At 41.6% G+C, this 68,836-nt stretch overlaps 2 protein-coding genes and 2 long non-coding RNA genes across 14 annotated transcripts in view; 2 read left to right on the forward strand and 2 right to left on the reverse strand.

Annotated features, from left to right (window-relative positions):
- The window catches only part of LOC110488599 (collagen alpha-1(XXIII) chain), a 216,200-nt gene extending 215,313 nt beyond the window's left edge, over positions 1 to 887 (reverse strand). For 5 of the 10 annotated variants that reach the window (XM_036942728.1, XM_036942726.1, XM_036942729.1 and 2 more), the window contains exon 1: positions 202 to 886. In XM_036942728.1, coding sequence (XP_036798623.1) covers positions 202 to 498 — 297 coding nt within the window. In that variant the 5' untranslated portion in view covers positions 499 to 886. Of the gene's footprint in view, positions 1 to 201 lie in introns of all 10 variants that reach the window. The other 5 variants (XM_036942733.1, XM_036942730.1, XM_036942734.1 and 2 more) reach the window with 2 other exon arrangements.
- Positions 888 to 7,531: 6,644 nt separating this feature from the next.
- LOC110488600 (dual specificity protein kinase CLK4) lies at positions 7,532 to 18,735 on the reverse strand. Of its 2 annotated transcripts, XM_021560870.2 has the most exons (12): positions 18,594 to 18,735; positions 17,836 to 17,993; positions 12,913 to 13,171; positions 12,131 to 12,230; positions 11,656 to 11,722; positions 11,320 to 11,436; positions 10,097 to 10,263; positions 9,313 to 9,407; positions 9,021 to 9,150; positions 8,557 to 8,639; positions 8,233 to 8,403; positions 7,532 to 8,093 (listed from the first exon to the last, which is right to left on the reverse strand). In XM_021560870.2, the coding sequence occupies exons 2-12, from the start codon at positions 17,991 to 17,993 to the stop codon at positions 7,944 to 7,946; spliced, it is 1,497 nt and encodes a 498-aa protein (XP_021416545.2). In that variant the 5' UTR covers positions 18,594 to 18,735; the 3' UTR covers positions 7,532 to 7,943. The 2 variants fall into 2 exon arrangements, with proteins under 2 accessions (XP_021416545.2, XP_021416546.2); XM_021560871.2 differs by lacking the exons at positions 12,131 to 12,230; positions 17,836 to 17,993; positions 18,594 to 18,735 and having other exon boundaries at positions 7,547 to 8,093.
- Positions 18,736 to 18,870: 135 nt separating this feature from the next.
- Positions 18,871 to 22,540, forward strand: LOC110488601. Its single transcript, XR_002468452.2, has 4 exons — positions 18,871 to 19,275; positions 20,963 to 21,033; positions 21,302 to 21,431; positions 21,886 to 22,540. It is a non-coding gene; the product is annotated as an uncharacterized LOC110488601 (long non-coding RNA).
- A 7,986-nt stretch (positions 22,541 to 30,526) lies between these two features.
- Positions 30,527 to 35,154, forward strand: LOC110488602. The gene is made up of 3 exons (XR_002468453.2): positions 30,527 to 30,651; positions 31,596 to 31,680; positions 32,791 to 35,154. It is a non-coding gene; the product is annotated as an uncharacterized LOC110488602 (long non-coding RNA).
- Positions 35,155 to 68,836: the final 33,682 nt, after the last annotated feature.

Below are 68,836 nucleotides of genomic sequence, written 5' to 3' on the forward strand. Positions count from 1 at the left end.
CGCTTGAGGAATCAACATCTTCAGACATGAGTCATAAACTGTCATTACGCGCAACATTACGCACGGCATTTAGTCTATTCTGGCTATATATTATGGAGACCCAAACAGGAAGCTGCATGAATAAAAAATAAAGAGAAATACACTGTGATATATTTACATAGTGTTACATTTTAAACGTCTACACGTTGTGTAGCTAGCTACCTCTTGCAGGAGCGTCTCGATAGAACTCCTTAGTGCCGGTAGTACAGTCCCATCCTCGCGCGTGAAGGCGCTCTCCGGAGGGTTAAACACTGTGTTTTTCTCCAACTCCAGCGCATCCAGTCGGTTCTCCAGTTGGTAAGTCTTGAAGCTCATGAGCAGGCAGATGGCTATGGAGCTCAGGGACAACATGAAACACACCACCGTAGGGAAACCGACCAAACAGCGCAGGAGAAGAGACCTGGGCACGCATGGACGGAGTGCTGCCTTGCTCTCCCCGTTATCCTCCGTTGAATCCATAACTTTAAATCCCGGTTAGAAACAAATGGTCTTGATGAATTTATGAATAAAAAAAATGTATAATGATGAAATGTGCGCATTTAGTAACTAAACTATGTCAGACTTTGTAGTGTGCTGCTGCTACACATTCAACTCACCCCAACACGGTTTCTTAAATTAGCCTTGGAACAAGAGGCTGAAATGCTGAGCGCGTTGTGCACGGTTTGCATATGGCAGACACAGATGGGTGCAATCTGGATGCGCACCAGATAAATTGAGTCCTCTATCCCAGGCCGTTTTGTTCCTGCGCTAGAGAGTATGTGGATGGGATGGGGAATCAGTCAACAGTCAAATTTCTTTTTTTTTTTTAAAGTTGCATGTTCGGCAAATTGAGATGCGCCCACCCGGTTGACCATGTGGGGGAGGGAGATACAGTCGACAGAGGGAGAGAAATGTTGGCTGTAGATCGACAACTTCCGTGAAAGCGTGACGTTATAAGGCTTTGAATGTGTATAGACTATAGCCTAGATATGTTTTGAGTTACTTTGATTGGATTCCATCTCGGGCAGTCAACATTGAAGTATAGTTTGAGGTGTCCGTATTACTACAGGGGTTTGAGACTTGGATTTCAACCTCTAAATGATATTTGGCCCCATGGCCGTAATTTGGCCCCAGAGAGTCATGTTTTCTGTCCTTGGTGTTGAAATCAAATCAGTTTAATAATAGATCTGCCAGTCAAGTAGCCTACACCTCGGTTGTTTACTCTCAGAATAAGATTTAATCTACTTTGTCCACATTATATTACTGTAGTCGAGGCTATTTAATTATTCTTCAAATTCGTAAACATGAAGTATCAAGATGATGCTGTTGTTGAGTGCCATGGGTAGGCTAGTCGAGTATCATGGCTGTTGAGTGTCATGCCGGACAGACTCTCTCGATCGAGAACTTAAATTGACCTATATTTGAAACAATTTAAAATACAATTGTGTTCGTGTTTGCACAGTATTTAGCTCACTGCAGTTCCTCAACCTGGTTCCTGAACTTGTCTGCCTTACCTGACCGCGGATTCATCCAATTGCGTTATTCTAACATATTAAAACAGTTGCCTATATATTAACGGAAATATATCATCTAATAGATATATATCAATGGAAAATGTATGACACTCACCAAGTCTTCAGTTAAAGTGTGATAGGCCTGGGCAGTGAGCTGTCGATTATTGCGCCGCAAGCACAGGTTGTGGAAAAGCTCTCTACTGCCACCTACTGCTCATCATAGCTTAAGTGTCACTACACCAAGCCCTTAAGATTTGGACTTAGATTTTTTAACAACTTTTTACCCCAAATAAATAATATTTTCCGAACACCTCACGAAATGAAGTGCATTTTTAATCTCCAAGAAAACATATTTCCCATCTCAGGCATCAAGGCTATTATTGTCGACCATTTTCTTCTGATACGGACACCACATGTCTTCAACCCTCTTCTATGGAAGTTGTCTGAAAAAGATTATAAAGACACTTGTAATAAAATCCACATTTCCCTATGAATCATAAGTCCCTCAAACTAATTAAATAATTGCAAATTTAACATGTATATAAAATCTCACACTTTTGCTATACTAAATTCTGAAATGGACACCGTGTCAGCGGCCTTATCATTTTTAAAATCAAAAGTATGGTTTCACTTCAGAATTTGAACAAAAATGTTCATGATTGGTTTAAACATTTCAGACTGAGCTGAACAAACATTACATTCATATTTCGTAACCTTTGTTTAACAACATTGAAACAGGGTCTTGAAACAGGATTGAGACTAGGGTAACAGGGTTGAAGATGCGGTCTGGACAACGCATTAACGGGGGGAAACTTACCACCCTCCAGGACACCTACAGCACCCGATGTCACAAGAAGGCCGAAAGATCATCAAGGATACCAATCACCCGAGCCACTGCCTATTCACACCGTTATACACCAGAAGGCGAGGTTAGTACAGGTGCATCAAAGCTGGGACCCGAGAGACTGAAAAACAGCTTCTATCTTAAGGCCATCAGACTGTTAAACAGCCATCACTAGCACATTAGAGGCTGCTGCCAAAAGGCATAGACTAGAAATCACTGGCCACTTTAAGGAATGGAACACTAGTCACTTGAATAATGTTTACATATCTTGCATTACTCATCTCATATGTATATACTGTATTCTATACTATTCTACTGTATCTTAGTCCGTTCTGCTCTGACATCGCTCCTCCATATGTATATAGTCTTAATTCATTCCTACTTAGATTTGTGTGTATTGAGTATATGTTGTGTAATATGCTAGGTATTACTTGTTAGATATTACTGCACTGTCGCAGCTAGAAGCACAAGCATTTCACTACACTCGCAATAACATCTGCTAATCAAGTGTATGTGACCAATAACATCTGCTAATCAAGTGTATGTGACCAATAACATCTGCTAATCAAGTGTATGTGACCAATAACATCTGCTAATCAAGTGTATGTGACCAATAACATCTGCTAATCAAGTGTATGTGACCAATAACATCTGCTAATCAAGTGTATGTGACCAATAACATCTGCTAATCAAGTGTATGTGACCAATAACATCTGCTAATCAAGTGTATGTGACCAATAAAAATGGATTTGATTTTGATGGTAACGTCTTCCATTTAAATTGGTTTTTGTTTACTCTCAAAATTCACTTCAAGATTTTCTATAAACATTGTATTTCATAGCTATAACCATGTAGTGGGGACATTAGATATCAATTTGAATCAAACTGAGTTTTATTAACCAAACTTCATAAAATAATAAAAATAAAAATAACAGACATGAATAACATTGAAGAGACCTGGGCCTGCCTGTTAAAGCACCACAGGCTGGGTTCCCACTGGGTACACATCGTATTGGATGGCTGAGGCTTTGGGGTATATTGTGTGTGTGTGTGTGTGTGTGTGTGTGTGTGTGTGTGTGTGTGTGTGTGTGTGTGTGTGTGTGTGTGTGTGTGTGTGTGTGTGTGTGTGTGTGTGTGTGTGTGTGTGTGTGTGTGTGTGTGTGTGTGTGTGTGTGTGTGTGTGTGTGTGTTGACATGAAGACACTCCGTGGAGACGGCTGCTGTGCTATTTGTTGCCACTTGGCTACCTGTCAGACTTTTTCGCTTTCAATAACCGTTTAATCAAACTCTGTATTTAACAAGTTTTGTTTTAGTTTTGTCCTGTTTTACACCGGACCTTTTATGTGGGCCTGGATCTGCAGGACTTCCTCCGGCCAAAAAAGCTAACTAACATTATGCCTTCTCATTGCAGGCGCTGTACACATAATGTACATAACTATCACATTATGGTGAGGATAGCCAAGATGTAAGCCCAGGCGCAATCGTTAGGCAAGGGCAATTGAAGTGTAGGAAAGTATTATACTGTGCCACCAGTAAATACAGGTAGTAGTGTTAAGCACAGTCTCCGCGGCCAGACAATGTTCTCATGGTTTCTGGAAAGAAATGCTAAACCGGTGTTGCTCATTCCGTCTCAGTCTCCAATATCTCTGCTGCAATAGTCTATGTGCAGAGGGGCTATGGTCAGTCTGTCTTATCTGGTGTCTCTTGCTCTTTCTCCCTTCCCGGTGGACCTAAGTCCTAGGACCATGCCTCAGGACTACCTGGCCTGACGATTCCTGGCTGTCCCGTCCCCAGTCCACCTGGTTGCGCTGCTGCTCCAGTTTCTGCTGTTCTGTCTGTGGCAAAGGAACCCTGACCTGTTCACCGGACGTGCCTCCTTGTCATGCTGCTGCTCCAGTTTCAATTGTTCTGTCTGCGGCTATGGAACCCTGACCTATTCACCTGATGTGCTACCTTGTCGCGTTGCTCCTCCAGTTTCCGCTGTTCTGCCTGCGGCTATGGAACCCTGACCTGTCTCCCGGACGTGCTGTTTCGACCCTTTCTCCCCCTCCCCCTCCCCCTCCCTCTCTACCGCACCTGCTGTCTCAAACTCTAAATGCTCAGCTTTGAAAAGCCATCTGACGTTTACTCATGAGGTGCTCACCCGTTGCACCCTCTACAACCACTGGGTGGCCAGCTCTAGAAAGAGTCACGGTGGTTCCAAACTTCTTCCATTTAAGAACGACGGAGGCCACTGTGTTCTTGGGGACCTTTAATGCTGCAGAAATGTTTTGGTACACCTAGACACAATCCTGTCTCTGAGCTTTACAGACAATTCCTTCGACCTCATGGCTTGGTTTTTGCTCTGACATGCATTGTCAACTGTGGGACCTGATATAGACAGGTGTGTGCCTTTCCAAACCATGTCCAATCCATTTCATTTACCACAGGTCAACTCCAATAAAGTTGTAGAAACATCTCAAGGATGATTAATGGAAACAGGAATGCCCCTGAGCTCAATTTCAAGTCTCATAGCAAAGGTTGTGAATACTTATAGAAATTAAGGTATTTCTGTTTTTGAAAAAATGTCTAAAAACCTGTTTTTGCTTTGTATTACGGGGTATTGTGTGTAGATTGATGAAGATATTTTGGGGGGTTTAATCCATTTTAGAAAAAAGCTCTAATTTAACAAAATGGGGAAAAGGTCAAGGGTCTGAATAATTTCCGAAGGCACTGTATATACAGATTTTCAGGGCAATTTACTAGATGTGATGATCTAAGCAGAAATGTATATTGACAAGATCAGAATGCTTTTCCCAGTGACGTCACTCTAATAATCAGGGCCGGTCCTTGCCTTTCTGCCGCCCTTGCAAGAATAGAATAGTCCCAGTAAGCAAAATTACATTCCAGACGTTGAAGTTAGGTTCTGAATGAAAGATGAAAATATATTTTCCATATGTTTAAAATAGATATGGACGTTGAAAAGGCCTCTTTTTCAGACTTTGAAAATATGTTTTCTGGATGTTGAAATCAGGCTCATTTTTAGTTCTGAATTAAAGTTGAAAAGAAGGTCATTTATAGACATCTATGCTTGGGCCAAATCCAGGCTGTTCCAGACTGGATAAAATCTAAAAGAAACATAGACTGCACCAAAAAAAGATCCAAAAGGCGTCGGTCCGTGCTTACTGAGGTGTAGCCTACAGTGTTGCCTGACATTTTATGATAAGCCTACCGTTTGTAAAACACCAAAAGTAGACGTCCGTTCTGGACAGGACCAAAAAAAAGACATTGGCTCACGCTTAATGTGGTGTACTATGTTGGCCTGCAATATTTTATTTTTTCGCTCTGATCAGCTTGTCAAAAATGTACAGATACAAACTTGAAACCACTGATCATGACAATAGGGTTCAACTCCTGGACAGTGTGATTGTCCATTCCATTTTGTCCATTTTACTTTGAGCTGTCCTGTTTTTAGGATATGTTGCTTGTTAACATGACATTTTTATTTTATTTGATTGAGCGCCATTTAAGCTAGGCTATTTGATCGGAGAAACAGTTTAGCTCAGAAAGTACTGCCCTCGTCAATCTGCCTTCATCGACGGCCGCCTAATCCGGCTAATAAACCTATTCATGACGACTACTGTATATATTCTTAACATGGATAACATTGCAGTCAATATATGCATGTGGTTATGAGAATGATGATAAACAATAATAATGAACTTGAATTGAATTGGATAACTTCACAAAGTGACAAACTCAACCATGTCAGTCTCACAACCTGGTTTTGTCTCAAAATGCCCACTGATGTCACTTCCAGTTGATGACATCGCATAAAGATAAAGGATAAAGATAAAGGATAAATCCACCATTTTTATGGGGGGGGGGGGGGGGGGGGGGGGGGGGGGTTGGTTGGCGTAACTGGGTTGAGGGTAGACTGAGTTCTGCAACTAAATATTGTTTTTTTAATCAATAATCCCACATTTATTTGGAAACATTTATGGGATTATATGCACATTTTATTAGTAATATCCGAAATACAAATTCAGTGAAGGCCATGTAGGTCAAGACACAATGATTGGTGTCAGTGGAAAACAAGATAGTTTCTGATATTAAAGATCACATTTATGTAACGTTTCTTAAACTTCATTGCAGGGGACATTTTAAAACCAGAACCTGGAACTGGAGCAGCGGTTCCCAACCTAAGGATCCTGAGTTTCCTGTGGGGTCCCAATGCCTTATTGATTTGAGGGATTAGGGGTCATTTTGGGGAAAGGTTGAGAACCCCTGAACTAAACACAATGTTGTGCACAGGGTTATCTTTGTTGTTGCACATAATCAGTGGGGTCCGGAATTATTGAATCCCTTGATAAAGATGAGCAAAAAATAGTGTCTAAAATAATATTGTATGCAAAAAAAAATTTTTTGGGGGGGGTTATATTATTTTATACTAATACAATTGCTCAGAGAGAGATCATGTTTAAGATGTAATAAAAAAAATCTTTAAAAGTCAAAATGATTGGATCATGTTTTCAATACTCCTGCACACTCCCCTTGCGAGAATAAAAAATATGAGATTGGAGAACACATTGGGAGGGATTTTAGACCATTCCTCCATACAGAATTTTTACAGATCCTTGATATGTCGTCTGCGCTTTATGGATTGCCTTCAATTCAACTCACAGGTTTTCCAGTCCGGAGGCTGAGATGGCCACTGCAAAATGTTGATTTTGTGGTCAATTAACCATTTCTTTGTGGATGTTGTGTTGAGATTGTTGCCTTGCTGGAAGATTCACTTGTGGCCAAGGTTCAGCCTCCTCGCAGAGGCAACCAGATTTTTAGCAAAAATGTATTGGTTCTTCATAAAGCAAAACAGACCAATAAAGATCCACCACCATATTTTACAACAGGGATGAGATTTTCTGAAAAAGGCATTGTTCTTTCAGAGGCAGAACCACCATTGGTGTGCCTGACCAAAGAGCTCTATTTTCATGTCATCTGACCATAGAGCTCTTTGGCTACGCACACCAATGGTGGGTTTGGCCTTCAAAATTACAAATATGCAGAAAATAACTCATATGCATAAGATTTTAGCAAAAAGCTGAGTTTGGTTTCCTGAAAAAATGGGATGCAATTATTTTGACAGCCATCTTTGAAAATTCTGGATCCCACTAGATACTTTCATATTTCAGTTTTTATTGAGAAATGTACACAGTGATATTCCAAAAGTTACAAATCCAGTCAAATTGAAAAAAGGGACTTGAACAAAAATTGTACAACTCAATAATGCATCAGATTAATAAGTACAAACAGTTGCTACTACAATACTACAAAATAATAAATTAACACTAACTAGCATGACAGCGATGGACTTTGTGACATCGGCTGATGTAAAAAGGGCTTTATAAATAAAGTTGATTGAAATTTGATTGACTACGGAGCCATGTGGGCAGACTGATACAGTCATTGCTAAACAATCTCTCTCGGAGAGTCAGAAAGTATTGCCACGGCGATCATCAATCATCATGGTTGTCATGGCGATGGCCATTGCCCCAACGGTTGTCACAGTGACAGGTAGGGTTGGAAGGTCAGTTTTTGGTGGCCTTGAGTAGGCAGGTGAAGAAGGGGTGTCTGAGAGCCTGGTCCAGGGAGAGGCGTTTAGTCGGGTCATACTCCAGCATCTTCTGGACCAAGTCAAACAGCTGTTCGTGGTCAGCACTCTGGGCCGTCATGTATTGCTGAGAGAAGAAGACAGAGGAGATAGTTAGATTCATCGATATCAGCCAACACAGGACACACCAACACTGTGATTCAGAAGGCTTTATATAATTCGCAATACAAAATAGGTTCGCCCATATCGCAAGAGGCCCTCCTCACCTTGAGTGGTTTGCAGTGTTTCCTCACATATCTGCCAGAAGAGCTGTGTGCGTCCCAGTCCAGTTTGTAACGATGGACGTACCGACGCTTCCTGGTTTTCTGCAGGAGGTGTACAGGTATGGGGCCAAGGACCCTCTCCATCATAGCCAGGTGTTCTTTACTGTCGTGGGTCTGGAGGAGAGAAGCGAGATGGAGATGAGGCTACATTCAGGACACACTGATCTACCCTTGCATAGAAAGAAGCCTGAACACCTTAAGATGAATGCATGATTTAGAAGGCATTCTAGTATGACGCAGTTGATGTGATAGCAGATAGTCACCCACCTGGAAGAGAGTTGACCCCAGGTAGTACTCGATGAGGATACAGCCCAGACTCCACACGTCACAGGCATGGTCCCAGCCCAAACCTACACACCGAGAGAGAAAAGCATTACATCACTAACAGAGAAACTAAGGATGCAAGAGCCCCATGTGCCCTGGTTAACAGAAGTGCTATAGGGAATAGGGTGTCATTTGGGACACATCTCAAGTCTGTAAGCACCTGTATCACATACCATCAGTAAGTGCCTGGACTATTAATTGGTTGATAAGAGTAAATATTTATTGTACTTTCACTGTAAACATGTAACCCATTGCACTTTTCATATTCATTTATTGTGTATTATTCTGAGTTTTAACAAACAATGTACTTTGCCCTTCTAAGCAAATTACCAAATGACTTTCCCCCTGGTGGGATAATAAAGTTGATCTAATCATGACTTGGCGTTGTGGCAAAGTTGGTATCTTACCAAGAATGACCTCTGGAGCGCGGTAGTGGCGCGTGGACACTACGGAGGTGTGGTGGTCGTGTTCATACGTGGCGTTGCCAAAATCAACCACCTTCACATCCGGGTTCTTCAACGTTCTCTTGTCACGTCTCTGTAGGGCAGAGATGAGTCATGACAAATATTCATTTGAGTTAGTCAGACAGTACACAAAGTCAAGTCATGTAAGGCTTGACAACCAAATCAGTGAACTTCAGTTCATTTAAGGTGAGTCCGTGTATTGTCAAATCGGAGAGCAGGTAGATAAGACTTGTACCATTTTGGCATTGTACTCGATGTCGTACTTCGAGTCCACAAACAGAATGTTCTCCGGCTTCAGGTCAGTGTGTGTCAGCTTGTTCTTATGCAGGACTAAAACAAACACAAACAAAACACAATCAACACAGGCAGGAAAGTAGACAACACTCGTTTCTATTACCATATGCTTGGATACACTCGTATTAGGGATGTGCATCTTTTCCTTTCAAGACAATTCGATAAGCATCTAGATAAATGCAGCCTTTGTTTTTTGTCCTCTCCTCCTGGTTCTGAAATCACTATCACCCAATAATGAACTTGTCATTTTTGCAGATGAAGTGTTTGAGCTAGTAATCTTATCAATATTTATCATTTACAAATGAGCTATGACAAGCCAATGAATATACAGCACAACTTTGGATTTACACCCCCATCTCAAAATCCAATTTAAAAAAAATATTGTTGAAAAACAAACAAAACTATTGCTGATTGTGAACCTGAACAATCAAAATAAAATATATTTTAAGTCCCAGTTTAGGGTCTGCAGACTGACATCCCTAACTCGAATAACAATCTCTGTCGTCACCACTATTTACAATGTCTACCTCTCAAATGACACCCATATTCCCCCAAAAATGCACTGCATAGAGAAAAATAGGGTGCAATTCGGGACACACACAATAATTCAGCTGTGACATTTAGCAGTGGTCTTATCCAGAGTGGATGGTGGTTACTACCACAGAAATCCTATTCACTGACTACTCCAATACGTTCTAAAATGTAATTTTATGGTAACTACTCACATCGTACGGCTCTGATGATTTGGTAGGCCATGATTCTGATGTGTTCTACGGGGAAAGGCTGGAAGTTGTTCTGCTTAAGGAAGTCATAGGTACTGAGCCCCAGCAGCTCAAACGATATACACACGTGGCCATGGTGGTCGAACCAGTCCAGCATCCTCACACACGCACTGAGACAGAAAGAGGGAGGAGTGAGTGGGGAAGGACAGAGACAAAACAGGGACTTGCATTTACATTTTTGTCATTTAGCAGTTTCTATGCCTTCCACTAGATGTCAAGTCTTTAGAAATTGTTTCAGGCTTGTATTCTTATAAATGAGGGAGTAAGACCAGTCTGAATGAGTGGACCCTGACATGTCACAGAGCTTTTTCATGCGCAATCCCGAGAGAGTGCATATTTCTTGTTTACCTTTTATATTGATGGCGTTATTGTCCGGTTTAAATATTATAGATCATTTAGGCTAAAAACAACCTGCATATAAACATCGTTTGACATGTTTCTATGAACTTTACGGATACAATTTGGATTTTTTGTCTGCCTGTTTTGACTGCGTTTGAGCCTGTGGAATACTGAAGAAAACGCAAACAAAACTGAGGTTTTTGGATATAAAGAGACTATCGAACAAAAGGAACATTTATTGAGTAAATTAATGTCTTCTGAGTGCCACCATATGAAGATCATCAAAGGTAAGGGATGAATTTTATCTCTATTTCTGAGTTTTGTAACGCTTCTGCTTGGCTGGTTACTGTTTGTAATAATTTGTCAACTGGGCTATGTTCCCAAATAATCGTAAGGTATGCTTACGCCGTAAAGCATTTTTAAAAATCTGACACCGTGGTTGGATTCACAAGAAGTTCATCTTTAAACCTATGTAAAATATGTTTTGTTTTCTGAATTTTTATAATGAGGTTTTCTGTATTTGAATTTGGCGCTCTGCAATCTCACTGGATGTTGGCCAGATGGGACGCTAGCGTCCCACATACCCTATAGAGGTTAAGGCAGCTAGATAGGTAAGATGTCTGATATTGATGACAAACACCGATATGTGATAATTAAAGTGAGATATTTTAGCGATAGTCCATAAGTAAAGTGTAAGCCTCGCAGATAGCCTACTACTGCTGTGTAGCCAACTGCTGCATGTGTGACTGCTTCTCATCTTCGTAATGCAGGGCCAACCTGATTTCTGCTAATGTATGTGGCTTGTTCTAACTGTGTGTGAGACTTACTATCTCCGGTCACAGTCCAGAGAGTTCATCTGCTCCAGCACCTCCACCTCAGCCATGGCCGCCTCACGGTAGCGGTCAATGTTTTTAATGATCTTCAGTGCCATGCGAGCACCACTTCTGGAATCACAGACGACACAAACATCCAACAGTTAAGTCTAGAGAAGGGAGAGGCTTTCAAACGAGAAAGTGAATAAAAGATTGAGTTTGTGAGAGCATACTGTACACATTCGAGCGGGTCATTCATCTCGGCCCGAGGGAGGTGCTCAAAAGTTAACGGAGAGCAGAAAGAGTAGCACAGTCACCGTGACATCCAGACGTTTCCAGTGAGCGACTTACTTAGAGTGATCGATGCATTCCACGACTTTTCCAAAGGCTCCTTCTCCTAGAGTGGACACAATCTCATCTACAGGGATTAAAGAGTACTAGTTAGAACCAGAGGAGTGACGACTGGCATCCACTACCATGACACCTGATCTGCCACAAAATGGCTGCCGCTAGCACTGATTTGACCTAAGCTGCTTTGTTTGATATGGATTTAGCATTATACTGTCTGCAACTAGAACAGAACAAGGCTCCAAGCCAACAGCACATAAGACACAGTACACACATCACACTAATAATGATGTTATGTAGCAAGGTGTAATACTAATCAACATTTAACAATACAGTGATAAACCCTACCCGCCCAAATACAATACATGCCTACAATAGAATGGGTATTTTGCAACAGTACGCCATATCAAAACCAAACTGTAACAACAAAAGAGATATAGATAGTTGACAGAGAAAAAAAGGGGAATATATTCTATACATCTCGCTCTCAGCATGTCTCCCCTGTGATAGACCAGGTGACCCTCGTCATCATCCACAACACTCCTGGATCTTTTCCTGCTCCTGCGATGATGGCTCCTCTGTTGTCCCATCACGACCATCACCACCATCATCAACCATCAACCACCATCATCATCGACCCAGAGAACATCAGGCCAGGCCACCACAACCGGAGGGAACGTGCCATTCATTCATTCAGCGGGCGGAGAGGGGGGAATCGGACGTGGGGGAAGAGATTCGGATGGATCGGCCCATTCAGAGTGGGTGGGTAGTAGCGAACCAGGCAGCGCCAGCGGACCACAGCGGGAGCAGCACATTCAAATTCAGCCCCACCAGAGAAAGGCATAGGGGGCGTCACCACATAGTGGGTGTTACAGAAGAGAAACACGGCAACAAGAATGTTCATGTGAGAGACTTTCTCAAAGTAAACGGTACAAAAAAAATGATAAGCTATCACAGTGTTGAATATGCTAATATGAATTTGTCTCCTTCAAGTTACAGTTCCTGGTTATCTTCTGACTGTGAATGATAAATATAAAGCTTCCCTTGACTATTCTTATTGAATCCTCGTAAAGGTGTTTGCTCCTAGTCTGTTAAAGTTATGCCTAGATGATCGTCAGTGAATTTTGGTACTAACATAGCATCCATAAGTCTTTTTTTACTGTGGGTGTGGTACATACGGCGAGAGATACACACACAGAATGCTAACACCATTAATAACCATATTGGGAAGGAAAATGAGAGAGTAGGATGTTCTCATACCGAGTAAGAGGAGCGTAGGTGAGAAGGGCTGCGTCTCCGCCCTCGGCGGCTACTGCGTCTGCTGCGGCCGCTCTTGCCGCTCCGACCAGATGATTTGCTGTAGTGGTGCCACTCCTTGTCCCTTTCACGGTCTCCGTCTCTATCCCTGGAGGCGCCCCTGCTGTCCTCGTCGTAGCCCATCTCCAGGCTGGCTACTCTGGCCCCCTTGTCCTTAGACTCTAGCCTCTGCTGATTCAGGCTGTGGGTCTCCAGGTAATGCCTGAAAGGGAGAAACACAGCTTAGCGACTGACTCCTCCTCTTGCCTACTTAGCCACTGCTTGGTTCCAATGGCTTCACCGACACCCTATCCCAAGGGGCTTTATATGTATTAGTAACAAGCGGATTTACGACTACAGGGTGCTACATCATTATTACAGTGTTCTTGGTGTGAAAGCCTAGAGTCTGGCGTTCAAGCACCTGGTAGATTCATAGTTCTAGGGGTAAACTGACGCAACAAACTAGACAGACAGAACAGATCATGTAGGGCGGCAGGTAGCCTAGCGTTATTTACCGAAAGGTAGGTAGTTCGAATCCCCGAGCCGACATGGTGAAAAATGTGTGGTTCTGCCCTTGAGCAAGGCAGTTAACCATCCACAACAACAGCTCTCCGGTTTAGGATTGAGTTAAAAGCGGAAGTCAAGTTTTGGTTGAACCTTGTGTGCAATTGACAAAATAAATGTTGTCCTTTCATATCAAACCTTTCACATTTATCTATCATAAATATGAGAAGCCAGCTGAATATATATGTATATAATTATGCACAAGCAACCCCCCCCCCCCCCCCCCCCACTCCAATGTGCACACTGGAAAGCACAGGTGTCCACTACGACAGTTGTTGATGTGGCTTAGTGACGAACCCGTGAAGCCCTTTCAGGAGAGGCTTTGAGGAATGTGGTCTGAAGCAGACCTTCAGAGCCATGATGGCACCCTAGTGGGTGTCAGGTCACTTCCAGGAAAAGGTCTGATTCGCTGGGGGACTTAATATTAGAGCTGCCCTGCCCTTTCCTCCTGCCCTGGAAACTTCCACCATGAACTTCGCTCACATAGCATACAGCTCAGGGACGGACACAGAAACTGGAAAGGTTTAACCTTCCAGCAATAAAAAAAGACATTGAAAATGTCCAATGACTTCCCATAAGAGTTACCGTTACTTTGAAAATATAAAGAACAGGGTTCATACACATTTTGACAAATGGAATTCCATGACTAAGGAATATTTCAGGATATTGGCAATGAGGCCCATTATCTACTTCCCCAGAGTCAGAAACCATTTTTTATATATACACAGCTGAAGTTGGAAGTTCACAAACACCTTAGCCAAATACATTTAAACTATTTTTTTCACAATTCCTGACATTTAATCCTATTAAAAATTCCCTGTTTTAGGGCAGTTAGGATCACCACTTTATTTTAAGAATGTGAAATGTCAGAATTATAGTAGAGAGAATGATTTATTTCAGCTTATATTTCATTCATCACATTGGGTCAGAAGTTTACATACACTCAATTAATATTTGGTAGCATTGCCTTTAAATTGTTTAACTTGGGTCAAACGTTAGACAGCCTTCCCACAATAGGTTGGGTGAATTTTGGCCCATTCCTCCTGACAGAGCTGGTGTAACTGAGTCAGGTTTGTAGGCCCCCTTGCTCGCACACGCCTTTTCAGTTCCACACACAAATGTTCTATAGAATTGAGGTCAGGACTTTGTGATGGCCACAATACCTTGACTTTGTTGTCCTTAAGCCATTTTGCCACAACTTTGGAAGTATGCTTGGGGTCATTGTCCATTTGGAAGACCCATTTGCGACCAAGCTTAAACTGATGTCTTGAGATGTTGCTTCAATAGATCCACATCATTTTCGTGAAGTGCACCAGTCCCTCCTGCAGCAAAGTACCCCCACAACATGATGCTGCCACCCCCGTGCTTCACGGTTGGGATGGTGTTCTTCGGCTTGCAAGCTTCCCCCTTTTACCTACAAACATAACAATGGTGATCATGGCCAAACAGTTATATTATTGTTTCATCAGACCAGAGAACATTTCTCCAAAATGTACGATCTTTGTCCCCATGTGCAGTCGCAAACCATAGTCTGGCTTTTTTTTGCCGGTTGTGGAGCAGTGGCTTCTTCCTTGCTGAGTGGCCTTTCAGGTTATGTCGATATAGGATTTGTTTTTACTGTGGATATAGATACTTTTATACCGGTTTCCTCCAGCATCTTCACAAGGTCCTTTGCTGTTCTTCTGAGATTGATTTTCACTTTTCGCACCAAAGTACGTTCATCTCTAGGAGACAGAACACGTCTCCTTCCTGAGTGGTATGATTGCTGCGTGGTCCCATGGTGTTCATACTTGCGTACTATTGTTTTTACAGATAAACGTGGTACCTTCAGGTGTTTGGAAATTGAATTGCTCCCAAGGATGAACAAGGACTTGTGGAGGCCTGCAATTGTTTTTCTGAGGTCTTGGCTGATTTCATTTTCCCATGATGTCAAGCAAAGAGGCACTGAGCTTGAAGGTAGGCCTTGAAATACATCCACAGGTACACTTTCAATTGACTCAAATTATGTCAATCAAAAGCTTCTAAAACCATGACATCATTTTCTGGAATTTTCCAAGCTGTTTAAAGGCACAGTCAACTTTGTGTATGTAAACTTCTGACCCAATGGAATACAGTGAATTATAAGTTAAATAATCTGTCTGTAAACAATTGTTTGAAAATGACTTGTGACATGCACAAAGTAGATGTCCTAACCGACTTGCCAAAACCATAGTTTCTTAACAAGAAATTAGTGGAGTGGTTGAAAAATGAGTTAATGATTTCAACCTAAGTGTAAATAAACTTCTGACTTCAACTGTACATATACACAGCCGTTCAAAAGTTTGGAGTCACTTGGAAATGTCCTTGTTTTCCATGAAAACATACATGAAATTAGTTGCAAAATGAATAGGAAACATAGTCAAGACATTGACAAGGTTACAAATATTGATTTTTAATTCAAATAATAATTGTCCTTCAAACTTTGCTTTCGTCAAAGAATCATCTATTTACAGCAATTAAAGTCATGCAGACTTTCGGCATTCTAGTTGTCAATTTGTTGAGGTAATCTGAAGAGATTTCACCCCATGCTTCCTGAAGCACCTCCCACAAATTGGATTGGCTTGATGGGCACTTCTTATGATCAAGCTGCTCCCACAACAGCTCAATAGGATTGAGATTGGGTGACTGTGCTGAACACTCCATTATAGACAATACCAGCTGACTGCTTCTTCCCTAAATAGTTATCACATAGTATGGTGCTGTGCTTTTGGTCATTGTCCTATTGTAGGAGGAAATTGGCTCCAATTAAGCGCCGTCCACAGGGTATGGCATGGTGTTGCAAAATGGAGTGATGATCTTAAAGAAGGCTATTTTACCCTGTACAAATCTCCCACACTACCACCACCACCAAAGCACCCCCAGACCATCACGTTGCCTCCACCATGCCTGACAGATGGCGTCAAGCACTCATCCAGCATTTTTCATTTTTGTGTCTCACGAATGTTCTTCTTTGTGATCCGAACACCTCAAAGATAGATTCAACGGTCTATAACACTTTCTTCCAATGTTCCTCTGTCCGGTGTCTGTGTTCTTTTGTCTATCTTAATCTTTTATTTTTATTGGCCAGTCTGAGATATCACTTTTTCTTTGCAGCTCTGCCTAGAAAGCCAGCATCCCAGAGTCACCTCTTCACTGTTGACATGGATACTGGAGTTTTACGGGTACTATTTAACGAAGCTGCCAGTTGAGGACTTGTTTGAGAAACGGATGCCGCACTAGACACTAATGTATTTGTCCTCTTGCTCAGTTGTGCTCTGGGGCCTCCCACTCCTATTTCTATTCTGGTTAGAACCAGTTTGCGCTGTTCTGTGAAGGGAAAAGTACACAGCGTTGTACGAGATCTTCAGTTTCTTGGCAATTTCTGGCATGGAACAGCCTTCATTTCTCGGAACAAGAATAGACTGACGCTTTTCAGAAGAAAGGTCTTTAATTCTGGCCATTTAGAGCCTGTAATCGAACCCACAAATGCTGATGCTCCAGATACTAAACTAGTTTAAATAATCTAAAGAAGAACAGCTACTTTGAAGCAAGGCATGCCTCATAATATAAAATAAAACATTAAGGGTTCAAACAATTAAGTATGTTTTCAAAATGCATACTCCATCCAGCTCACATTGTAAAGTGGTGGGTGACGCGCTGATAGCCTGCACTTGAATGAATGGGAGGTGCGGGTCAATATATTTTTTGAGAGAATAGATATATTTTTTTTTAAATTGTACACCAAAACAATTAATACACAATGGCATTTAGAATTGTTGTGCAATGAATGGGCTTATAAAATCATCTATTGCTCCAGCATCAAACAGCTGAGGAGCTGCAGGAGAATCCTGCTCAAAATCGGCTCTGTATGCAGTGCCCATGTTATAGTTGTGTTGGATGAACCTATAGACGATAAGTATGATAGTCAAATGTATCAAGGTTACACCGAGAACATTAAAACGACTGATGATAAACAAGCAGTTGTCAATTTTTTAGGTGTAACAGTTGGGATAATGGGTCAATTCCATTAACAACATTTCTCATTCCTGGATTGAGGTACATTTCCTGAGCCATATCACTTGTCTCAATGTAACCTTGATGGCCTTCTGACCCCTGTGCAGGTCAGTTTAAACAAGCGTGATAGGATTTTTTACAATTATTTAACCAGGCAACTCGGTATGGTTGGTATTTCTAGTAAGTAAAAAGGAGAGATCTAGTTAAGGGTTGCTTGAGGATAGGTGGAGCATCTGATAGTTCTGTTGGCGACTACAGTGAAGTGATGACATATGGGGTCACAATATTTACCCTTCATTTGATTCGAGGTTAAGTCTTCGAGATTTGTTCTCCCTTTCACTGCTGTGCGAATCATCTTGCCTCTGTCGCTTTCGGCTCTCCACTCTCTCCTCCCAGCTGAACTCATTTAGCCAAACACCAGGGGAACGCATTCGCTTTGACTGCCGCATCTGCCACACAAGTGATGAATTTTCACATTAGATGCATAGCTAGCTAACGTTAAAGCTAACAACATGGCTAGCTGCCAACAAACGTCGAAAATAATTCAAATCTAAATATAGCTAACGTGAAATTAGCTAGCAAGCTAGATATTCGTATACATGTAATATAATGAATTCAACCATACAATAGGAGACCTATGAAATTACTATTTTGCAAGCATTATCTAGGTAAGTTAGCTAGATAAACATGGTCAATCTATTATCTTTGTTGCCACTGACTGGCAACGTCTTTGTTCTATATTGCTAATTAGCTAACGTCGTTAGCTTTCTAGCTAACGGTAACTAAAGTTAACTAATAACAAAAATAAGTTAAACGTAAAGTTAGCTGGCTAGACGTCTATAGATAACGTTAGCAACATCTGAGAGACACGCTGTAGCGTCAACACACAAAAAAAAACGATTGTCAAGATTTATTTTCGGGTAATAACGCTTTAGCTAGCTAGCTTCCTGGTTCGTCGACGAAACGTGGAGGCTAGCAAACGGCTTAACATTGAACGGATTATATATGGTTTCCGTTCTTCTATGACACATGAAATAACCTGTCCTCACCTTATCTAACGATTGATGTATCCCAAAATACGAATTAATAGGTAAAAAATGTATTTTTCAGTAGCTACTTCTGTACACTGCACAAACTAACCTCCCTACAAAATGGCGAACTCTGCTGCTGGAACTTTCCATACGTAAGTAAATAATTGACGTCAAATGCTGTACTACGCCCAATGCTGGGAATTTTGGAGATTGTAGTTTTTTAAGAAAACGTTTCCTGTGGGTATTGAGGAAGAGAATGTAGGTTTCCCTTTTTATCTGTGCAGCAGGCCTGAAATCCAAACCATTCCTCACCCTCAGTTGGCCCATTCTGATGAAGGTGTCCCACGCAGAAACGTAAACCTATTTGTTTGTCCCGTAAATAAACTCAGACACCAACATCCATGCAGACACCCAGTGTTCGTATTTCTTTATTTTCCCTTCCTGGATAGTCTGTTGAACTGTCCTGGACTAAGTAATGAATGTTTTTGGATTATCAAGTCAGAGTGCATTCTGACGGGCTGTACGGAAACTGCACCGCCCTCAACCACAAGGCTCTCCACAGGGTGGTGTGGTCTGCACAACGCATCACCGGTGGCAAACTACCTGCCCTCCATGACACCTACAGCACCCAATGTCACAGGAAGGCCAAAAAGATCAACTACAACAACCACTGCCTGTTCACACCGCTATCATCCAGAAGGTGAGGTCAGTACAGGTGCATTAAAGCTGGGACCGAGAGATTGAGAAACAGATTCTATCTCAATGCCATCAGACTGCTAAACAGCTATAACTAACTTAGAGAGGCTGCTGCCTACATTGAGACCCAATCACTGGACACTTTAATAAATGGATCACTAGTCACTTTAAAACAATGCCACTTTAAATAATGGCACTTTAATAATGTTTACATATCTTACATTACTCAGATCACATGTACATACTGTATTTCATACCATCTATTGCACCTTGCCTATGCCGCTCGGCCATCGCTCGTCCATATTCTTATATGTACATATTCTCATTCACCCCTTTAGATTTGTGTGTATTTGGTAGTTGTTGGGGAATTTGCTAGATTACTTGTTAGATATTACTGCACTGTCGGAACTAGAAGCACAAGCATTTCACTACACTCGCATCAACATCTGCTAACCATGTGTATGTGACCATTACAATTTGATTTTATTTAATTATTTCCTGTATGCATATCAGAAAACATTTTTATCTAGTCTAGTAGCTACTAAAATGGTCCCATCAAAACATGCCTCCCCTAGCCCTTGATCATGACTCTCAGTTCCATTACATTACAAAAGAATCATTGGACGAGGGCCTGCTGAGGGGCACAGAGGTCTAAGGTTCTGCATCGCAGGGCTTGAGGTGTCACTACAGACCCAGGTTTGATCCCAGGCTGTGTCACAGTACCATAGGGCGGCGCACAATTAGCCAAGCGTCTTCCAGGCCGTCATTGAAAATAAGAATTTGTTCTTAACTGACTTGCCTAGTTAAATAAAGGTAAAAAAATGTTTTTTAAATTGATCTTGCAACCTTTCAGTTACTACTCCAACACTCTAACCACTAGACTTCCTGCCGTTGTGATGTAGAGTATCAGTCAAAAGTTTGGACACACCTATTCATTCAAGGGTTTTTCTTAATGTTTTACTATTTTCTACATTGTAAAATGAAATTACACATGGAATCATGTGGCAACCAAAAAAGTGTTTTAGATTCTTCAAAGTAGTCACCCTTTGCCTTGATGACCGCTTTGCACACACTTGGCATTCTCTCAACCAGCTTCACCTGGAATGCTTTTCCAACCGTCTTGAAGTAGTTTCCACATATGCTGAGGACTTGTTAGCTCCCTTTCCTTCACTCTGCGGTACAACTCATCCCAAACCATCTCAATTGGGTTGAGGTCGGGTGATTGTGTAGGCCAGGCCCTGTTTCAGAAAGCAGGTTTAACACACTGAGTTTAAACCTGAACTCTGGGTTGACTAACTCTGAGCTGTCAAACTCAGAGTTTTCAGTTTCAGAACATGTGATGACAATTAATTCAAACAACCCTGAGTTAAGTTAACCCAGAGTAAAGCACGCAAGGAGATAAAAAGCCCTCAATGGAACGCAGATAACATGATTCATCATGGCAACAGGAGAAAAAAATGGCTTGAACCTCCTATTTCTCTCCAGTGTAGTTAGAAATATTAATTAATGCGTATGCAGAATATGAGTATATATTTAAGAAAAAAAGCAATAGCAGTGGCAAAAGAACGTGAGCTGGCGTGGCAGAAAATTGCTGACCGAGTCAATGCGTGAGTATTATCTGAAAAGAAAAATCTTGTGTGTTCCACTTATTCAACATTTATATAATATGTGTCTGTTTAATATTTATGCAGGTGCAACCCAACAAGCACAAAATGTACTTGGCAGCAACTGAAGACGAAATATGGAAATATACTTCAAACAGGTAAGCTAGAATTTCATTACAAGCAATTGTGATGTTGTTTAGCCTACCCTACCTAATTAAACAGCATTCAGTGGCTACATTCAACATGTCACATGTTTAAGTAGTTAGTGAAATTTTCTAAGCCACGTTTATTTTTTATTTTTCAGCCAGCCAAACACTGCCAGTATTTTAATATTGCCTATTTGAAAGTAACACCTAAATGCCTTTATAAATACAAGTTTCCAAATTTGTGCTTGCTGGACATGTTCAAATTTGACCTCCATTATAGACAATAGAAAAAAGGCTGAGGGCCGAAAAACAAGTGGGGATGGCCCTCAGTCAAAACAGTGGGTGACCTATCTCTGGAGGAAGCACATCTGACCCAACCACCCCCCAGGACACAAGGGCCTACATAAGAGGTTAGTTATTCAAATGAATGATATATGTACATTCAACCTTTTGCCAGTGTTACCTCAGTGACGCCCACCCATCCATCTTAGACACAACTTGGCACACCGATTGTCTTGTAGCGGTACAATTCTTTGTAATTGACTGCTGTTACTTTTTCAGATTCTTAGTTGTCCTTCAGACATCATCTATTTTAAAGGTGACTCAGAGTTATGTATATATTTGAAACATTTTGTGTGGCCTGCACACTGTTGTAAAAACAAAATTCAAATTAGGTGGGGGCACTTTTCTGGGTAAAGGTATAATTTAACTGTCTAATCTTAATCTTCTACCAGTTACTGATGGTGTAATCTGTCTGGTGGAGCCTTCTGCTATAACAGACCTCCATGCAGGTGTAAGTACTCCACAGATATTTCATAATGGGTTAGAGTAGAACACCAAAATTGTAAATCTTTTTTTTTACAGGAGGATGATGAAGACAGCTTGTCAGCGTTACAGAGAGGGATGATACAGAGAGGGACGATACAGAGAGGGACGATACAGAGAGGAACGATACAGAGAGGGACGATACAGAGAGGGACGATACAGAGAGACCTATTGAGGTTCACACCTTAAAAATAACATCTAGCAGTTGATGATAGTGTTGTACCATAATAAAACTTTCACCTTTGCTCTAACACAGCAATTCTGGAAATTACAACGAGGAAGAGGGTCCATCCACCTCCACAGCACAACTTACCTCAGTAAGATGTTGTTCAGCATTGGCCCATGACACTAAGTAGACCTTGCACTATGAAATTAAATGTCATTTTTTTTGTTCCTATAGCTCCCTGTGAAACAGCTGTACAAGGTGTACTTAGAGAAACACATTGAAGAATGTCATTTAGACATTGACCACATAAGGCTGCAGATGCAAAAGATAAAAATAGAAATACAACTGCTAGAACATCAGTTAAAGGTGGGTGAGGTGCCCACAGGTAGAACATCACTTAAAGGTGGGTGAGGTGCCCTCAGGTAGAACATCACTTAAAGGTGGGTGAGGTGCCCACAGGTGGATGATTTCACTTGTTTGAACAACATAAACAATATGAACGACTGTACTGATTTGTACTTGCAGGAAATAAAGACTTCATAAAAAGAAAGGCATATTGTCTCTATTTGACACTGGGGAGGTGATAGGTCAATCAGAAATGATGGTAGCATATTGTGTCTGACTGTTCTTCCATCTCGTGCGTCAGCGGGGTGGTCAGGATTGTTATCAGGGTCGTTTACTGGTTGAGTAGGATATTGTTCTCCTCTAATTGTGGCATTGTTGTAGAGAATCACACATGCCACAATAATGTCACATGCCCTTTCTGGGGTGACCCTGAGCCTTCGAATGAACTGGAACCGGGCCTTGAGCATCCCAATGGTCATCTCTACCCTGGCTCGTGTCCTGCAGTGAGCCAAGTTATAACATTGCTGCGGGCCGGGCACAGGATCAGGGTAAGGGGTCAGCAAATAGGGTTGCCAGGGGTACCCTCTGTCACCGAGCAGGTAACCATCAAACTCTATGATAATGAGGATTCAGTTTGCATTTTCAGTTGCAATAGGAGGAAACAAAATATTGATTATAATAGGACATGTTTTCATTTCAATATACTGTAGAAGGAAACTGTCTCTGCTCTTGCTGGGTATAATGGGTGTGGGCTATACTGCAGAATGAAACGCTCTGCTCTTGCTAGGTATAATGAGTGTGGGTGAGGGCTATACTGTAGAATGAAACTCTCTGCTCTTGCTAGGTATAATGAGTGTGGGTGAGGGCTATACTGTAGCTGTGGGTTAGAAATAGGGTGAAATCAACCATTATAAACAGAGAAAGACATACGTTGTGGTTATTAACTTAAACTAAAAACTTGTTTAAAAATATTTTTGAGAAGAATTGAAGATGCGAAAAAGTATCTGGAAGATACTTCTGTGATGGAAAACCAGGATTCGGTTATATATATATATATATTATATATATTATATATATATTATATATACTCACCAGGGGCAAATCTAGTGCTCAGTGTACACTCACGAAAAATGTGAATCATGCACAGATCCAGGCCACTTTGCTTCCACGTTGCTGATGATGTGGGCTGCATCACATACGATCTTCACAGTGCAGAACAGTAATTAGCTGGAGTAGCTGTATTGTGAAGTATTTTCTTTTGGAATGATAAAGGCTACTATTTAGGCCCACCTGCACATTAATGCTGTGGAAAGACCTCCTTTTCACATAATCTCCTTCATTTTCTTGAGGAGCTGTGATCAGAAAATGAGTGCCATCTATGCAGCCAATCACACCTGGAAACTCAAAAATACTTCAAATTATCTGATTAGTGTGTCAAGTCTCAAAGCTTCATACTAAATCAATTATTGCTTAGACTGATACCTGCAATTCTGTGGAAGTCTTCCTTGATGAGTCTTGTGGGTCTGTGACTTGGGAACAAGTCTATTATGATAGTACTCCTGGAACCCAATTTAGAATGCTTTAAGGGGAAGTTCACCCAAAAACACTTCTGGGCTCATTATAACACTTACCTGGTCTTCCATCAGTACACCAGACTGTTTTTTTTATGTCCATTGCCTGAGTATTCAGATGTATGTAGGTAATAAGCTGATTATTTCCCTGCCTTCTCCATTGAAACCCCATGCAACGTCAAAGGCCATCATAAATACCTCCCAAACAGGTATCCCATGATCGCAACAGTCCTTGTAATGACTTTCTCTGCACATTTTTTCAGCTAACTTATTTCAGTAGGCAAGTTTTTACAAATTGTTTCATATTGAAATTCAGAAAGAATATTAATGCCCGCCGTGAGTCAGTATCTGGGACTTCCGAGGTGGGCATGGTTGAAGGATGTAATCAATTTTCTGTTCTCACTCCCTCACAGTATTTGCTGAAAAGGAAATTGGAGACCTGCCTTATTTTCAGAATGGTACTGTTGTGCCATGTCGTTTTGAGCGGAGAGAAAAGAAAAACACGAGCAAGCAGATGTCGAGGAAACGCATGCTCTTCCCAGAACGCAGTGACTGATGTGGCAGTTGCGGAATATGCCTACTGTACCTCTATCAATAGACAGTGAATGTCCTGGCTGTCGAGAATGGGAGCAGGAGGTAGAACATCAGTATGACAATGCAGGTAGAACAGACTGATGATGCAGTAGAAGATGTGTGTAACTAAACACTCCAATTTCTTGTCTCTCATCAATTCTGGTGTGCTGGAGACTTCCCAGGGTCAAGTAGAAACGACGTGCCAAACCTGACGGTCCAGATGGGAAGCTCTCTGAAGAGTAAATGTTTTGGCTAATATCACTCACAGGATATTTATATTACTCTAAGATGAAAATAAATAGCCTACCTAATGACACCATTCCAACTGTATTTGAGTATCCTGCCTACACCCCATAATGTAACTGGCTACTGTAGCCCCCTTCAAGTTTGTCTGACAATAATGTCATGCTGGCTACGTAAACAGTGTCTAGAACAAGTGGATGCGCTATAGAAATATAATTTAATGGGATCTGCACTTCACAATCTGGATCTGAGAACGTGTCCTCAGTCAATTGACCTGGTAAAATAACAGATACATTTAAAAAATCTTCAAAAACAATAATTTATATTAACAAACAGTGTAAGAAGTATAAACTCCATAGTGGTAGTAAAGAAAAACATGTTGCTTGCTGCTGCAAGTCTAGCTTTTATACCAATAATATCCTAATTAGCCTGTATGCCCACACAAGAGGAAGAAAAAGCTACATTGGATTCCAGGAAGTTGAGGAAGCTCATTATGTCTTATATGAATAACTTGTATCTCTTACCCCTTTTTCTCCCCAATTTCGTGGTATCCAAGTGGTAGTTACAGTCTTGTCTCATTGCTGCAACTGCTGTACGGACTCAGGAGAGGCGAAGGTCGAGAGCCATGCGTCCTCCGAAACACAACCCAACCAAGCCGCACTGCTTCTTGACACAATTCCCAAGTAACCCGGAAGACAGCCTCACCAATGTGTCGGAGGAAACACTGTGCACCTGGCGACCATGCAAGCATGCACTGCGCCTGGCCCGCCACAGGAGTCGCTAGTGAGTGATGGGACAAGGACATCCCTGCCGGCCAAACCCTACCCTAACCCGGAAGACGCTGGGACGATTGCACACTACCCCATGGGCCTCCCGGGTGGCAGCCGGCTGTGACAGAGCCTGGACTCGAACCCAGAAACTCTAGTGGCACAGCTAACACTACGACCACTGCGCCACTCGGGAGGCCCATTTACGTTCGGACACCCGGACCCGACATCACCTCCAACACTCCCAAAATAACTCACTAATTATTCCCTTTGTTGAGTCGTCATTCTGTAACGATGAGAGTCGGGAAGCATGTTCAGGGTGGAATACATTTAATTAATAAATGAACAAAACAAGAACAATGAATAGCGCACCGACATGAAACAGCAACAATGATGACTGGGGAAGAAACCAAAGGGAGTGACATATAAAGGGCAGGTAATCAAGGAGGTGATGGAGTCCAGGTGAGTGTCATTATGTGTGTAATGCTCCCTCTCCGACCTAGAGGCCGGAGAGGGAGCACACGTGACAATGCCTAAAGTGACGAGTTAAAGGCAATAGGTTTACTGAGCTCAAAGCATGGATGAAATATAAAAGTGTTGAATCGCTGACATATCAATTGATAAAATGCCTGATGTTGCAAATCACCACTTGTGAAATAAGTTACGATTATGCATGTAAGAAAACTTAATGTAAAATATGAGTGGCTAGCTCATAGAGTTGAGTAAACATGTCTGATTATTATACGATACCAATCCATGATTGCTGGCGATGGAGTGTCGGCGAGGCCGTTCGACAAACTGCTCATGTTCACCTTAGTTTGAGTCCACGCCTATGCAGCCATATAGCTGTGAACAGCACAACAGCAATCGGCCTGCGTAGACCAGTGGACGGGAGTTAAATACACAGCGGTGTTATTAACAGTGATAATGCCTGAAAAGCCGGTGTTTGGAGGATATTGGCACGGGTGTTGTTAGCCCCGAGACAAAGTCAAGGGCTGGCAAACCTTGCCAATATCTCCTCCAAACACTGGCTTCGAGGGTAATATCACTTTTATACAATAGGTTATTTTTTGGAAGCTTCATTAAATAGTACCCGCATAACACCAGTCTCAACATCAACAGTAAATTAGGCGACTCCGGGATGCTGGCCTTCTAGCAGAGTTGCGTCCGTTTCTCAAACTAGACACACTAATGTACTTGTACTCTTGCTCAGTTGTGCATTGGGGCCTCCCGCTCCTCTTTCTATTCTGGTTAGAGCCAGTTTGCGCTGTTCTGTGAAGGGACAGCGCAGAACAGCGCTGTCCTGTTGTACGAGATCTTCAGTTTCTTGGCAATTTCTTGCATGGAACAGCCTTCATTTCTCAGAACAAGAATAGACTGACGTGTTTCAGAAGAAAGGCCATTTTGAGCCTGTAATCGAACCCACAAATGCTGATGCTCCAGATACTCAACTAGTCTAAAGAAGGCCAGTTTTATTGCTTCTTTAATCAGAACAACAGTTTTCAGCTGTGCTAACATAATTGCAAAATGGTTTTCGAATGATCAAGTAGCCTTTTAAAATTATAAACTTGAAACAGCTAACACAACGTGCCGTTGGAACACAGGAGTGATGGTTGCTGATAATGGGCCTCTGTACACCTATGTTGATATTCCATAAAAAAAATCTGCAGTTTCCAGCTACAATAGTAATTTACAACATTAATAATGTCTACACTGTATTTCTGATCAATTTCCTGTTATTTTAATGGACAAAACACTTTTGAACGGTAGTGTATATATAAATATGTTTGGGCGAGGGGGGCTTGCCTGTTTTGCATGTTATTTTGGCACATATCAGCTGGCAAACAATGTAAAAATATATATATATAATTTAGTAAAATAAGCCGCATACACACATGGTCTCTTTTTTGTTTTCTTGAGTAAGGAAGCTCCTAAATGCAGGTGTTTCAGCCTAGCTCAGTGCTTTCTGTGATGGTGGAGCGAGCCAGCAAAAAAATAGGAGCATTGCGCCGTGATTGGCTCAGTGTTCTGTCACTCGTGGGGACACTACGTCATCGCCAAGTTTATGTCCTTAGTAAGGGTAGACATCCATAATTTCAGCCCTTTGGGTCCTGCCATAGAGTTATATTACAAGTGCTATTCCAAGAAGGCTCAAGGTCATTGGTCACAGATAAAATGAAATCAATTATTTGTGCAGTAGCTTTGATTGGACTGATCATGTCAACATCTTACTTTCAAAGTCTTAGCTAGCAGTCGTCATCATGAATCAAGTCAACAATCTACTGGCAAATCCTTTTTAATCCATATGAAGAGAAATTATGAAGATAAATTATAGATAAAACGTATCGGTGGTCATCGGCCATTAGACAAAGATTACACAAGTTGGAAATTGCAAATTCAACAATGAGTCATTTGGAAGGAATCAGTGGCTAACTGCAAGCATTGCAAAGCAACCAGTATCCTGCTATTCAATGGAGTGGCTGTGTTTTTTGTTGTTGTTGAGTTCCCACCATAAATCCAGAGAATACCAGACTTTGATGACAAAATTTGCCCACAAAGGACTGCTGTGTCACCTTCATGTTACAAGCCAAGGTGAGTCCAAAAATGTCTTGTATGCTGCTGCAAAAATTATGTAGTATGCAAGAAATATATGTATACTGTAGCTAAGAAAGTAATACTAAGTGTATGTTGTGTAGTAAGCTGTTAGTAGCCCATGTGCATCACCCTAATTGGTATATTTTCACCTCTTAATTTCACCTAACATTACTGTTCTGATTCGGTGGTGCTGCACATGTAGCCTATAACTGTTTTGGAGAAATGTCATCATCTAATATTGTAAGAGGTTTCATTGTCTGCTTATATGCCCCCTTTATTCATCCTACGGTTCTGACTTGGTGTACAGGGAAAATACTGTAAGAGCAGCCCATGTTCTGCATTCTGTCTCTGTACATTTCAAAAGTGCGTAATATATAAACTCAGCAAAAGAAGAAACGTCGCTTTTTCAGGACCCTGTCTATCAAAGATAATAATCGTAAAAATCCAAATGACTTCACAGATCTTCATTGTAAAGGGTTTAAACACTTTTTCCCATGCTTGTTCAATGAACCATAAACAATTAATGAACATGCACCTGTGGAACGGTCGTTAAGACACTAACAGCTTACAGACGGTAAGGTTACAGTTATGAAAACTTAGGACACTAAAGAGGCCTTTCTACTGACTCTGGAAAACACAAGAATAAATATGCCTAGGGTCTCTGCTCATCTGCGTGAACGTGCCTTAGGTATGCTGCAAGGAGGCATGAGGACTGCAGATGTGGCTAGGGCAATAAATTGCAATGTCCGTTCTGTGAGATGCCTAAGACAGAGCTACAGGGAGACAGGATGGACAGCTGATTGTCCTCGCAGTGGCAGACCACGTGTAACAACACCTGCACAGGATCGGTACATCTGAACATCACACCTGAGGGACAGGAGAGAAGAAGCAAGACACTATGCTGATGATACGTCTGTATTCATTCCCACTATGTCTATATTGTCACTCCTGCTCCCGCTTCCCCTCCCTGGCGCTCAAAGGTGCCAAGCTCCCCAGCATTATGCACTCCTGCCACCATCATCACACACCTGCCTTCCCCCATTACGTGCATCAGCGGTTATTGGACTCACCTGGACTCAATCACCTCTGTCATTACCTCCCCTATATCTGTCTGGTTCCCTTCTCTGTTCCCTGCTTCAGCATTATTTGTCGTTGTTTAACCATGTGCTGACGCTTGTCCTGTTTTGTTACCCGTCTGTTCCTGAATAAATGTGGACTCCCCGTACCTGCGTCTCGTTCTCCGGCGTCGGTCCTTACACATATAATAGAAAACAAAGTGAATTATGTTCCGCTTACTTGATTAAGTTAATCGAGCATTCAGACCAGCCTTCCTGTTTGAACTTTAGTAAACTACATTTGAACTTTTTCACAAGACTTCAATGTCAGCTAAGAGCCTATGGGCCTACCATGAAATCAACACACTGAACAAGGATCCATTTTATTAAAAGCCATTTATTTAAGTCAGTTTCTTTTCAATTTGCAATTGATGGGGCCAGAATCCTGTAAACTGGCCAGTAAACAAATACGTACCATTGATCTGCCTGCTTTAGGGTGACACACATTTATGCACACTTTACTGAAAACACTGCACTGAAAACAACTACCATGGATGCCTCCTGACCCTACAGGGCTGCACAGTGTGGCATGGAATGGGTAGGTAGGTGTAGGTACCCCATTCATAGATGCTAACTGCTTTAGAGATTACTGATGATAGTATCTTCTGACTGGAAGAGTTTTGTTAAGAGCACCGACGCTTGCTTCTAAATATGAAAACGCATAGCTGGAGGTATGATTTTGGAAACGTAAGGAAAAGTACGTGTGTGTTTTGCATTTGTGAAGTTTTGTTTGTTTAACGTGATATAAAAGTAGAGGGATTTATGTTTCTCGAACCATACCGCAATTGAGAAGGAATTCACATTCAGATGTAGTATTTGGCTGTTTTGGCTTTCAGAGACAATTTGCCTTTAAACGGAACATGTAAGGTCCTTGGATAAGGAGTAACGTTAGGCTCCTTTCATCTCTTAGTGGGGCTAGGGTGCAGGTAATTGGGTTGGGAAAGAATGATTTTTTTTTTTTTTTAAAGATTGGTTCTGCAATGAAAATCCAATAAGTTCAATAATGTTGAAAATCTGGATGTGTGAAGACAAACTATTTTATATATTTTTAGAATAGGGAATTATTTAAGAAAAGTGAAAGGGTGCATATACATTTGTCCTGATACTGTAGAACGCTAGCTAATGAGTCTGAGAAAAAGTAAATTGTAGTGACAGAGAGCAACCTTTGGTTAAATCTAGTCCATATATAGTAAAGGTTGCTATCTGCCAATGAGGGGCCATGTACACACAAACAGAAGCAGGAAGAGAGTGTAAGACAGTAATGTGTGAATATTAGGAAGTAGTCATTTTGTTTGGTTTCTTGTTCCTTGACACACACACACATATATTTGTGCATAGATACACAGTCACATACCCAGACTCAAACCATCACATGGCTCCTCATCTCTCTGTTTTCATCCTCCTCATCATCATTTTTTCCAGACTATCAGGTAATGGAAACATGTTTCTATGAAGTCTCATGGTTCCTTTCAGTTTGCTTACTTGAAGTCAGAGACATGTAGTTCAGACATTATTTGCATAGGGCTTTAGCACGTATTTCACATGTATTTCACTGAGCAGCTCTGTGTTTTAGAATGATGTATAGTCTGTAACATGTTCAGTTGTTGTTCATGGTTAATTGTCACTGTCTAAAAAAGTTTATGTACTGAGAAAAACACATTTCTTTATTGAGATAAAATTGAAATAACTTTTGTTTCGTCTCTCAAAGAAAAACATTCTTATTGAATAAATCTATTATACATACATATTTATATATACATACATACATATTACATGTCATGGTGTCCTTTTTGTGAGGGACATATATTTAGGCTGTTGTCTACAGATGCTGGTAATTTGTGGTCTGTGTCTGTGCAGACAGGAGGCTCCATCATCATCCCAAGTCTCTATCATCAACATTTCAAAAGTTTGGGACTGTATGTAACAAAAATATGATTTTGAGATAATTGCCTTTAAAGTTCTGAAGACTGAATGGTTTGAGCAATTTTTTGCTTCTATTCATTTGAACTTAACATGATTTGGGTTATTTGGAGTACTGAACATTAAACAGAACAAGGCCATGTCAATAACTCAATTTGGACAAAATTGCAGATAGAACCATATAGTCCCAAATTCTCAATTTCTTAAACTCTGAGAAATTGTGGTTTAAAGTACATTATTTTTATTATTTATTTTCTAAAGTAACTGCCCATCCTAGATGTGAAAGAATATTGTTCCATCTTCCCACTCCTGAAAAACAGTTTGATATCTGAAGTTTCTTCAAATCTAACTGAAGTAATTTTTCTAAGTGTCACCCTGAGAGACCAATATTTCATGCTTTACTTCACCACATAGACACCAGTCTGTGAAAAACAATCATTTATTTCCTCTACAGTAATGTCAATGCCATCCACCGAAGACACCGAAGACTCATACTTAACATCAGCGTACAGCGTGTATAGATCTGAAGACGTCATTAGGTGAGTGTGCATAAACAGTCAGACATTGTGTCCATGTCTTAATATGGGATTAATAATAGGGTCGTTTCATTTCAACATGCCATGACACCCACCATCTCAGATTGTTCTGCAATTGTTTCTGTAGACATTAGCATTCCTACAACATTATTTTGATTCAATATTATTTGATCTCTGAGAAATTAAGCTCATTTGATTGTACCCAAATCGACCATTTGAAATTTACAGGATGTGTATAATATTCAATAAATATAGTACCTAACATCTGATTTGGACCAAAACAATGAGTAAAGGCATGAGGAATTGAAAGAAATGGTCAAAAACCACCCACATGCCGTGCAAATCCCAACCCAACACCGGGTATCAGCTCTCTATGTTTGACACCACAGGTGGTTGGTGGCATCTTAATTGGGGAGGACAGGCTCGTGGTAATGGCTGAAGCGGAATAAGTAGAACAGTATCAAACACATGGTTTCTATGTGTTTGATGCCATTGCATTAGCGTCGTTCTGGACATTATTATGAGCTGTCCTCCCCTCAGCAGCCTCCTGTGTTCGGAGCAGTATGGAATTGCGATTTCTTCATCCTATGTAATGTATTTTCAGTGAATTTGGTTGTGCTTTGTTTAACCATGTTCAGAGAAATTAGTAGTTGAAGTTGTTAGGTTTATGTCCCATCCTACGTCCTGATATTACCCGGTTCTGACCACTAGATGGTGCTGTCCCTGCTGTTATTGTAATATATTTTTTTAAGAATACCCCCTCTCGATGTTAAAGGGATAGTTCACCCAAATTACATTTGGTTTTCTTACCCTGTAAGGAGTCTATGGACAAGGTATGACAGCAACCCATGCTTTGATTCTGTTTTTTTTTTTCACCTGGCCCCGGTTTGAAATGCTATCTATATGGTACCTATATTATTATTTGTACCTATATTAGCATTTCTGCGCTTCATATCCAAATCTTCTATAAGTAACATCATTGAATGAATTACTCAATCCATTTTTTAAAATAATTTAAGATGATTTGAAAGTGTGTCCCCTATCCGCTTCAAACATTTCGCTGAAGTGGTGTTTGCTCAAGTGTCCTCAAAAAGCAATGTTATTCTTCTACAGATTACTCTACAGATTGGAGCGAACAGTCTTCTACCTGGTGAAAATTGTTAATGCAATGTTCTTCCTCCTGTGCACCATCATTGCTGTGTTGAATTTCAAGGTTAAAAAAATTCGAGGTAAAATTCAGGATTGTTAGAAACCTGACAGGTCTCTTTGGTGAGAACAGATGTGTGACCATACAATTGTGTTTTAAGATCCATTATTCACCAGCGAGATGTTTTTTGTTTGTTGTTACAGCCAAACATTGATTTCAATCGGAATGTTTTATTCATTTGTTTTACTGGTGATTGAAGCTGAAACTACACTGTGTGCACAATTATTAGGCAAGTGAGTATTCTGATCTTATCATTATTGCTATTGACATTTTCCAACTCCAAACCATATAAACGTGAATGCTCATTGGATTGAATCATTTTCAGGTGATGTGTATTTGTGTGATGAGGGAGGGTGTGGTGAAAGTGAATAACATGTGTATAATTATTAGGCAGCCTCATTACCTCAGGTAAAATGGGCCACAAAATGTATTTCATTAACTGACACTGAAAAGACAAAAATTGTAAAATGCCTTTCAGACCGATGAACACTCTTGAAATAGCTAAACAATTGAGGCGTGACCACCGGACAATCAAACGTTTTGTTTGCGAATAGTCAACTGGAGCGCCAAAAAACCCACGGAGAAGAAAAGGCGCAAATTAACTGCAAAGACTTGAAGATAATTAAACGTCAAGCTACCAGGAACCCATTATCCTCCCGTGCCACCATATTCCAGAACTGCAACCTACCTGGAAAGTCCAGAAGTACAAGGTGTCAAGTGCTCAGAGACATGGCCAAGGTCAAGAAGGCTGAAACACCGCCAACACTGAATAAGATTCACAAGTTGAAGCGTCAAGATTGGGCAAAGAAATACCTGAAGACAGATTTTTCAAAGGTTTTATGGACAGATTAAATGAGTGAATCTTGATGGACCAGATGGATGGGCCTGTGGCTGGATCAATAATAGACACAGGGCACCACTTCGAGTCAGGAGCCAGCAAGGTGGAGGAGGGGTACTGCGATCATTAAGGATGAGGTAGTTGGACCTTTTTGGGTTGAAGATGGTCTGAAACTCAACTCCCAAACCTACTTCCAGTTTCTGGAAGATACTTTCTTCAAGTAGTGGTTCAGGAAGAAGTCCTCAGCATTCAAGAAGGCCATGATCTTCATGCAGGACAATGCTCCATCACATGCATCCAAGTACTCCACCGCTTGGCTAGCCAGCAAGGGCCTCAAAGACGCCCGAATAATGACCTGGCCCTCTTCCTCACCTGACTTAAATCCTATTGAGAACTTGTGGGCCCTTCTCAAACGTGAGATTTACAGCGAGGGAAGACAATCCACCCCTTTGAACAGCATTTGAGAGGCTGTGGTTGAAAAGAAGTGTTGCTATATTGATAACTGAATATTTACTGAATAAAGTCCAAAATGTTTATTTAATTGTCATTTTGCATTACTTATTTGTTACACTTACTCAAAAAATTTAGAATAAACAAGTGATAATAATTGTGCACACATATATTCCCCTGAGAAAGACAAAACTCACTGTTCCTTTGTTAAACATTCAGATTTGAGGTTCAGTAACATTTTGGATTGACGGAGAGCATTGTGTTTGTTCAGCAATCCTAAGGAATACAATTTGCCTAATAATTGTGCACGCTGTGTATTTACCACAACCCCACAAACATCTCCTTCCTCTCCCCAATCTCCATAGGCTACCAAATATCTCTAGGTTCATACATGATTAGCCTTTCGAATATTTTATGAATTATATTGATGCAGTATACTAAAATATAAAAAAATGTAAGTCTCTTTTTTCCCCTCCAAAGTATGAAGTTGCCACCTGGTTTTATTTATTGGTCTCCATAATATTACTGGTCCGCAGAAATATATGAACAAACTGATTTTCTGTTTTGTTTTGCTCTTTTGTCACTGATTTAACTCAATAACCAGTGTTGAATTGTTTTGAATGACTAATTACCACTGTTAACCTACATAAATGGAACACATGCATATTTTGCTAATAAAACGTTTTAAAGACACTTTAGGCTACTTTTTGTTGGCTATGAACATTTTGCAAATGTCTTGTTCTTGCTGATGGTTGAATACTGCTACTCTACCACCAGCATGATGTCATTGTGCAGTCCTATATATGACATGTGGAATTCACAAATAGATCATGTTACATATAGTACATTGTATTCAAATTGTGCTTTAGTACTGTATATTCCTCATACATATCTTATGGTACATTGTGATTGTCAGACTTGCATTTACCTTTACAATAGTTGCTGTATTGTTGTGAATGAAATGCTGTAACAAAAGTAAAGAGCGAGCACATATTTACCTGTTTCCCCTGTGGAATGTTTGCACAGTTGATAACACTGTGGACCTGTTTACATTAGACTGTACTCTTTGACCAGCCACTGGTTTATGACATGGTCCACAATTGTGGCTCTGATTTCATCAGGGACTCTTGTTCTTTGCCTTCTACCTCTTCCTCTATTATGTCTTCACCTGACACCACCAACACACATTCTTACACATCTTCTTATTTCTCTTCCACAAGCATGTAGCTGCTCTTCAGGGTTGTGATGTTCTTCCATGTTCACAAATGGTATTGATTGTGCTGTGGGCAAGCTCCGTATATATATGCTTCCAAACTTGATTGGTAAGATTGTGATTCCTATTTCTTTACGTCGTCACCTGGCAGGTAATTTGCCAGTTTAGCAAACATCACTAACATTCCATGTCATAGATATTTATAGAATATACATGTACGCATGTCTGACAGATTTTGATAATTGAATGGGTCATTTTGCATGCGATGGCTCACACGATGAAAGAATGTTTAGAAGTTGTGAAGAGTATGACCATTTCACTGAGAATCAACTCAGCAGTTTTGATCAGCAAGCCATGTGCGTGCAGTTACTGTGCAAATTGTAGACAATTGTATTTACTCTTTTGCACATGCGCCAAAACACGTGCAATTTGCTTAAATGAATAAGAAATTAAAATCTGGTATGAACAAGAAACTAAATTGCTCAGAGATTCAAACTTATTGTTTTGACAAAAAAAAATATCATCTTTCGAAAATTGAGCCGAAGCGATTGAGAAAAACTGTAATATGGCTGCTACAGCAACAACATCTGTGAGTATGCATGTGTGTCCATTTTAAAGTGAGAAATGAAAGGCTGAAACTGTGTGTGGTGTTACATTCGCCTGCAAGGCTGTCCAGTGCTGCCTTCTGTGGTTGTCACTCTCACTGTCGTTTACAGGCCCTGTCTAACTGGAGAGGACAGGAGAGAGATGAGAGACCAGAGTTCACAGGATGTTACATTAAAAACTCTTGTGTGTGTATGTGTGTGTGTTTGCGTGTTTGCGCGGCTCCGTTTTAACTAGTTAGGAAAGGGATAGAAATGATGGGGACAGAGGACGCAGTATATAACAGCTGAAACTGTGTTGTGTTACCTTTCGCCTGCAGTGTTGCTGCCTGTGTCAGTCAGTCTCACTATTGTTCATTGGCTCGGTCTTATCTGGAGAGGAGAGGAAAGAGATGAGAGACCAGAGTTCACAGGATGTAACAGCAGAAACTGTGTGTGTGTGTGTGTTGTATGAGGAACAGTGACAAAGAAAATAACAAGAAACAGTTAGGTCATACTTAACAGAATAGTACTTCCTATCATAAATCCAACTCAATGAAAGGGGTCGTACTTGGAACAGAAACCAAGTTAATCGTTGTTAAACATCGTTATTAAGCCCATATATGCGGTATTACTAATAGGCTGTCAACTCAGTCACATGGGTAATGAATAGCCTACTATTAAAAATGTTACAAAAAAACACTGAAGACATAACTTCCTTTTATTAAATATCTTTACTCTCTATGCTGAAATCAATTTAAAAAAGCGCATCTCATTGGTCTGAACCATGCAAATGGCCTCATTGAAGTGACAAAAATCGGAGGATAATAATGGCGCCGGAGGGGATGGCTGCCGTTTTACAGGCTCTTATCAAACCGTGCTATTTTGTGTGATTTTCGCATTGTTTGTAACTTATTTTGTACATAATGTTGCTGCACCGTCTCTTATGACCAAAAAGAGCTTCTGGATATCAGAACAGATATTACTCACCTCGAACCGGACAAAGATTTTTTCTTTAAGGATATAGGATATACTGCTTCTCTGAGACCAGGCCCAAATCGCTGTCATTCACGCAAAGAAAAGATGGAAAAACACGGGCGGAGATCGGGGAGCCTTGTGAGAATTCGTCGGCGAGTGGTTAACCCGCCCCTACCATCCGTTCTATTGGCCAACGTGCAATCACTGTAGAATAAACTGGGTGATCTCCGTTTGAGACTATCCTACCAATGGGACATTAAAAACTGTGATATCATATGTTTCACCGAGTCGTGGCTGAACGACGACACGGATAATATACAGTATTGCTCGCCTGAGGCAGAGTACCTCATGATAAGCTGTAGACCACACTATCTACTAAGAGAGTTTTCATCTATAGCCATCTATTTACCACCACAAACGGATGCCTACACTAAGACCGCACTCAACAAGCAGTATTATGCTATAAGGCCATAAGCAAAGAAGAAAAGGCTCATCCAGTAGCGGTTCTCCTACTGCCCAGGGACTTTAATGCAGGTAAACTCAAATCCGTTTGACCTCATTTCTACCAACATGTCACATGTGCAACTAGAGGAAAAAAATAGAGACCACCTTTACTCCACACACAGAGACACATACAAAGCTCTCCCTCGCCCTCCATTTGGCAAATCTGGCCATAATTCTATCCTCCTGATTCCTGCTTACAAGCAATAACTAAAGCAGAAAGTACCAGTTACTCGCCCAATAGGGAAGATGACGCAGATGCTACGCTACAGGACAGTTTTAATGGGATTCAACCAATGGCATTGAGGAGTATATATATATATATATATATATATATATATATATACAGTGCCTTGCGAAAGTATTCGGCCCCCTTGAACTTTGCGACCTTTTGCCACATTTCAGGCTTCAAACATAAAGATATAAAACTGTATTTTTTTGTGAAGAATCAACAACAAGTGGGACACAATCATGAAGTGGAACTACATTTATTGGATATTTCAAACTTTTTTAACAAATCAAAAACTGAAAAATTGGGCGTGCAAAGTTATTCAGCCCCCTTAAGTTAATACTTTGTAGCGCCACCTTTTGCTGCGATTACAGCTGTAAGTCGCTTGGGGTATGTCTCTATCAGTTTTGCACATCGAGAGACATAATTTTTTTCCCATTCCTCCTTGCAAAACAGCTCGAGCTCAGTGAGGTTGGATGGAGAGCATTTGTGAACAGCAGTTTTCAGTTCTTTCCACAGATTCTTGATTGGATTCAGGTCTGGACTTTGACTTGGCCATTCTAACACCTGGATATGTTTATTTTTGAACCATTCCATTGTAGATTTTGCTTTATGTTTTGGATCATTGTCTTGTTGGAAGACAAATCTCCATCCCAGTCTCAGGTCTTTTGCAGACTCCATCAGGTTTTCTTCCAGAATGGTCCTGTATTTGGCTCCATCCATCTTCCCATCAATTTTAACCATCTTCCCTGTCCCTGCTGAAGAAAAGCAGGCCCAAACCATGATGCTGCCACCACCATGTTTGACAGTGGGGATGGTGTGTTCAGTGTGATGAGCTGTGTTGCTTTTACACCAAACATAACGTTTTGCATTGTTGCCAAAAAGTTCAATTTTGGTTTCATCTGACCAGAGCACCTTCTTCCACATGTTTGGGGTGTCTCCCAGGTGGCTTGTGGCAAACTTTAAACACTTTTTATGGATATCTTTAAGAAATGGCTTTCTTCTTGCCACTCTTCCATAAAGGCCAGATTTGTGCAATATACGACTGATTGTTGTCCTATGGACAGAGTCTCCCACCTCAGCTGTAGATCTCTGCAGTTCATCCAGAGTGATCATGGGCCTCTTGGCTGCATCTCTGATCAGTCTTCTCCTTGTATGAGCTGAAAGTTTAGAGGGACGGCCAGGTCTTGGTAGATTTGCAGTGGTCTGATACTCCTTCCATTTCAATATTATCGCTTGCACAGTGCTCCTTGGGATGTTTAAAGCTTGGGAAATCTTTTTGTATCCAAATCCGGCTTTAAACTTCTTCACAACAGTATCTCGGACTTGCCTGGTGTGTTCCTTGTTCTTCGTGATGCTCTCTGCGCTTTTAACGGACCTATGAGACTATCACAGTGCAGGTGCATTTATACGGAGACTTGATTACACACAGGTGGATTGTATTTATCATCATTAGTCATTTAGGTCAACATTGGATCATTCAGAGATCCTCACTGAACTTCTGGAGAGAGTTTGCTGCACTGAAAGTAAAGGGGCTGAATAATTTTGCTTCATCAATAAGTGCATCAACAACGTCGTCCCCACAGTGACCATACATACATATCCCAAACAGAAACCATGGATTACATCTGTACTGAACTAAAGGCTAGAGATGCTGCGTTCAAAGACGCTTATCCAGACGCTTATAAGAAATCCTGCTACGCCCTCAGACAAACCATAAAACAGGCACAGCGTCAATACAGGACTAGGATTGAATCCTACTACACCGGCTCTGATGCTCGTCAGATGTGGCAGGGCTTGCAAACTATTACGGACTACAAAGGGAAACCCAGCCGTGAGCTGCTCAGTGACTCGAGCCTACCAGACAAGCTAAATGCCTTTTATGCTTGCTTTTTGAGGCAGGCAACACTGAAGCCTGCATGAGAGCACCAGCTGTTCAGGAAGATTGTGTGATCACGCTCTCCATAGCCGATGTGAGCAAATCAATTTAAACTTTATTTGTCACATGCGCCGAATACAACAGGTGTAGACCTTAACGTGAAATGCTTACTTACAAGCCCTTAACTCTTTCTTGAACTGCATTGTTGGTTAAGAAAACATTTACCAAATAAAATAAAGTAAAACATTTAATGAGTCAATGTGCGAGTGTAGAGGTTAGTCAAGGTAATTTGTGCATGTAGGTAGGTGTAAAGTGACTATGCATAGATAATAAACAGTGAGTAGCAACAGTGTAAAAACAAATGGGGGGAGGGGGTCAATGTAAATAGTTCGGGTGGCCATTTTATTATTTGTTCAGCAGTCTTATGGCTTGTGGGTAGAAGCTCTTATAAGGAGCCTTTTGGTCTTAGACGTGGTGCTCCGGTACCACTTGCCCTGCGGTAGAAAAGAGAACAGTCTATGACTTGGGTGACTGGAGTCTTTGAGAATTTTCTGGGCTTTCCTCACCGCCTAGTATATAGGTCCAGGATGGCAGGAAGCTTGCCCCCAAGTGATGTACTGGGCCTTGTGCTTTACGGCCAGATGCCGAGCAGTTGCCATACCAGGCGGTGATGCAACCAGTCTAGATGCTCTCGATGGTGCAGCTGTAGAACTTTGAGGATCTGGGGACCAATGCCAAATATTTTCAGTCTCCTGAGGGGGGAACGGTGTTCTCGTGCCCTATTCACGACAATCTCGATGTGTTTGGACCATGATAGTTTGTTGGTGATGTGGACACCAAGGAACTAGAAACTCTCGACCCGCTCCACTACAGCCCTGTCAATGTTAATGAGGGCCTGTTCGGCCCACCTTTTCCTGTAGTCCACGATCAGCTCCTTGCCTTGGTCTTACTGATAATGAAGGAGAGGTTGTTGTCCTGGCACCACACTGTCAGGTCTCTGACCTCCTCTCTATAGGCTGTCTCACTGTTGTCGGTAATCAGGCCTACCACTGTTGTGTCATCAGAAAACTTAATGATGGTGTTGGAGTCGTGTTTGGCCACGCAGTCATGGGTGAACAGGGAGTAAGGGAGCGGACAAAGCACGCACTCCTGAGGGGCCCCAGTGTTGAGGATCAGCGTGGCAGACGTGTTGTTGCCTACCCTTATCACCTAGGGGCGGCCCGTCAGGATGTCCAGGATCCAGTTGCAGAGGGAGGTGTTTAGTCCCAGGGTCCTTGGATTAGTGATGAGCTTTGTGAGCACTATGGGGTGGGACGTTGAGCTGTAGTCAATGAACAGCATTCTCACATAGGTGTTCCTTTTGCAAAAAGGAAAGGGCAGTGTGGAGTGCGATTGAGTCATCTGTGGATGTTTTGGGGCGGTATGCGAATTGGAGTGGGTCTAGCGTTTCCGAGATGATGGTGTTGATATGAGCCATGACCAATCTTTCAAAGCCCCTCATGGCTACAGACGTGAGTGGTACGGGGCGGCAGTCATTTAGGCAGGTTACCTTCGCTTCCTTGGGCACAGGGACTATGATGGTCTGCTTGAAACATGTAGGTATTACAAACTCGGTCAGGGAGAGGTTGAAAATGTCAGTGAAGACACTTGCCAGTTGGTCCACGCATGCTTTGAGTACACATTCTGGTAATCCGTCTGGCACTGCGACTTTGTGAATGTTGACCTGTTTAAAGTTATTGCTCACATCGGCTAACGAGAGCGTTATCAGTCGTCCGGAACAGCTGGTCCTCTCAGTCATGCATGCTTCAATGTTGCTTGCCTCGAAGCGAGCATAAAATGCATTAACCTGCCTTGGACACACGTTCCGCTAGCGGAACCCCCCCACAACATTCCACTGAAAAGGCAGTTCAATCGCATGCAGTATCACACCAGCTCTTTATCACTTGACTGTCATTCAGAAAATTATTTTCCTGAATCAGCGATAATTTCCCTATACATCAAATGCATATTATGCATAATTATTGAAGAACTCGGTTAATGACAATATCAATTTTTGTTTGATTCATCTTGTTAAAGATACTATTTTCTGTTAGAAGCATTCGATTTCGCAATCCATACATTATTTTGGATATGTGTGCCAATTAAAACTGTTTTGACAACTTAACATAGGGGGATAAATGTTACAAGGTTACAGTACACTTCCGTGATACAAAAAAAAGAGTGACTGCAAAATCCAGGAATTTTACAGGATCAAGTTCACTGTGTACTTCAATGGTTAAACACTTAGTATTTGACTACCGTTCAAACGTTTGGGGTCACTTTGAAATGTCCTCGTTTTTGAAAGAAAATAATATTTTTTGTCCATTAAAATGTCATAAAATTGATCAGAAATACAGTGTAGTCATTGTTGATGTTGTAAATTACTATTGTAGCTTGAAACAGCAGATTTGTAATGGAATATCTAAATAAGCGTACAGAGGCCCATTATCAGCAACCATCCTGTGTTCCAGTGGCACATTATGTTAGCTAATCCAAGTTTACCATTTTAAAAGGCTTATTGATCATTAGAAAACCCTTTTCCAATTAAGTTAGCACAGCTGAAAACTGTTGTTCTGATTAAAGAAGCAATAATGGGCCTTCTAGTTGAGTGGACTAGTATGTAGATATTCCATAAAACAATCTGCCATTTCCAGCTACAATAGTCGTTTACAACATTAACAATGTCTACAATGTATTTCTGATACATTTTATGTTATTTTAATGGACAAAAATGTTTGCTTTTCTTTCAAAAACAAGGACATTTCTAAGTGACCCCAAACTTTTGAACGGCAGTGTAGGTTTTGATTCGGCTCATGAACTATATTGAATGTATCTATGCTCACCCTTTATATGTTAATGTACTCACGTGAAAAAAGGGACATTATTATAAGTGACTTTGTAACAGCTCCAAACAGTTGTCCACCACATGAAATGCTCACTGGTACTGTCATGTATTGTCATATTATGTCTTGTTCCTGTTCTTTCTCTTCACTCCGTCTCCCTCTGCTGGTCGTATTAGGTTACCTTCTCTTCCCCTCCTTCCCCCAGCTGCTCCTCATCTTCTCTAACTACCTCGTTCACCCTTTTCCCACATGTTCCCTTTTTTCCCTCTGATTAGGTCTCTATTTCTCTCTCTGTTCCTGCTTCTGTCTTTGTCAGATTCTCGTTTGAGTTTCTCATGCCAGAACCAAACTATCGTCTTGTTTGCTTCAACCTTGTCCTGTCCTGTCGGAATCTGCCTGTTCATCTGAGGCTACGTGTGATCAGGTACCTCTGTCCTCTACAACCCAGCTAATCTACTCTGCTGCTAGAAGGGGAACTCTTCTGTGATTTCAGAAGGACTTTATGTTTCATTTGTCGCCCTCTCTGCGGGTTGTTTGTTTTGACATTAAAGGACTCTGTTTTTGTTAAACCGCTTTTGGGTCCTCACTCACGTGCATAACAGAAGAATCTGACCAAGAATGGACCCAGCGACTTCGGATCCTCTCCACTCAGCCGTCGAGATCCAGGGAGCGATGCTAGGCAGACACGAGCAGGAATTGTCTGCTGCTCGACATGCCGTTGAGACCCTGGCCGCCCAAGTCTACAACCTCACAGAACAGATTCACCATCTCCGCCTCGATCCACCGGCCACTTCCAGGGCTTTCGAATCTCCGGAGCCCAGAATCAATAACCCGCCGTGTTACTCTGGGGAGCCCACTGAATGCTGCTCGTTCCTCACCCAGTGTGATATTGTGTTTTCTCTCCAGCCCAACACGTACTCCAGGAGCACAGCTCGTATCGCCTACGTCATATCTCTCCTTACTGGACGGGCTCGTGAGTGGGGCACGGCAATCTGGGAGGCGAGGGCTGAGTGTACTAACCAGTATCAGGACTTTAAGGAGGAGATGATACGGGTTTTTGATCGTTCTGTTTTTGGGGAGGAAGCTTCCAGGGTCCTGTCTTCCCTATGTCAAGGTAATCGATCCATAACAGATTACTCTATTGAGTTTCGCACTCTTGCTGCCTCCAGTGACTGGAACGAGCCGGCTGTGCTCGCTCGTTTTCTGGAGGGTCTCCGCGCGGAGGTAAAGGATGAGATTCTCTCCCGGGAGGTTCCTTCCAGCGTGGATTCCTTGATTGAACTCGCTATTCGCATAGAGCGACGGGTTGATCTTCGACACCGAGCTCGTGGAAAGGAGCTTGCGTTCTCCGTTGCCCCCCTCTCCGCATCACTACCATCTTCCTCCACCGGCTCGGGTGCTGAGCCTATGCAGCTGGGGGGTATCCGCATCTCGACTAAGGAGAGGGAACGGATAATCACCAACCGCCTCTGTCTCTATTGCGGTTCCGCTGGGCATTTTGTCACTTCATGTCCAGTAAAAGCCAGAGCTCATCAGTAAGCGGAGGGCTACTGGTGAGCGCTACTACTCTGGTCTCTCCTTCAAGATCCTGCACTACCTTGTCGGTCCATCTACGCTGGACCGGTTCGTCAGCTTCCTGCAGTGCCTTGATAGACTCTGGGGCGGAGGGCTGTTTTATGGACGAGACCTGGGCTCGGGAACATGACATTCCTCTCAGACAGTTAAGGGAGCCCACGGCCTTGTTCGCTTTGGATGGTAGTCCTCTCCCCAGGATTCAGCGTGAGACGCTACCTTTAACCCTCACTGTCTCTGGTAATCATAGCGAAACCCTTTCTTTTTTAATTTTTCGTTCACCTTTTACACCTGTTGTTTTGGGCCATCCCTGGCTAGTTTGTCATAATCCTTCTATTAATTGGTCTAGTAATTCTATCCTCTCCTGGAACGTCTCTTGTCATGTGAAATGTTTAATGTCTGCTATCCCTCCTGTTTCCTCTGTCTCTTCTTCACAGGAGGAGCCTGGTGATTTGACAGGGGTGCCGGAGGAATATCACGATCTGCGCACGGTGTTCAGTCGGTCCAGGGCCACCTCTCTTCCTCCACACCGGTCGTATGATTATAGTATTGATCTCCTTCCGGGAACCACTCCCCCCCGGGGTAGACTATACTCTCTGTCGGCTCCCGAACGTAAGGCTCTCGAAGATTATTTGTCTGTAGCTCTTGACGCCGGTACCATAGTCCCCTCCTCCTCTCCCGCCGGAGCGGGGTTTTTTTTTGTTAAGAAGAAGGACGGGTCCCTGCGCCCCTGCATAGATTATCGAGGGCTGAATGACATAACAGTGAAGAATCGTTATCCGCTTCCTCTTATGTCTTCAGCCTTCGAGATCCTGCAGGGAGCCAGGTTTTTCACTAAGTTGGACCTTCGTAACGCTTACCATCTCGTGCGCATCAGGGAGGGGGACGAGTGGAAGACGGCGTTTAACACTCCGTTAGGGCACTTTGAATACCGGGTTCTTCCTTTCGGCCTCGCTAACGCTCCAGCTGTCTTTCAGGCATTAGTCAATGACGTCCTGAGAGACATGCTGAACATCTTTGTTTTCGTTTACCTTGACGATATCCTGATTTTTTTCACCGTCACTCCAGATTCATGTTCAGCACGTTCAACGTGTCCTCCAGTGCCTTTTAGAGAATTGTCTTTTTGTGAAGGCTGAGAAGTGCACTTTTCATGCCTTCTCCGTCACATTTCTCGGTTCTGTTATTTCCGCTGAAGGCATTAAGATGGATCCCGCTAAGGTCCAAGCTGTCATTGATTGGCCCGTCCCTAAGTCACGCGTCGAGCTGCAGCGCTTTCTCGGCTTCGCAAATTTCTATCGTCGTTTCATCCGTAATTTCGGTCAGGTGGCAGCTCCTCTCACAGCCCTTACTTCTGTCAAGACGTGCTTTAAGTGGTCCGTTTCTGCCCAGGGAGCTTTTGATCTCCTCAAGAATCGTTTTACATCCGCACCTATCCTTGTTACACCTGACGTCTCTAGACAGTTCGTTGTCGAGGTTGACGCGTCAGAGGTGGGCGTGGGAGCCATTCTTTCTCAGCGCTCCCTCTCTGACGACAAGGTCCACCCTTGCGCGTATTTTTCTCATCGCCTGTCGCCGTCGGAACGTAACTATGATGTGGGAAACCGCGAACTGCTCGCCATCCGCTTAGCCCTAGGCGAATGGCGACAGTGGTTGGAGGGGGCGACCGTTCCTTTTGTCGTTTGGACTGACCATAGGAACCTTGAGTACATCCGTTCTGCCAAACGACTTAATGCGCGTCAGGCTCGTTGGGCGCTGTTTTTCGCTCGTTTCGAGTTCGTGATTTCTTATCGTCCGGGCTCTAAGAACACCAAGCCTGATGCTTTATCTCGTCTCTTCAGTTCTTCAGTAGCCTCCACTGACCCCGAGGGGATTCTCCCTGAGGGGCGTGTTGTCGGGTTGACTGTCTGGGGAATTGAGAGGCAGGTAAAGCAAGCACTCACTCAAACTCCGTCGCCGCGCGCTTGTCCTAGGAACCTTCTTTTCGTTCCCGTTCCTACTCGTCTGGCCGTTCCTCAGTGGGCTCACTCTGCCAAGTTAGCCGGCCACCCCGGCGTTCGGGGTACGCTTGCTTCCATTCGCCAGCGTTTTTGGTGGCCCACCCGGGAGCATGACACGCGTCGTTTCGTGGCTGCTTGTTCGGTCTGCGCGCAGACTAAGTCCGGTAACTCCCCTCCTGCCGGCCGTCTCAGACCGATTCCCATTCCCTCTCGACCGTGGTCTCACATCGCCTTAGATTTTATCACCGGACTGCCTTCGTCAGCGGGGAAGACTGTTATTCTTACGGTTGCCGATAGGTTCTCTAAGGCGGCTCATTTTATTCCCCTTGCTAAGCTTCCTTCTGCTAAAGAAACGGCACAAATCATCATCGAGAATGTTTTCAGAATTCATGGCCTTCCGTCAGACGTCGTTTCGGACAGGGGTCCGCAATTCACGTCTCAATTTTGGAGGGAGTTTTGCCGTTTGATTGGGGCTTCCGTCAGTCTCTCTTCCGGCTTTCACCCCCAGTCTAACGGTCAAGCAGAACGGGCCAATCAGACTATTGGTCGCATCTTACGCAGTCTTTCTTTTCGTAACCCTGCGTCTTGGTCAGAACAGCTTCCCTGGGCAGAATACGCCCACAACTCGCTTCCTTCGTCTGCGACCGGGCTATCTCCTTTTCAGAGTAGCCTCGGGTACCAGCCTCCGCTGTTCTCGTCTCAGTTCGCCGAGTCCAGCGTCCCCTCCGCTCAGGCTTTTGTCCAACGTTGCGAGCGCACCTGGAAGAGGGTCAGGTCTGCACTTTGCCGTTATAGGGCGCAGACTGTGAGAGCCGCTAATAAGCGTAGAACTAAGAGTCCTAGATATTGTCGCGGTCAGAGAGTTTGGCTCTCCACTCAGAACCTTCCCCTTAAGACAGCTTCTCGCAAGTTGACCCCGCGGTTCATTGGTCCGTTCCGTATTTCTCAGATCATTAATCCTGTCGCAGTGCGACTTCTTCTTCCGCGATATCTTCGTCGCGTCCACCCGGTCTTCCATGTCTCCTGTGTTAAGCCCGTTCTTCGCGCCCCCGCTTGTCTTCCCCCCCCATCCTTGTCGAGGGCGCACCTATCTACAGGATCCGTAAGATTTTGGACATGCGTCCTCGGGGCCGTGGTCATCAGTACCTAGTGGATTGGGAGGGGTACGGTCCTGAGGAAAGGAGTTGGGTTCCCTCTCGGGACGTGCTGGACCGTTCGCTGATCGATGATTTCCTCCGTTGCCGCCAGGTTTCCTCCTCGAGTGCGCCAGGAGGCGCTCGGTGAGTGGGGGGGTACTGTCATGTATTGTCATAATGTCTTGTTCCTGTTCTTTCTCTTCACTCCGTCTCCCTCTGCTGGTCGTATTAGGTTACCTTCTCTTCCCCTCCTTCCCCCAGCTGCTCCTCATCTTCTCTAACTACCTCGTTCACCCTTTTCCCACATGTTCCCTTTTTTCCCTCTGATTAGGTCTCTATTTCTCTCTCTGTTCCTGCTTCTGTCTTTGTCAGATTCTCGTTTGAGTTTCTCATGCCAGAACCAAACTATCGTCTTGTTTGCTTCAACCTTGTCCTGTCCTGTCGGAATCTGCCTGTTCATCTGAGGCTACGTGTGATCAGGTACCTCTGTCCTCTACAACCCAGCTAATCTCCTCTGCTGCTAGAAGGGGAACTCTTCTGTGATTTCAGAAGGACTTTATGTTTCATTTGTCGCCCTCTCTGCGGGTTGTTTGTTTTGACATTAAAGGACTCTGTTTTTGTTAAACCGCTTTTGGGTCCTCACTCACGTGCATAACAGGTACGCTAGTTTATAGAAACACCCATGTGCAGAATAAGGAACTTGACCATACCAAGAGACGATGAGTATGAAGAATACAGTACAAAAGTGCTGACAATAGTCACAGGAGAGCCACACACATGTTGTACTTAGAGATAAGTGATAAAAGTCTTAAACGGTAACAGTTAGAGAATATAGTGTTCAGTGTTTTTGTGTATTCTTACATGTTTGAAAACTGAAAATATAGTTGGTTCTTTTTGGCTAACAAATCATATTGAATGGTGGTAATCTATGCTCTTCTCGCTTATCTTTTTCATATTAAACTCAAATATACTGTAATGTAAAGGGGCAAAAGTATCCTAAATGTATTTACAACATACATTAGCAAAGCAGGGCACAGATGTCAGTTCAATGTCTAGTTTTGATTGACATTTGGTCGAGATGTCAACTATTGTGTATTCAACTTGAAATTTAAAAAAAATTCACCATGTCATTGGATTTAGGTTAAAAGTTAAGAGAAAAAAATAGGAAATGCCCTGATGTTGATTAAATCCAATGAGTTTTCCACGTTGATTCAACATTGAAATGACGTGGAAACAACTTTGATTCAACCAGTTTTTGCCAAGTCAGCAGGTTATTCTCATCGCCATGTATTAATCTACTGTACCTGTACATTTTAGGTTTGGGGAGCTTGGGATATCAGTGTTGTTTACTCCTATGTGAAAATGAAACTTGCTATGAAAAAATGAAAATGACAGCAAAACATTCAGTCATGTCCTTTTCCCATGTAGACTCACATATTTTTTCTCTCCAGGAAGTAGTCTCTCTCTCACTGATGTTCAGTTGTCTGATATTTATGGAGATTTCTGCAATGTATGGTTTTGTCTGGTTATTTTATTTTATTCCTCGATTGAAAACAAAGTCTTCTAAATGGCATGCTAAAGACAGTGTTTTAAAGGGGCATTTTATGTAGGGTTCCAACAATGAAATACTGGAGGTGTTTCAGACCACTTTGGAATATGAGCTACATGATTCCATGTTTTTAAGATTGATTTGATTGACGTTCAAGTGATACATTTATTTCCCTAACCTCTCTCTCTCTTTCTCTCTCTTTCATTGATGATGGTGGCTAATCCTTTCACGTATACTGTTTTCAAAAGACCCATCGATAGGCCATAAAATCATGTCAAACTAAAATTGCAGGAACTATAATATTAATATTGTCACACCCTGATCTGTTTCACCTGTCTTTGTACTTGTCTCCACCCCCCTCCAGGTGTCGCCCATCCCAGTGTATCCCCAGTGTATTTAATATTTAAATGATAATGCATTTGATTTATCCACTGCCTTAGCGATGGAGGGTCATTTGACTTCCAGTTTTTCAGCAAACCTTTTTTTTTATGATTGCAGAAAAAAGTATGGTCCAACCAATTGGGTATCTCACCGCCGCCTCCTATACCATGTCTTGAAATATGCAGATAGACGGATTATAAATAAACTTACATTGTAAAACTTCTGACAGCCAACTTTCTAACTAGTTGTTCCTTGAGGGCCGTTGTGGTATCAGCTTGAGGGGGAATATAACCGAAGAGAATTCTCTTGGGAGGTAATACGGTCGGCATTTGATTGTGAGGTATTCTAGGTTGGGTGATCAAAAGGACTTGAGTTCCTATACGTTATCACAATCACATAATGAGTAGTTAATCATGAAACGTACACCACGCCTTTCTTCTTCCCAGAGAGTTCTTAATTTCCGTCTGCGCGATGTACTGAGAACCCAACTGGCTGTATGGACAGAGACAGTACATAAGGAGAGAGCCATGATTCCATGAAGCAGAGTATGTTACAGTCCATGATGTCTCTCTGGAAAGAGATCCTTGCCCTAAGCTTGTCTACTTTATTGTCCAGGGACTGAACATTAGCAAGTAATACACTCGGAAGCGGTGGACTAGAAGTCCACTCCGAATACCTATTCTCCGTCGGCAGCGCCTTGGGGCATACCTCTGGGATAATTTCAATTGCTCTGGGGGGTACAAACAAAGGATCCAATTCTGGAAAGTCGTATTTCTGGTCATAATGCTGGTGAGTTACCGCAGCTTTGATATCCAAAAGTTATTTCCGGCTGTATGCAATAACACAAAAAAACGTTCTGGGCTAATAACGTAAGAAATAACACAGAAAAAAATGAAATACTGCAAAGTTGCTTAGGAGCAAAAAGCAGAGCTGCCAATGTCTGTCGAAGACATCGTGTGCCACTATCAGTCCTTTAGTTCCATAGTTTATATATAGTTTATGTATTTTTCTAAGAGATTGTCAGTTGGATAGTCTTTCTGCAAAGTTTTGTGTATCATACCTGTTATACAGTGCCTTCGGAAAGTATTCAGACACCTTGACTTTTTATGTTACAGCCTTATTCCAGAATGTATTAAATTGTTTTTTTCCATCAATCTACAAACAATGACAAAGAAAAAACATGTTTTTTGGAAATGTTTGCTCATTTATAAAAAATAAAACTTAAATATCACAATATCACAAGTATTCAGACCCTTTACTCAGTACTTTGTTAAAGCACCTTTGGCAGTGGTTACAGCCTCAAGTCTTCTTGGGTATGATGCTACAAGCTTGGTACACCTGTATTTGGGGGGTTTCTCCCATTCTTCTATGCAGATCCTCTGAAGCTCTGTCAGGTTGGATTGGGAGCGTTGCTGCACAGCTATATTCAGGTCTCTCCAGAGATGTTTGATCGGGTTTAATTCCGGGCTCTGGCTGGGTCATTCAAGGACATTCAGAGACTTGTCCCTAAACCACTCCTGCATTGTCTTGACTGTGTGCTTAGGGTCATTTTCCTGTTAGAAGGTACTTTCGCCCCAGTCTGAGGTCCTGAGTACTCTGGAGCAGGTTTTCATTAAGGATCTTTCTGTACTTTGCGCCGTTCATCTTTGCCTTGATCCTGACTAGTCTCCCAATCCCTGCCACTGAAAAACATCCCCACAGCATAATGCTGCCACCACCGTGCTTCACAGTAGGGATGGTGCTAAGTTTCATCCAGCCGTGACGCTTAGCATTCAGGCCAAAGAGTTTCATCTTGGTTGCATCATACCAGAGAATCTTGTTTCAGATGGTCTAAGAGTCTTTAGGTGCTTTTTGGCTAACTCATAGCGGGCTGTCATGTGCCTTTTACTGAGGGGTGGCTCTACCAAAAAGTCCTGATTGGCGGAGTGCTGCTGTGATGATTGTCCTTCTGGAAGGAAGGTTCTTTCATCTCCACAGATGTACTCTAGAGCTCTTTCAGAGTAACTATCCGGATCTTGGTCACATCTAATTTTTGTTACCCTTCCCCAGATCTTTTCCTTGACACAATCCTGTCTCGGAGCTCTACACACAATTCCTTCGACCAGATGGATTGGTTTTTGCTCTGACATGCACTTTCAGCTGTAGGACCTTATAAAGACAGGTGTGTGCCTTTCCAAATCATGTCCAATCAATTAAATGTACCACAGGTGGACAATGAAGTTGTAGAAACATCTCAAGGATGATCAATGGAAACAGGATGCACCTGAGCTCAATTTCGAGTCTCATAGCAAAGGGTCTGAATACTTATGTATCCGCCATTATTGATGAATCTTCTTTAGAACAAATTATACTGAAATATTATTTTATTTGTTGATTAGTGTCTATTTTTAATAAACCATGTTTGATTAATATGTTGTATATCAAGTCTATTAAGACTTTTACCATTCTGTTGCTTATGAGTTTTAGTATTATTTTATTGTCGTAATTGATTAAGTATATGGGTCTGTAATCTGCAGGGGACTCTTCAGGTTTTCCTGGTTTAATATAACTGAAGTAACTGTTTGATACATGGAACTCAGAAGCACTGAACTGAGTGATGCGTTTTGTCATTTGAATAAATAGGGGCGCTACTTTATCCCATAATGTCAAATATAATTGTATGGGAAAGCTGTCCATAGCTGGTGCTATGTTTTAACAATGTCTAAAATGTATTTTGGTGTGCTTTCTATATTTAGTGATACTTTTTTGCCTGTTGATAGTAGCTTCAGGGTTATTAAGTCTAAGGCTGTAGGATCAGTGCAATGTAGTTTCATTTGCATTTATATCGATTTTCATAAAAGCTTTTCAAATTGTTATTAATAGAGCTGTTTCTAATTAAATATCTTAAATTATAACTGGTTTGGCATGTGTTCGTTTTGTGAGGCCTGAGAGGTGTTTCTGGTTTATTTGCCATTAAATAGTATACTTTATTTGAGTTTAACCTGTAGTTGTTGGATCTCTTCAAAAGTAAAATATCATATTCCTGCTTAAATTCATAAATGTTATATTTCTTCTTTATCTTGTAAAGATTTTTATGGGCTTGTTCGAAAAGCTACATTTTAATTGAAGAAAAATGTATCACTAACTCTAAATATCTCCAAATATGAGATTACCATTCCCCTAAAGTATACCATAAAAGCATCCCAAATTATGTCAGGGGTTGGATTCTCTCTATGCTTTCTGTCTACATTTGTAATGGTAAACGTCTTTATTTTTGGTTCACTTATTTAATACATTTCAGGTGTTGAAGATGCACTCTCCATTTCCATCGCTAAGTGTATTTTCTGTCAGTGTAATTAAGCATGATACATGAGAAAGTTCGGATTTCAATATGTCATGGACTTTTCAATCCAGTATATTGTTGAGTGCATTTTTTGATATATATATATTTTTGTAAATTTTTGAATAGCTTTTCTTACTTAGAGAAAAAAAAGTAGTATTTTGTAGTTGGGAATACTAACCTTGTAACTGAGAGTCGAGGACTAGGTGCAGGTGAAACGTTTAATAAAACAACAAACATGAACCGAGACAACATAGCAGTAGTGTCTACACAGGAAACAATACTGACTGAGGAAAGAACCAAAGGGAGTGACAAATATAGGGGAGGTAATCAGGAAGGTGATGGCGTCCAGGTGAGTATCATGATGACATGCAGGTGCGTGTAATGATTGATGCTAGGTGTGCATAATGATGAATCACAGGACCGGTTGTTAGTATACCGGCGACGTCGAACACCGGAGGGGAGGAGCGGGAGTAGACATGACAAACCTACAAGTATCCTGTAAATTATTTGTAGAAATTAATATTTTCATAGTTAGTATATACATTACATATATAGATCGTGTGAACGTGTAGGCTGAGCAAACATTTAACACACCGAAGGGTTAAAATTGATTTGGGTGTCTTCTAAAGACCCCACCATTGATTATGTCATTATTAATTTGCTTACGTGCCATTGTACTTATGCTGACTGCATAGCTGAATATCGAGGCCTCTCTGTGTCTAGCTCTCTGCCAAAACCCGCAGCCCCGCGTCCGTGAGAAAAGGTGAGAAAAGGGACTGAGGGTGATAGCGAGACACTTGTATCTCCGAAACAAGGGCAGATTTGCATACCGTTGAGACATGTCCTCAGAAACGTTGTGTTATGAATAACTTGTTCTTTTAGCTGCACAAGCAGGTTTTGACGTAGGAGATGTGGGTGTGGGGGTGTGGGGTATATAAGATCCTGTCTTTCTTTTGTTCGGGGCAGAACTCAAGAGAGACATCAGTTGTATGTCTGATGTTTGATCTTTGGCTTCTGTCTACAGCTGTATTTTGATTCAAATTGTTCTGATTTATAAGTGCACATTTTGAGTGTTCCTTATTTGTTAAGTAAATAATGGAGCCCAGAAAAGTGGAACCAACAACACAATAAACATAAAACAAGCATTTCTTTGTATTTAAGCTTTTAAGCTCCAAAGAAGACTATGGGTTATGTCATTGTAAATACATTGGAGAAACAATGACTCGATATCCTCAACTAATTTGGGCAGCCCTCGTATTTATTTAACAGCAGGTTTGCAAGTCACAAAAAAATACATTGTTGTATAGATAAACCCTTCCTTCCCTCTCTCCCAAGCCAAGCGTGTCCATCTCCCGCTGCCAGTTTCCCTCCCCCTTTACCCCCCAAGCTAAGCTTGTCCCAACCTCCCGTTCTTGCCCACCGTTTTCCACCCAAGCCAAGCTTGCCTCAACCTCCCATATTTTCCTACCATCCCTTCCTCTCCACTCTCATTCATTCACATATGCAATATGGTTTCAGAGCTGATCATGGGTGCATCTCAGCCACACTCAAGGTCCTAAACGATATCATAACCGCCATCGATAAGAGACATTACTGTGCAGCCGTATTCATAGACCTGGCCAAGGCTTTCGACTCTGTCAATCACCACATTCTTATCGGCAGACTCAACAGCCTTGGTTTCTCAAATGACTGCCTCGTCTGGTTCACCAACTACTTCTCTGATAGAGTTCAGTGCGTCAAATCGGAGGGCCTGTTGTCCGGACCTCTGGCAGTCTCTATGGGGGTGCCACAGGGTTAAATTCTTGGGCCGACTCTTCTCTGTATAAATGCTGTCGCTCTTCTGATTCTCTGATCCACCTCTACGCAGACGATATCATTCTGTATACTTCTGGTCCTTCTTTGGACAATGTGTTAACTAACCTCCAGACGAGCTTCAATGCCATACAACTCTCCTTTCGTGGCCTCCAACTGCTCTTAAATGCAAGTAAAACTAAATGCATGCTCTTCAACCGATCGCTGCCCATACCTGCCCGCCCATCCAGCATCACTACTCTGGACGGTTCTGACTTAGAATATGTGGGCAACTACAAATACCTAGGTGTCTGGTTAGACTGTAAACTCTCCTTCCAGACTCACATTAAGCATCTCCAATCCAAAATGTAATCTAGAATCGTCTTCCTATTTCACAAAAAAGCATCCTTCACTCATGCTGCCAAACATACCCTCGTAAAACTGACCATCCTACCAATCCTAGACTTCAGCGATGTCATTTACAAAAGCCTCCAACACTCTACTCAAGAAATTGGATGCAGTCTATCACAGTGCCATCCGTTAAGTCACCAAAGCCCCATATACCACCCACAACTGCAACGTGTATGCTCTCGTTGGCTGGCCCTCGCTTCATACTCGTCCCCAAACCCACTGGCTCCAGATAATCTACAAGTCTTTGCTAGGTAAAGCCCCGCCTTATCCCAGCTCACTGGTCACCATAGCAGCACCCACCCGTAGCATGCGCTCCAGCAGGTATATCTCACTGGTCACCCCCAAAGCCAATTCCTCATTTGGTCGCCTTTCCTTCCAGTTCTCTGCTGCCATTGACTGGAACGAATTGCAAAAATCACTGAAGCTGGAGACTCATATCTCCCTCACTAGCTTTAAGCATCAGCTGTCAGTGCAGCTCACAGATCACTGCACCTGTACATAGCCCATCTGTAAATAGCCCAAACAACTACCTCATCCCCATACTGTATTTATTTATTTATCTTGCTCCTTTGCACCCCAGTATCTCTACTTGCACATTCATCTTCTGCACATCAATCACTCCAGTGTTTAATTGGTGTATTGTAATTACTTCGCCACCATGGCCTATTTATTGCTTTATCTTACCTCATTTGCACACACTGTATATAGACTTTTTCTACTGTATTATTGACTGTATGTTTGTTTATTCCATGTGTAACTCTGTGTTGTTGTATGTGTCGAACTGCTTTGCTTTATCTTGACCAGGTCGCAGTTGTAAATGAGAACTTGTTCTCAACTAGCCTACCTAGTTAAATAAAGGTGAAATACAAAAATACCAAAATACAACATATACTCCAAACATCCACATACCCATTCCCTCACACACACACACACACACACACACACACACACACACACACACACACACACACACACACACACACACACACACACACACACACACACACACACACACACACACACACACACACACACACACACACACACACACACACACACAGATATATTTTTGATTCATCAGACCAGAGGACATTTCTGTTCTGGAGCAGTGGCTTCTTCCTTGCTGAGTGGCCTTTCAAGTTATGTCGATATAGGACTCGTTTTACTGTGGATATAGATACTTTTGTACCTGTTTCCTTCACAAGCTCATTTGCTGTTGTTCTGGGATTGATTTGCACTTTTCGCACCAAAGTACGTTCATCTCTAGGAGACAGAACGCATCTCCTTCCTGAGTGGTATGACGGCTGCGTGGTCCCATGGTGTTTATACTTGCGTACTATTGTTTGTACAGATGAACGTGGTACCTTCAGCCGTTTGGAAATTGCTCCCAAGGATGGTCTTGGCTGATTTATTTGGATTTTCCCATGATGTCAAAGAGGCACTGAGTTTGAAGGTAGGCCTTGAAATACATCCACAGGTACAACTCCAATTGACTCAAATTATGTCAATTAGCCTATCAGAAGTTTATAAAGCAATGACAGAATTTTCGGACATTTTCGAAGCTGTTTCAAGGCACAGTCAACTTAGTGTATGTTAACTTCTGACCCACTGGAATTGTGATACAATTAATTAGAAGTGAAATAATCTGTCTCTAAACAATTGTTGGAAAAAAATACTTGTGTCATGCACAAAGTAGATGTCCTTACCAACTTGCCAAAAACTATAGTTTGTTAACAAGAAATTTGTGTAGTGGTTGAAAAATGATTTTGTATGTAAACTTCCGACTTCAACGGTATATATTTATATATAAACATGCATATATATACACATACACACAAATACATATACATTGGGGCAAAAAAGTATTTAGTCAGTCACCAATTGTGCAAGTTCTCCCACTTAAAAATATGAGGCCTGTAATTTTCATCATAGGTACACTTCAACTATGACAGACAAAATTAGAAAAAAAAATCCAGAAAATCACATTGTAGGATTTTTAATGAATTTATTTGCAAATTATGGTGGAAAATAAGTATTTGGTCAATAACAAAAGTTTCTCAATACTTTGTTATATACCCTTTGTTGGCAATGAGAGGTCAAACGTTTTCTGTAAGTCTCCACAAGGTTTTCACACACTGTTGCTGGTATTTTGGCCCATTCCTCCATGCAGATCTCCTCTAGAGCAGTGATGTTTTGGGGCTGTTGCTGGGCAACATGGACTTTCAACTCCCTCCAAAGATTTTCTATGGGGTTGAGATCTGGAGACTGGCGAGGCCTCTCCAGGACCTTGAAATGCTTCTTACGAAGCCACTCCTTCGTTGCCCGGGCGGTGTGTTTGGGATCAAGCTCCTCATAATGCCGCCTCTCTGCTTTTGCTGCCTCCAGCTCGGCTTTGGGGCGGCAATATTCCCCTGGCTCTGCCCAGGGTCCTTTCCCGTCTAAAATCTCCTCCCAAGTCCATCTCGCCAAATAGTGCAGCCTCTCCCACTGCTGCTGCTGCTGCTTTTGCCGTTGCCCGTTACCACGCCGCTTGGTCCTGTTGTGGTGGGTGATTCTGTAAGGGTTTTCCTGTGGTGAAGTAGAGGCGGACCAAAACGCAGCGTGGTTATATTGATTCATGTTTAATAAAAAACAATAAAAACGAACACTACAAAACAATAAACGTGGAAAACCAAAAACAGCCCTATCTGATCAAAACACATAGACAGGAACAATCACCCACAAACACACAGTGAAACCCAGGCTACCTAAGTATGATTCTCAATCAGAGACAACTAATGACACCTGCCTCTGATTGAGAACCATACTAGGCCGAAACATAGAAATACCCAAAACCTAGAAAAACAAACATAGACTGCCCACCCAACTCACGCCCTGACCATAATAAATAAATACAAAACAAAGGAAATAAAGGTCAGAACGTGACAGCAGCATTAGCTCTAGGTAAATGTTGCAATTATTCAGCTGTTCCTGGACCTGTGACCAAAAACGAGCTACATATGGACAGTACCAAAATAAATGATCTAATGATTCTGCCTCCTCGCATCAAAATCTGCAGAGCTGGGAAGGTTGTATCCCCCATGTAACATTCTATTGGTTGCAAGAAGTTTGTATAATAATTTAAATAGAAAATTCTACATCTTGAATCTGGCATCATTTTGCGTGTTAATTCATTAACCATGTGCCACGGACTCGGTACATCAAATCTCTTCCCAACTATTTTGCAATTTATATGGCTTGGGGAGGTTGATTTGTCAAGTTTAGAGACTGTTTCTACATATAACCACAATTGTATTGGTATAAAACGTAGCTACTCACACACCATGTGTCCTACAGGTACACACATCCGCCTCGAAATACAGTTAACTTCATTGCTGATGACACTTTGTGTAATGATATGCGCTGAGAGTCGGGAAGTAAGTTCAGGGAGTGAGTGTTTTAATTATATAAATGGAACATAATACAAAACAAGAAACACTAACTGCACACAGACATGAAACAGAAACAATGACGCTTCGAGAAGGAACCAAAGGGAGTGACATACTGTATATAGGGAAGGTAATCAGGGAAGTGAGGGAGTTATGGTGAGTCTGAAAATGTGCAGGTGCGCGTAACGATGGTGACAGGTGTGTGCCATAACGAGCAGCCTGGTGACCTAGAGGCCAGAGAGGGAACACACGTGACAGTACCCCCTCCCAGATGCGTGGCCTCTTCTGCAGGATGCAGACCAAAATGATGATCCCGGGTGGTCACCTCTGCTGAGCTGCGGGAAACCTGTCAGTCCGGCTGAGACGTGGGAGAGTGGCGACCTAGAGCGCCGGAGAGAGCATACATAATGGTAGGCCCTCCCCAGCGTATTCGGGTCCAGCCGCAGGACGCCAACCAAAGGGACGATCCCGGGGATCAGGAGCGGACCGGTCACCCCTGCTGATGCGCGGCAACCTGTCGCCGCCTGGGGCGTGGGAACCTGACAGACCGACTGAGGCAGGGGAGCTTGGCAATCCGGCTGAGGCATGAGAGCCTGAGGAGCTGGTGGAAGCAGGGGAGTCTAGAGATCTGGTGAAGGCATGAAAGCCCGATGAGCCGGCTGTAGCAGGGGAGCCTGGCGATCCGGCTGAGTCATTAGAGCCTGACGAACTGCGGCTCCCGGACCCGATGTTATTCCCACGAAACAAAAAAAATTAAAGAAAAACACTCTCTGATACTTCCTTAGGTGAGGCTGTAACGATTATGTAACGATATGGGCCGAGAGTTGGGAAGAAAGTTCAGGGAGTGAGTGTTTTAATTAAATAAATGGAACATAATACAAAATAAGAAACACTAACTGCACACAGACATGAAACAGAAACAATGACGCTTCGAGAAGGAACCAAAGGGAGTGACATACTGTATATAGGGAAGGTAATCAGGGAAGTGAGGGAGTTATGGTGAGTCTGAACACGCGCAGGTGCGCGTAACGATGGTGACAGGTGTGTGCCATAACGAGCAGTCTCATGACCTAGAGGCCAAAGAGGGAACACACGTGACATTATGACTTATAACAAATCCCCTCTATGTTGAATCATAGCCTTCCAGTACAATTCTGTCTATATTTACTCCTGCTACATTAATGGAACACATGCATGCTTTGCTAATGTATGTTGTAAATACATTTAGGATACTTTTGCCCCTTTACATTACAGTATTTTTGAGTTAATTGTAAAAAAGATAAGCGAGAAGAGCATAGATTATCACCATTCAATATGATTTGTTAGCCAAAAAGAACCAACTATATTTTCATTTTCAAACATGCAAGAATACACAAAAACACTGAACATTATATTCTCTAACTGTTACAGTTTAAGACTTGTATCACTTCTCTCTAAGTACAACATGTGTGTGGCTCTCCTGTGACTATTGTCAGCACTTTTGTACTGTATTCTTCATACTCATCGTCTCTTGGTATGGTCAAGTTCCTTATTCTGCACATGGGTGTTTCTATAAACTAGCGTAACCAGTGAGCATTTCATGTGGTGGACAACTGTTTGGAGCTGTTACAAAGTCACTTATAATAATGTCCCTTTTTTCACGTGAGTACATTAACATATAAAGGGTGAGCTTAGATACATTCAATATAATTCATGAGCCGAATCAAAACCTACACTGCCGTTCAAAAGTTTGGGGTCACTTAGAAATGTCCTTGTTTTTGAAAGAAAAGCAAACATTTTTGTCCATTAAAATAACATAAAATTGATCAGAAATACAGTGTAGACATTGTTAATGTTGTAAACGACTATTGTAGCTGGAAATGGCAGATTGTTTTATGGAATATATCTATATACTAGTCTACTCAACTAGAAGGCCCATTTTATTGCTTCTTTAATCAGAACAACAGTTTTCAGCTGTGCTAACTTAATTGGAAAAGGGTTTTCTAATGACCAATTAGCCTTTTAAAATGATAAACTTGGATTAGCTAACATAATGTGTCATTGGAAAACAGGAGTGATGGTTGCTGATAATGAGCCTCTGTACGCCTATTTAGATATTCCATTAAAAATCTGCTGTTTCCAGCTACAATAGTAATTTACAACATCAACAATGACTACACTGTATTTCTGATCAATTTTATGACATTTTAATGGACAAAAAGTATTATTTTCTTTCAAAAACGAGGACATTTCAAAGTGACCCCAAACGTTTGAACGGTAGTGTTTTTAAAACCCGTTCTCATGCTTTGAGTCGACAGATTTGTCAAAAATCATGTGACATAAAACACGACTTTTCTTTCCTTACATTTTTGATTCTGCTCTTTGTCTTTATATCAAATACTAAGTGTTTAACCATTGAAGTACACAGTGAACTTGATCCTGTAAAATTCCTGGATTTTGCAGTCAGACTCTTTTTCTTTGTATCTCGGAAGTGTACTGTAACCTTGTAACATTTATCCCCCTATGTTACGCTGTCAAAACAGTTTTAATTGGCACACATATCCGAAATAATGTATGGATTGCGAAATCGAATGCTTCTAACAGAAAACAGTATCGTTAACAAGATGAATCAAACAAAAATCGATATTGTCATTAACCGAGTTCTTCAATAATTATGCATAATAGTTATTCGATACGCATTTGATGTATAGCTGTTTAGTTACATGGGGAAATTATCGCTGATTCAGGAAATAATTTTCTGATTGATAGTCAAGTGATAAAGAGCTGGTGTGATACTGCATGCGGTTGAACAACAGACAAAGTGCAGGAATAAATGGAAAATATACAGAACATTTTGGTGTCTATGTTGTTATGCCGGTCAAGACAATTAGCCCATTGTCATGAGCAACGTTATGCCAAGATTCCTAAGGAAAGATTACTGTCCATGTACGTTTTGATCGTTTGTTTTCTGAGTTAAAATGGAGCAATCGGGACGTGAAAATGGCCGATATTTCATTTTTGCATATAAAACCAAAAAACAACAACTTGATATTTATATTTTTACATGTGGGTGGGGTTAAATGTGGAATGGCACTGTAAAATGTTATCTGCTGTAGCTTGGAAAATGTGACTGGATGACAACATAATGATGTTTGTTTCCAACATTAGGGCTGTTTAGGGAAGTTAAATCAGCTAAGTGTTTTGTTTCCTTACCATAATACTAATGAGTATCGCAATACTGGTAATCATCCCGGCCCTACTATGAGGTCAAAAGAACACTCTAAAATTGTGAAAATTATTATAAAGCCGTTTTTGTATAAGAGCTGTTTTAATAAAATGCCTGGAATTTCAGCATGTTCAGTTGGAATGGAACTTTTGGCACACATCATGACTTCACAATGTGATCTGATTCTAATAGACCGTTGACTGTCATTTTCATTAAATAAGCACACAGTGATTTATTAGACATACAGTGATGATTTAAAAATACAATTACAAAGACTGCTTGGGGGCTATAATAGCTGTCAAAGACTTGGTTCCTCTGTCCCTGGGAGAATCTTTATTGCATTTCCTTGATTCATCGCATCCTCTCTCCTCGTCTCCTTCTCAAAACCCATTGGATGAGAAGGTCAGAGGTCCTTCCCCTTTCAGGAACCTTCACTCCTCTCCCCCAATGTGCTTTGAGAAGGAGGCGAGGAGAGAAGACGTGAGGAATCAAGGAAATGCAATTTGGATTCTCCCCTTAATTCCACCACTCCTCACCTCCCTCTCAAAGCACATTGGGGGAGAGGAGTGAAGGTTCCTCCCCTCAGGCTACAATGCACTTTCAAGGAGAGGCAAAGAGTCGAGGAAACAAGGACAGAGGAAGCAAGAATTAGAAGGCTAGTTTTCAGATACAAACTCGCACACGCACATACAATAATTGAAGAATTTACTGATTATAATGATTTTATTGGTGGTTATTATTATTACACACACACACACACACACACACACACACACACACACACACACACACACACACACACACACACACACACACACACACACACACACACACACACACACACACACACACACACACACACACACACACACACACACACACCAATTGATTAATGGACTGCTGAATGTATCTTTTTTTCTCTTGCTTTATTTGCTCTTTTCAGTATTATGTCTGTCTCTGATGAGTTACCCCGGAAGGGGCTGAAAATAGCCCTTATTAACATATGTAGCCTTAGAAATAAGGTTCTTAAAATCAATAATTTGCTAACATCAGATAACATTCTTATATTAGCCATTTCTGAGACTCACTTAGACAATTCCTTTGATGATATGTCAGTAGCAATACAAGGATATAACATCTATAGAAGAGACAGAAATACTTATAGGGGAGTTGTTGCTGTATATATTCAGAGCCATATCCTTGTAATGCTTCGAGAAGATCTTATGTCAAATGTTATTGAAGTGTTGTGGTTGCAGGTTCACTTGGCACATCTAAAGCCTTTTCTTTTGGGGTGTTGCTATAGGCCACCAAGTGCTAACAGTCAGTATCTAAATAATATGTGTGAAATGATAGTGTACAGTATGTGATGTAAACACAGAGGTCTACTTCCTTACGGACCTGAATATTGACTGGTTTTCATCAAGCTGTCCGCTCAAGAGGAAGCTTCTTACTGTAACCAGTGCCTGTAATTTGGTTCAGGTTATTAATCAACCTACCAATGATGTTTACAAACAATACAGGAACAAGATCATCCACATGTATCGATCACATTTTTACTAATACTGTAGAACTTGTTCTAAAGCTGTATCCGTACCCATTGGATGCAGTGATCACAATATAGCGGCTATATCCAGGAAAGCCAAAGTTCTAACAGCTGGGCCTAAAATAGTGTTTCAGAGACCATACAAAATATTTTGCTGTGACTCTTGTGTGGATGATGTTAAAAATAGTTGTTGGTCTGATGTGATTAATGAGTAGCATCCAGACACTGCACTTGATTAATTTATGAAATTGCTTCTTCCAATTATAGATAAAAATGCACCTGTTAAGAAACTGACTGTTATAACTGTTTAAGGCTCCATGGATTGATGAGGAATTGAAAACCTGTATGGTTGAAAGAGATGGGGCAATAATAAGTGGCTAATAAGTCTGGCTTGACATCTGACTGACTTACTTATTGCAAATTGAGAAATTATGTGACTAAACTCAATTTTTGAGTACTTTAAATGAAATTATGGGCAGAAAGACAAATTCAACGCCAGAGTTGTGGATCATTTTGCGTGTTAATTCATTAACCATGTGCCACGGACTCGGTACATCGAAAATCTCTTCCCAACTATTTTGCAATTTATATGGCTTGGGGAGGTTGATTTGTCAAGTTTAGAGACTGTTTCTACATATAACCACAATTGTATTGGTATAAAACGTAGCTACTCACACACCATGTGTCCTACAGGTACACACATCCGCCTCGAAATACAGTTAACTTCATTGCTGATGACACTTTGTGTAATGATATGCGCTGAGAGTCGGGAAGTAAGTTCAGGGAGTGAGTGTTTTAATTATATAAATGGAACATAATACAAAATAAGAAACACTAACTGCACACAGACATGAAACAGAAACAATGACGCTTCGAGAAGGAACCAAAGGGAGTGACATACTGTATATAGGGAAGGTAATCAGGGAAGTGAGGGAGTTATGGTGAGTCTGAAAACGCGCAGGTGCGCGTAACGATGGTGACAGGTGTGTGCCATAACGAGCAGCCTGGTGACCTAGAGGCCAGAGAGGGAACACACGTGACAGTACCCCCTCCCAGATGCGTGGCCTCTTCCGCAGGACGCAGACCAAAATGATGATCCCGGGTGGTCACCTCTGCTGAGCTGCGGGAAACCTGTCAGTCCGGCTGAGACGTGGGAGAGTGGCGACCTAGAGCGCCGGAGAGAGCATACATAATGGTAGGCCCTCCCCAGCGTATTCGGCTCCAGCCGCAGGACGCCAACCAAAGGGACGATCCCGGGGATCAGGAGCGGACCGGTCACCCCTGCTGATGCGCGGCAACCTGTCGCCGCCTGGGGCGTGGGAACCTGACAGACCGACTGAGGCAGGGGAGCTTGGCAATCCGGCTGAGGCATGAGAGCCTGACGAGCTGGTGGAAGCAGGGGAGTCTAGAGATCTGGTGAAGGCATGAAAGCCCGATGAGCCGGCTGTAGCAGGGGAGCCTGGCGATCCGGCTGAGTCATTAGAGCCTGACGAACTGGACAAGGCATGACAGCCTGTAGCGGCTCCCGGACCCAATGTTATTCCCACGAAACAAAAAAAATTAAAGAAAAACACTCTCTGATACTTCCTTAGGTGAGGCTGTAACGATTATGTAACGATATGGGCCGAGAGTTGGGAAGTAAGTTCAGGGAGTGAGTGTTTTAATTAAATAAATGGAACATAATACAAAATAAGAAACACTAACTGCACACAGACATGAAACAGAAACAATGACGCTTCGAGAAGGAACCAAAGGGAGTGACATACTGTATATAGGGAAGGTAATCAGGGAAGTGAGGGAGTTATGGTGAGTCTGAACACGCGCAGGTGCGCGTAACGATGGTGACAGGTGTGTGCCATAACGAGCAGTCTCATGACCTAGAGGCCAAAGAGGGAACACACGTGACATTATGACTTATAACAAATCCCCTCTATGTTGAATCATAGCCTTCCAGTACAATTCTGTCTATATTTACTCCTGCTACATTAATGGAACACATGCATGCTTTGCTAATGTATGTTGTAAATACATTTAGGATACTTTTGCCCCTTTACATTACAGTATTTTTGAGTTAATTGTGAAAAAGATAAGCGAGAAGAGCATAGATTATCACCATTCAATATGATTTGTTAGCCAAAAAGAACCAACTATATTTTCATTTTCAAACATGCAAGAATACACAAAAACACTGAACATTATATTCTCTAACTGTTACAGTTTAAGACTTTTATCACTTCTAAGTACAACATGTGTGTGGCTCTCCTGTGACTATTGTCAGCACTTTTGTACTGTATTCTTCATACTCATCGTCTCTTGGTATGGTCAAGTTCCTTATTCTGCACATGGGTGTTTCTATAAACTAGCGTACCAGTGAGCATTTCATGTGGTGGACAACTGTTTGGAGCTGTTACAAAGTCACTTATAATAATGTCCCTTTTTTCACGTGAGTACATTAACATATAAAGGGTGAGCATAGATACATTCAATATAGTTCATGAGCCAAATCAAAACCTACACTGCCGTTCAAAAGTTTGGGGTCACTTAGAAATGTCCTTGTTTTTGAAAGAAAAGCAAACATTTTTGTCCATTAAAATAACATAAAATTTATCAGAAATACAGTGTAGACATTGTTAATGTTGTAAACGACTATTGTAGCTGGAAATGGCAGATTGTTTTATGGAATATATCTACATACTAGTCTACTCAACTAGAAGGCCCATTTTATTGCTTCTTTAATCAGAACAACAGTTTTCAGCTGTGCTAACTTAATTGGAAAAGGGTTTTCTAATGATCAATAAGCCTTTTAAAATGGTAAACTTGGATTAGCTAACATAATGTGCCACTGGAACACAGGAGTGATGGTTGCTGATAATGAGCCTCTGTACGCCTATTTAGATATTCCATTAAAAATCTGCTGTTTCCAGCTACAATAGTAATTTACAACATCAACAATGACTACACTGTATTTCTGATCAATTTTATGACATTTTAATGGACAAAAAGTATTATTTTCTTTCAAAAACGAGGACATTTCAAAGTGACCCCAAACGTTTGAACGGTAGTCAAATACTAAGTGTTTAACCATTGAAGTACACAGTGAACTTGATCCTGTAAAATTCCTGGATATTGCAGTCACTCTTTTTTTTTGTATCACGGAAGTGTACTGTAACCTTGTAACATTTATCCCCCTATGTTAAGCTGTCAAAACAGTTTTAATTGGCACACATATCCAAAATAATGTATGGATTGCGAAATCGAATGCTTCTAACAGAAAACAGTATCGTTAACAAGATGAATCAAACAAAAATCGATATTGTCATTAACCGAGTTCTTCAATAATTATGCATAATAGTTATTCGATACGCATTTGATGAATAGCTGTTTAGTTACATGGGGAAATTATCGCTGATTCAGGAAATAATTTTCTGATTGATAGTCAAGTGATAAAGAGCTGGTGTGATACTGCATGCGGTTGAACAACAGACAAAGTGCAGGAATAAATGGAAAATATACAGAACATTTTGGTGTCTATGTTGTTATGCCGGTCAAGACAATTAGCCCATTGTCATGAGCAACGTTATGCCAAGATTCCTAAGGAAAGATTACTGTCCATGTACGTTTTGATCGTTTGTTTTCTGAGTTAAAATGGAGCAATCGGGACGTGAAAATGGCCGATATTTCATTTTTGCATATAAAACCAAAAAACAACAACTTGATATTTATATTTTTACATGTGGGTGGGGTTAAATGTGGAATGGCACTGTAAAATGTGCTGTAGCTTGGAAAATGTGACTGGATGACAACATAATGATGTTTGTTTCCAACATTAGGGCTGTTTTCCTAAAGAAGTTAAATCAGCTAAGTGTTTTGTTACCTTACCATAATACTAATGAGTATCGCAATACTGGTAATCATCCCGGCCCTACTATGAGGTCAAAAGAACACTCTAAAATTGTGAAAATTATTATAAAGCCGTTTTTGTATAAGAGCTGTTTTAATAAAATGCCTGGAATTTCAGCATGTTCAGTTGGAATGGAACTTTTGGCACACATCATGACTTCACAATGTGATCTGATTCTAATAGACCGTTGACTGTCATTTTCATTAAATAAGCACACAGTAATTTATTAGACATACAGTGATGATTTAAAAATACAATTACAAAGACTGCTTGGGGGCTATAATAGCTGTCAAAGACTTGGTTCCTCTGTCCCTGGGAGAATCTTTATTGCATTTCCTTGATTCATCGCATCCTCTCTCCTCGTCTCCTTCTCAAAACCCATTGGATGAGAAGGTCAGAGGTCCTTCCCCTTTCAGGAACCTTCACTCCTCTCCCCCAATGTGCTTTGAGAAGGAGGCGAGGAGAGAAGACGTGAGGAATCAAGGAAATGCAATTGGGATTCTCCCCTTAATTCCCCCACTCCTCACCTCCCTCTCAAAGCACATTGGGGGAGAGGAGTGAAGGTTCCTCCCCTCAGGCTACAATGCACTTTCAAGGAGAGGCAAAGAGTCGAGGAAACAAGGACAGAGGAAGCAAGAATTAGAAGGCTAGTTTTCAGATACAAACTCGCACACGCACATACAATAATTGAAGAATTTACTGATTATAATGATTTTATTGGTGGTTATTATTATTACACACACACACACACACACACACACACACACACACACACACACACACACACACACACACACACACACACACACCAATTGATTAATGGACTGCTGAATGTATCTTTTTTTCTCTTGCTTTATTTGCTATTTTCAGTATTATGTCTGTCTCTGATGAGTTACCCCGGAAGGGGCTGAAAATAGCCCTTATTAATATATGTATCCTTAGAAATAAGGTTCTTAAAATCAATAATTTGCTAACATCAGATAACATTCTTATATTAGCCATTTCTGAGACTCACTTAGACAATTCCTTTGATGATACGTCAGTAGCAATACAAGGATATAACATCTATAGAAGAGACAGAAATACTTATGGGGGAGTTGTTGCTGTATATATTCAGAGCCATATCCTTGTAATGCTTCGAGAAGATCTTATGTCAAATGTTATTGAAGTGTTGTGGTTGCAGGTTCACTTGGCACATCTAAAGCCTTTTCTTTTGGGGTGTTGCTATAGGCCACCAAGTGCTAACAGTCAGTATCTAAATAATATGTGTGAAATGATAGTGTACAGTATGTGATGTAAACACAGAGGTCTACTTCCTTACGGACCTGAATATTGACTGGTTTTCATCAAGCTGTCCGCTCAAGAGAAAGCTTCTTACTGTAACCAGTGCCTGTAATTTGGTTCAGGTTATTAATCAACCTAGCAATGATGTTTACAAACAATACAGGAACAAGATCATCCACATGTATCGATCACATTTTTACTAATACTGTAGAACTTGTTCTGAAGCTGTATCCGTACCCATTGGATGCAGTGATCACAATATAGTGGCTATATCCAGGAAAGCCAAAGTTCTAACAGCTGGGCCTAAAATAGTGTTTCAGAGACCATACAAAATATTTTGCTGTGACTCTTGTGTGGATGATGTTAAAAATAGTTGTTGGTCTGATGTGATTAATGAGTAGCATCCAGACACTGCACTTGATTAATTTATGAAATTGCTTCTTCCAATTATAGATAAAAATGCACCTGTTAAGAAACTGACTGTTATAACTGTTTAAGGCTCCATGGATTGATGAGGAATTGAAAACCTGTATGGTTGAAAGAGATGGGGCAATAATAAGTGGCTAATAAGTCTGGCTTGACATCTGACTGACTTACTTATTGCAAATTGAGAAATTATGTGACTAAACTCAATTTTTGAGTACTTTAAATGAAATGATGGGCAGAAAGACAAATTCAACGCCATCTTTCATCGAATCAGGTGGCTTTTTCATCACAAAACCATTTGATGTTGGCAATTATTTTAATGATTATTTCACTGGCAAAGTGGGCAAACTTAGGCAGGAAATGCCAAATAACGAACAGTGAGCAATTGGTATTCATGCACAAAAAAAATAATAATGAAAGGAAACCATTGCAAGTTTGAATTTTGTAAAGTTACT

This window comes from Oncorhynchus mykiss, chromosome 14 (assembly GCF_013265735.2).
Source record: "Oncorhynchus mykiss isolate Arlee chromosome 14, USDA_OmykA_1.1, whole genome shotgun sequence".
Taxonomy (NCBI): domain Eukaryota; kingdom Metazoa; phylum Chordata; class Actinopteri; order Salmoniformes; family Salmonidae; genus Oncorhynchus; species Oncorhynchus mykiss.

Excerpts from the sequence above, each read along its gene's own strand:
- LOC110488600 (XM_021560870.2), bottom strand. The coding sequence starts at position 17,993 with ATGCGGCAGTCAAAGCGAATGCGTTCCCCTGGTGTTTGGCTAAATGAG. Across the intron at positions 8,404-8,556 it reads TGGGGTCAACTCTCTTCCAG|ACCCACGACAGTAAAGAACA; the intron begins GTGGGTGACTAT and ends TCTCTCCTCCAG. Across the intron at positions 8,094-8,232 it reads AACACTGCAAACCACTCAAG|CAATACATGACGGCCCAGAG; the intron begins GTGAGGAGGGCC and ends TTCTTCTCTCAG.